The sequence below is a fragment of the Elephas maximus genome, chromosome 1, assembly GCF_024166365.1.
Source record: "Elephas maximus indicus isolate mEleMax1 chromosome 1, mEleMax1 primary haplotype, whole genome shotgun sequence".
Taxonomy (NCBI): domain Eukaryota; kingdom Metazoa; phylum Chordata; class Mammalia; order Proboscidea; family Elephantidae; genus Elephas; species Elephas maximus.
The window spans coordinates 112,740,616-112,812,704 of NC_064819.1; the positions used below are offsets into that span (position 1 = coordinate 112,740,616).

The following is a 72,089-nucleotide window of genomic DNA, read 5'->3' on the forward strand; positions in this document are numbered from 1 at the left end:
AACATCCTTCTGATATTCTCTGCTGCCAGCCAGGATCCGTTTGACGTCAGCAATGATATCCCTGGTTCCACATCCTCTTCTGAAGTCAGCCTGAATTTCTGGCAGTTCCCTGTCAATATACTGCGGCAGCCGTTTTTGAATGATCTTCAGGAAAAATTTGCTTGCATGTGATGTTAATGATATTGTTCTATAATTTCCACATTCGGTTGGATCACCTTTCTTGGGAATAGGCATAAATATGAATCTCTTCCAGTCAGTTGGCCAGGAAGCTCTCTTCCGTATTTCTTGGCATAGACGAGTGAGCACCTCCAGTGATGCATCTGTTTGTTGAAACATCTCAATTGATATTCCTTCAATTCCTGGAGCCTTATTTTTTGCCAATGTCTTCAGAGCAGCTTGGGCTTCTTCCTTCAGTATTATTGGTTCCTGATCATATACCACCTCTTGAAATGGCTGAATATCGACTAATTCTTTTTGGTATAATGACTCTGTGTGTTTCTTCCATCTTCTTTTGATGCTTCCTGCATCGTTTAACATTTCCCCCATGGAATCCTTCACTATTGCAACTAGAGGCTTGAATTTTTTCTTCGGTTCTTTCAGCTTGAGAAACCCCGAGCGTGTTCTTCCCTTTTGGTTTTCCATCTCCAGCTCTTTGCACATGTCATTATAATACTTTACTTTGTCTTCTCGAGGCGCCCTTTGAAATCTTCTGTTCAGTTCTTTTACTTCATCAATTCTTCCTTTTGCTTTAGCTGCTCGACGTTTGAGAGCAAGTTTCAGAGTCTTCTCTGACATCCATCTTGGCCTTTTCTTTCTTCCCTGTCTTCTCAGTGACCTCTTGCTTTCTTCATGTATGATGTCCTTGCACAACTGGTCTGGTCTTTGATCACTAGTGTTCAGTGCATCAAATCTATTCTTCAGATGGTCTCTAAATTCAAGTGGGATATACTCAAGGTCATATTTTGGCTCTCATGGACTTGCTCTGATTTTCTTCAGTCTCAGCTTGAACTTGCATATGAGCAATTGATGGTCTGTTCCACAGTCAGCCCTTGGCCTTGTTCTGACTGATGCTATTGAGCTTTTCTATTGTCTCTTTCCACAGATATAGTCAATTTGATTTCTGTGTGTTCCATCTGGTGAAGTCCATGTGTATATTCACCGTTTATGTTGGCGAAAGAAGGTATTTGCAATGAAGAAGTCGTTGGTCTTGCAAAATTCTATCATTCGATCTCTGGCATTGTTTCTATCACCAAAGTCATATTTTCCAACTACTGATCCTTCTTCTTTGTTTCCAACTTTTGCATTCCAATCGCCAGTAATTATCAACGCATCTCGATTGCATGTTCGATCAATTTCAGACTGTAGCAGCTGATACAAATCTTGTATTTCTCCATCTTTGGCCCTAGAGGTTGGTGCATAAATTTGAATAATAGTCGTACTAACTGGTCTTCCTTGTAGGCGTATGGATATTATCCTGTCACTGACAGCGCTGTACTTCAGGATAGATCTTGAAACGTTCTTTTTGACGATGAATGCAACACCATTCCTCTTCGAGTTGTCATTCCCAGCATAGTAGACTATATGAGTGTCCAATTCAAAATGGCCAATACCAGTCCATTTCAGCTCACTAATGCCTAGGATATTGATGTTTATGCGTTCCATTTCATTTTTGAAGATTTCTAATTTTCCTGGATTCATACTTCGTGCATTCTAGGTTCTGATTATTAATGGATTTTTGCAGCTGTTTCTTTTCATTTTGAGTCGTGCCACTTCATCAAATGAAGGTCCTGAAAACTTTACTCCATCCACGCCATTAAGGTCTACTCTACTTTGCGGAGGCAGCTTTTCCCCAGTCATCTTTTGAGTGCCTTCCAGCCTGGGTGGCTCATCTTCCAGCACTATATCAGACATCGGACTCACTTGTTGTGATGTTTAAGATTGTGTGTCAACTTGGCTGGGCCATGATTTTCAGTGTTTTGGCAGTTATATAATGTTGTGATCACTTCCCTGTTGAAATTTGATATGTGATCACCCCCAAGATGGAATCTGGTGAGTGGTACCCGCTGGGGTGGGGCTTGTGGTGACTCACTGCCCCCTCAGCCTTCATCTCTCAACCTTTCACTGCCCCCTTCCTTCCTGCTTGCCTTGCAAAGGTTGTTGGCTTGTTCTGGATCTAGCAGCTGTCACTTGGCTGACCTCTGGTTCTTGGGACTTGGGCTAGCAGCTTACCTGTCCATCTTGGGATTTGCCAATCCTCACAGCCTGTGAGCAAGAATCCTGCTCCCTGACCCACCTATCTTGGGTTTGCCAGCCCCTACAGCTACATGACTCAGGAGAAACCTTGAAGTCTTGCCTGCCGACCTTGGGGATTCCTCAGCAGTCACAGCCAGTAAGCAGAAGACCTGCTCTCCAACCTACTCATCTTGTGTTCACCCGCTTTGGGGCTCTGTGAATTGGGAACGGCTTCTATCCTGATCCAAAGACTTGGGACGTTCCAACCCTCACAATTGTGTGAGCTATTTCCTTGATATAAATATCTCTTCTTATATTTATTTGTGTTACTGGTTTTGCTTCTCTAGAGAGAATCCAGCCTAAGACACTTGTCTATGCAGAGAAATTTGGAAGACAGCTACTTGGCCAGCCGACTGGAAGAGATCCATGTTCGTGCTCATTCCAAAGAGAGGTGATCCAACGGAATGTGGAAATTATCGAATAATATCATTACTGCCACACGTGTGTAAAATTTTGCCGAAGATCATTTGAAAATGATCACTGCAGTACATTGACAGGGAACTACCAGAAATTCAAGCCGGATTCGGAAGAGGATGTGGAACGGAGGCTATCATGGCTGATGTCAGATGGATCTTGGTTGAAAGCAGAGAATATCAGAAAGATGTTTATCTGTATTTTATTTACTATGCAAAGGCATTGTACTGTAGGGATCATAACAAATTATGAATGACATTGTGAAGAATGTGAATTCCAGAACAATTATTTGTGCTCATGGATTAAGAGGCAGTCCTTCCATCAGAACAAGGTGATGCGTGGTTTAAAATTAGGAAATGTGTGCATCTGGGTTCTATCATGCTTTCACCATACTTATTCAATCTGTATGCTGAGCAAATAATTTGAGAAGCTAAGCTATATGGAGAAGGACATAGCATCAGGACTGGAAGAAGAATCATTAACAACCTGTGATATGTAGATGACAACATTGCTGAAAGTGAAGGGGACTTGAAACACTCACTGTTGGAGATTGAAGACTACAGCCTTCAGTATGGATTACACCTCAACTTAAAGAAAACAAAAATCCTTACGACTGGACTGATAAGCAACATTATGATAAATGGAGAAAAGATTAAAGCTGTCAAGGATTTTGTTTTACTTGGATCCACAATCAACGCCCACGGAAACAGCAGTCAAGTAGTCAAAGGGCGCATTGCAATGAACAAATGTGCTGCAAAAGACCTTTTTAAAGTGTTAAAAAGCGAAGATGTCACCTTGAGGAATAAGGTGTGGCTGACTTAAGGCATGGTATTTTCAATTGCCCAATATGTGGTACAGTGGTTAGCAATGGTTAAGCAATGGCTACTAACCAAAAGGTTGGCAGTTTGAATCCACCAGCCGCTCCTTGGAAACCCTATGTGGTAGTTCTACCCTGTCCTGCAGGGTCACTATGAGTTGGAATTGACTCCATGGTAAAGGGTTTGTTTGTTTGTTTTTTAACATGCATGCAAAAAGTGGACAATGAATAACAAAGACTGAAAATGAATTGATGCCTTTTAATTGTAGCGTTGGTGAAAAATATTGAATGGACTGCCAGAAAAACAAAAGAAACTGTCTTGAAAGAAGTATAGCCAGAATGCTCATTAGAAGTGAGGATGGCAAGACTTCATCTCACATACTTTGGATATGTTATCAGGAGGGATCAGCCCCTGAAGAATAATATCATGCTTGGTAAAGTAGAGGGTCAGCAAAAAGGAAGAAGACTCTCAGTGAGGTGGATTGACATAATGACTACAACAATAGTCTCAAACATAGCAATGATTGTAGAGATTGTGTGGGACTGAGCAGTGTTTAGTTCTGTTGTACATGGGGGTCCCTATGAGTCAGAATCAACTTGACAGCACCTAACAACAACAATAATCAAATTACTTGATAAGTATTAAGTTTTAACACAGCTAATTATCATTAATCCTCCTTGTTTCCTCTTTGCGGCTGTGCTGGTACAGCAGTTAAGAGCTCAGCTGCTAACCAAAGGTTTGGCAGTTCGAATGCACCAGCTTCTCCTTGAAAACCCTATGGGACAGTTCTACTCTGTCTTAAAGGGCCACTACTTTAGGCCCTTACTCTTTTTTCTGCCTGGAAAATTCATTTCCCAGATGTCTTCAACGCTCATCCTATAACTTTTTTCAAGCTCTGCTCCAGTGTCATCTTTACATAAGCCCTTCCCTGGCCACCCGATTTAAAGTAACAACTCTACACCACTGCCCCCCAACCCCTGGCATTTTCTGTTCCTTTTTCCTTCTTTATTTTTCTCTATTTCACTTATCACCATCTGCTCATCCAGATATTTACTAGTCTATTTGTTCATTGTTAGTTCATTCTGTATTCCCAGAACTGAGAACAGTGTTGGTGACATAGTACCAAAACCCACTGCCATCAAGTTGATTCCGACTCATGGCAACCCTACAGGACAGAGTAGAACTGCCTCCTAGGGTTTCCAAGGCTGTCATCTTTATGGAAACAGACTGCCACATCTTTCTCCCATGGATTGGCTGGTGGGTTCTAACCACCAATTTTTCTATCAGCAACCAAGAGCTACATACATAGTAGGTGCTCAATAAATATTATTGATAGAATGAGTGCATTAATGATTGGTTAATCTCATACATGTTAATCTGATAACATGCTATAAGATATTCAGGCTTAAATGATCAGTAGTTCCAGTAAAGGACAATAATTACTTCTAAGCACATTGCCATGAGTTGGAATTGACTCGATGGCTACTAAGAACAGCAACAACCACAAACAGATGAACCGAACATCATGGGAGGGCAGCTGGTGGAGGCAGATGGAAAGGGGGACTGAATTTGTGAAGCAGTGATTGGCTTTGAGGCCTTTATAAAGACACTTAGATGCTTAAAAAGAGGTTTCCTCATTCCCTGTATTTAGGCAGTCAGAGTAAGTGCCAAGGACTAGGGGCCTGGGCTGGTGTGACTAAAAGCATATAGTTCTATCTGACTGGGTGTGATTCCTCACCTATGCTTTATTAAAAGTAGAAGAAGGGGGCACCAGGAACTGCAGGCTCTGTGAAGAAAATAAAACAGGAGCAATGGTCAAACCCTCCTTCTTAGAAGAGAGATGACTTAGGGTCTTGGCTTACTGCCCACTTCAAAAATAGAGATTTGTTGCCATGACATTTTAGAGACATTTTTTTGTTTCCTGTTGGTGATTATTGGGTAGGTAATTATCCCAGCAGCAATTAAATGAATTTTGTGTAATGACTTTCTGCCTCCATTAAAGCATAAACTTTATGAAAGCAGGAACAAACTGTGTGTCTATTTACTGTTGTATTCCTACCATCCAGCAGATTGCCTGGCACATACTGGACACATTGATTTTTATGAGTCAGAATCGACTCAATGGCAACAGGGTTTTTTTTTTTTTTTGTAGATAATATTACCTTATAATAGTCATATAAAAAAAAAAGTCATACAGACACTATTAAATGATATAGAAGTACCAGCATCTTCCAAACCATTAGTGTCTTTCTCCTTGAAATTCCTGCACTTGGGCTTTTCCTTGAACACTTAACCCTGACTTCTGTTGCCGCTATCTTTTCATATAGCTTGTAAGAGCCCTGAAATTAGGAATTCACTGCACATAAGATAGTGTCCTTTTTAAACTAAGAGCTCAAAATATTTGTTGAGAGAGGGCCAGATTATTTTGAATTGACAAATGGTATATTCATAAACTCTCTTTTCCCTCCTCTCATGACGGCTGCCTCACAACTCTTAGATTTTGGAACTAGAAATTTTAAAGAAACATGTTTGGGACAGCCAGACAATGTCGTTGTCCAAGCATATGGCAGAGACCCTGATTTGTAGAGGCTTTAGTCCATAGAGTATGCCATTTTCTGCCATAGCTCCAGAATTTTGAAGGAGAGGAATTGAATGGTTGAATTCACTCAGGCTGGAGTTTTGTAGGGCAAAGCCAGCAGAAACTGAAGGATGCTAGAAATCTTTGGAACTTGTTGAGTAACCAACTAAAACAGTAGAGATGTTGGAATCTAAGAAAAATAAGAGGGAAGCCACAAGGAAATGACAGGTTAGGGTAAAACAAAGAGATTCAGGCACGGCAACACTGAAGTGTTAGAGAAAGTGTTAGAGTTTGTGGCCAGTGGGTGTGATCATTGGAACGTAGGATTTTGTAGGTGAAATAGTTCAAGGTGGTGTACAAGACTAGGGAGTGGCAATGGGAGTGAGTCGCTGAAGTGAAGTTCATTGGAATTGAAAAGGCCAATGGACTTGAAGTAAAATCATTCACTTAGTAAGTAGTGGAACTAATCCCGGAACTTGGTGAATCCACAGGGATTTCTTTTTGAAGCAAGCATGAATCTATACACATGGCATTGTTTGACATTGGCAGAGAATCTGCATGCAAATTAAGGAAGTAGATGTTCTTTGTACTGTTTTCCTCCCCTCTCTCCTTATTTAAACACCTTTTCATTACTCTTCTCATTCCAGCATCTCTGTTGGAGAGTCATAATGTTTTTTTTCAGATTAAAAAAACAATTATACAACCTCATAACAAAACAAAACAAAACAAACAAATCTGTCCTGAGAATCCAGGCCTTTGAAGACAAAGTATCTCAGCTCCACATGGAAGGTGAGCAGGTAAATGGGAGATTAGCTGGGATATATTTTATGATGAGTGTCTTGGATTGAATTATGTCCCCCCCAAAATGTGTGTATCAACTTGGTTAGGCCGTGATTTCTAGCATTGTGTGGTTGTCCTCCATTTTGTGACTGTAATTTTATGTTAAAAGGATTAGGGTGGGATTGTAACACCATCCTAACCCAGGTCACATCCCTGATTCAATGTAAAGGGAGTTTCCCTGGGGTGTGGCCTGCACTACCTTTTATCTCTCAAGAGATGAAAAGGAAAGGGAAGCAAGCAGAGAATTGGGGACCTCATACCACCAAGAAAGCAGCACCAGGAGCAGAGTGTGTCCATTGAACCTGAGGTCCCTGCACCTGAGAAACTCCTCCACCAGGGGAAGATTGAGGACAAGGACCTTCCTCCAGAGCCAACAAAGAGAGAAAGCCCTCCCCCCTGGAGCTGACACCCTGAATTTGGACTTGTAACCTACTAGACTGTGAGAAAATAAATTTCTCTTTGTTAAAGTCATCTACTTGTGGTATTCCTGTTATAGCAGCACTAGATGACTAAGACAGTGAAAATCTATCCTAAAAGAGTCATATGATCTGAAAAGCACAATTATAGTGTTGGTGGGACAGGATATTTAAAACTGAGATATATATTGAAAAATATGGAAATTTCTTTTGGCAGAGCTGGTCTGAAATAACCTTCTCTTTTAGGAAGCTTGCCTAAAATTATTTTGTTTACTGACACATCACAAGTTTTTTTTACCAAAATAAATATATTTTTTAAGTGAAAACATTATTTGAAAGAATGTAATGTGATGTCGAGGGCTTGTTCATTGATTTAGTCAACAAACATTTAATGAGAATCTAAACCAGTAAAACCATTTGACGACAAGTTGATTCTGACTCATGGTGACACCACCCGTGTCAGAGTTGAACAGCTCCATAGCAGAAATTGCTTCAATGGCTGAGTTTTCGGAAGGGTATCACCAGCCTTTTTTCCAAGCAGCTCTGGGTGGACTCGAACCTCCAACCTTTCAGTTAACCTCCAAGGTGTTAACTGTTTGCACCAACCAGGGGCTCCTCTAGTAGAAGCTAGGGAATGTGACCTTGAGCGAACAATTTAAAGTCTCTAAATCTCAGTATTCTTGTGGATAAAATAGTGAAAATAACAATAATCGACTTCATGGCATTGTTGTTGTGGAGCTGAAATGGAAGGAGACATGGCAAACAGCAAGCACAGTACCAGTTGCTGGGAGGATACCTGTTACATGCTAGATATTAAATCTTGCGGCTGCTTAATGTCAAAGAATACCTCATTTCAATCCTGATAGATCTTTAGAATTGTCACCCCAGCAAGGACAAGCGTTAATTCTTATGTTGTAAAAATTATGTGTGAGCTTTCATTTATTTTAAGTGATCTTTCTAAAACAGCTATATTAGGTAACTGAAAAGTGTGTTTTGTTAAAAAAAAAAATAACAAGACAAATAATTAGTAAAGCCTCTAAGATTTAATTCGTGATTATTCAAAGATTCATCTAAGGCTTTAAAATCTGAAATAAAACCAAATATATAGTCAGCAATCAGCATTACAGTCAGCAAACAACACTATTCTTCTCGTTTCTGATCAATATAAGGCCAGGTAGTTGCTGCTGGTTTTTTAATCACCAATGAATTAATCTTCCAAAAATTGCATCTTTCCTTTTTTTTTTTTCCCCAAAGATATGATTGGTCCTTCCATGAAAGGGGTGGAGAGAGGAGGAATGTCTAGAAAATGAACGCCTTTCATGCGATAATGTCTAAAATCAGCCGAGGTGCCGAGTACTAGAGTGCTGCTTTGGAAAGAACCAATAGGAAGACGTGGCAAGACCTGGCAAACCCATCCAGAAGCCCAGGGAGAGAAAATTCTTTTTTGACAGCTCTTTAAATTGGTGAGTTTTAACCAGGGGAAAAACAACTAAGAGAAAACAAATTCTAAGATTTACTGTCTGGAAAATAGGGTTTTGAATTGAATGGTCAATTAAAGAGAGTTACGAGCTTAGCCGAGCCGTTTCTTGGGGCAAAGAGACAACGGTTCTTAATTCACCTTTAAGGGATTTTTTTCTCTCTCACTATCTTTGTGGCTGTAAGAACACAGAACAAGTTTAGAACTATTCTGAGTCGTTATTCTGAATGCCACTGTGTAACTAATTAAATTAATTGGATATATATTTTTTCCCCGTTGAGTTTAGGCCAAAATTTATCAACTAATGCTTATAAAAAGGCATCTCAGAAAGAAGGTTTCATATCAGAAATAGAGTAAGGGAAGCACCCCACTGTAGAATAAGGAGAGACTGGAAAATTGCAGTTTCTGATCTTTCTGAAGTATTCTGGATTTCTTGCCAAACTACTTGCGTGTCTTTAGGCTATTTGTTTCTCCCAGGATTTTTTTTTTTTTTTTTTTTTTTAACATCGTGGGGTACAGTGCATTTCTTTTTGAGAAGTAATAAGCAGATTCAATTGCTGAAAATTCTGTTCATGCTTCATATTGACAGTTATTATCAAGGGCAACTTCTTAACTCGGAATCGCAGCTAACGTGATTTGTATAGATGGGTGAGATCAGAGCTGGAGCATTTAAATTTAGGAAGGAAGTTAGGAGATTTCTGATCCACTCAAAAAGTTATTTTTATTTATTTTTGCCCAGGTTTTTTTTTTACACTAGAATTTGAGGGCCAGAGGAGGATACAAATTTGTCCATTGTGAGGGCGTAGTTAAACGGTGCTTCCAACTTGAGCAAGAATTGTGGGTCTGGGGCTGCAGGAATCCTGGGATTGTGGCTTTGTCTCTGGGGTTTACAGTTTCTTGTGTGCTCTTGAGCCAATCTCTAGGCCAGGCGCTTGCTTGATGATCTGCAGAAGTTTAAGTCATTTGATTGCTTCCCTAGGAAAGGCTGTTACACGTATGGAAGGTTCTCTAACGCAGGAATAGTTGATTCAATTCCGTGCCAGAGCTGGCCATCTTTGTCTGGTCCTGGAGTCGGAAATGGCTCCTATTCTGTGAATGACAGGTATTATTAAAAAAAAAAAAGCAGGGGCCGGTAATTCAAATAGCAATTTTTGTATGAAATTTGTAGTTATCCTTTTTTGCCGGGGTAGGAGAGAGTGTGGGCATAAATTAATTAGAAAGTTACTGCTCAGAAGTTCAGAGGAGGAGATGGATGAACTAGGAAGGAGTTAGATGACAGCTGACGCTTTTACAAAATAATAATAATACTAACAATTTGAAAAAATATAAAAACAGGCCTCTCTATTGCTTACAATCCTCCAATTACCTTATACTTGTCAATTTGCTTCAAGCTGAAGTTGTTAGGAATAAATTGATACAGAGGTTACTTTTCTTAACAGGCAACTCTGCCTTGTTTTTATATGGCTTAGAAAATATTGAATTGAATTGATTGTTGTCTTGCTGCCTTGGTTCTGTAGAGGTAACTATTCTTCTGGAAAGTTTCTGTCCTTCCCCTCCACTCCCTCCTTCCATCACTCTGTCCCTCCTCATGTTTCCTGCCATATTTCTAGTGAAGTGGGTTGAAGGAAACACTATTTTATTTTCTTCTCTAGCATCATATTCAACCACGGCAGAAAACCCCTGAAGAGAGTATGTGCATTTCTGTTTGAGAGCCGGAGCCCGCTGCTCACTAGTGTTCTTTGTGGCTGTGAACTTTTCCCCTGTGGAGAAGGCAAGGATCTCATTAACACTAGCTAAGAGATAAAGCTTACTGCTCTGGAGACCTGGACTGGGAATTTTTGAGCCCCCAAACTATTTATTTTATTTCTTGGTTGCTACTTTGCCTGTTAAGGTACTCGCAGGTTTCTTTTTTAAAGTAAAAATGATAAAATAGTATATACTTAGACATGCCAAAATAATACAGTTTTTTCACTAGGACATAGATTTGATCTATGACATATCAGTATTTGTGTTATTACTACTTTCTGAGCATTAAGCATTGGTAGCTGGTGATACAGGGAAAAAAAATCAGTATGAAGAACATGGCTTATGCTTCATGAGTAAGGAAAAACACAACTATTGAGGGGAAAATCTCTAGGGTGTCATCTGTGGCATAGGTATGGCTGACTCACATCCAGAGCAGTGCTAGGCGGATGGTCAGGAACATAAATGGATTTTAGGGCTGTGAGTGGGTCCCTTGCAGAAAACAAAACAAAACAAAATAAAACAAATCCTTTCTACCACAGCTCCTATGAGGTAGCTATTAATGGTAAAGCCCCAAGGGAAGTAACTCATGGACTCGGTAGGGGCCTGCCACATAATCTGTGGTCCATAAATATTTATTACGTGAATGAATGAATGGGTGTAAAATTTTCACTAATAAGTAACCTGTAACAAATTCTTTTTAAAAATATAAAAATATAGACAATAAATATTGTAAAACTAACATATCGTTGTTATTTAAATAATTAGAAAATGTGTATATCACCAAACCAAGCCCCTCCTTCCAGTAAAAAGGAAAGAATAATTACCCTTAATATCACTATACATAACTTTTTAACCCCTTGGTGTGTGTCTTTCTAGACATTTTTCTTTGTATGTTCCCCTTTCATAAAAAAAAAAAAAAATCATAGCTCTTCGTTAGTTTTTTCTACTAAATATATTGTGACTATCCTACTCCATCAACAAAATGGACCAACTTCATTTTGTTTAGAGAAGAATAGGAAGGGAAAGAGGAGATGGCGTAAGACCACCGTGGTGCTGGAGTGGGGGCAGGGAAAACTTGAGGTTGAAGGACCAGAGGAGAGAGATTAGAACCAAGAAGCCACAGAAAAACTCCGCCTCGTGGTCTTTAATAAGTCTTTCCTGCACATGTGATTGGCACGTTGGCTGACTCGCCAGTTAGGGTAGAAGGAGTTTGGTTCTGAGTTGCTGGCCCACCATCATAAGACTCTAGTCAAGGGGGTAGCACAGATTTCTGGGGTTGATGTAAAAATGCACCTGACCACACATCCTTTCTCCTGTAGGCTTAGCGTGGTGAATCCTTTAGGACCGTAGGAAAAATGAGCAAAACCCATTTGACAAAGACTTCTGTAAACCAGGTAAACCAGCCAAAAAAAGGACTTCTAATTTTTTAACAAATGGTTTTTTTAATTCTATTTTATCAGGCTTACCACTAAATGTATTTTGCCCCAAGAGCTTTAAAATTTTAATTCTTACTGCTTATCTTCTTTCTTCTGAGATCCCTCCCCTTGCTCTTGGTACTTCATTATTAATGTCTGGGCTTGCATTTCATGGTCGTCCATTAATTACATTGTTTCCAACTCTCTGCTCTGTCATAACTGATGAATCCTGTGTCACACCCATTTTTTGGTTCTCTGGCTTCCGCTAGGTATCAGTTAATTAATTCATTTCATGTTAAAGTTTTCATGGGTGCTGATAGATTCAAGTCTTATGTTCTCAGGTAATCTATCCCCAGAAAGGAATTTTTTGGTGATAAGGCCTTAAGGCAAAAAAAAAAAGAAGGGCAGATATGTCAGAGGCCAGAACAGGTGAGTGGGGAAGACACTTGTGGGCAGGAAGGAGGACAGCTTTGGTCACTCCGTGTTAGTTGCTATCCACGGTGCCTGTAGTGTCAGCCAATGCCTGCCTTAAACCAAGGGAAATTCGTCATGTCAAAGGGAAAATTTTGAAGATAATATTTAAGACTGGATAAAGTTGAAGAGGGGGTCCCTGGATGGTACGAATGGTTAAGTGCTGATAACTAGCCAAAAGGTTAGCTTTTGGGCCCACCCAGAGGTACCTTGGAAGACAGGCCTGGCGACCTACTTCTGAAAGGCCACAGCCTTGAAAACCCTATGGAGCAGTTCTACTGTGCACACATGGGGCCACCATGAGTAGGAACTGATTAGACAGCAACTAACAACAACAAAGCCGAACAGAGTCAGACTCTTTTCTTTCATACTTGGTATGTTTATTTCCTCTTGGGAGGTGACCTTTTGCCATTCTTTTTTTTCATGTCTGCTAAATAGCCATTTTGGGAGTGCATTCTGTTTGGACATGAATGAAGACATATCTGGCTATGCCTTGTTACTCCTTAAGTTTCATTGATGAATCATATAGGATTCCCCCCCCTTAGGTTAATTCTAGTAACTCCAAAGAGACTTAAATTTTTATGATTGATGAAAAGTTGGGGTGATATCAGACTTTTCTGTAATAAATTGTTATGAGACCCATCTCAGGAAGCTTTATCCATGGTCAAAAGGACCATCAGTTAGAGGAGCAGATGTAAAGGGAGAGGGGTATATATATATATATATATATATATATATATATATATATATATATATATATATATATTTTAATTTTTATTGAGCGTCAAGTGAACGTTTACAAATCAAGTCAGACTGTCACATATAAGTTTATATACACCTTACTCCATACTCCCACTTTCTCTCCCCCTAATGAGTCAGCCCTTCCAGTCTCTCCTTTAGTGACAATTTTGCCAGCTTCCAACCCTCTATACCCTCCCATCCCCCCTCCAGACCTGAGATGCCAACGCAGTCTCAAGTGTCCACCTGATACAAATAGCTCACTCTTCATCAGCATCTCTCTCCTACCCATTGTCCAGTCCCTTCCATGTCTGATGAGTTGTCTTCGGGAATGGTTCCTGTCCTGGGCCAACAGAAGGTTTGGGGACCGTGGCCGCTGGGATTCCTCTAGTCTCAGTCAGACCATTAAGTATGGTCTTTTTATGAGAATTTGGGGTCTGCATCCCACTGATCGCCTGCTCCCTCAGGGGTTCTCTGTTGTGCTCCCTATCAGGGCAGTCATCGGTTGTGGCCAGGCACCAACTAATTCTTCTGGTCTCAGGATGATGTAAGTCTCTGGTTCATGTGGCCCTTTCTGTCTCTTGGGTTCATAGTTATCGTGTGACCTTGGTGTTCTTCATTCTCCTTTGATTCAGGTGGGTTGAGACTGAGAGGGGTATATTTTATTACTCAAAGGACTGTGCTAACATGAATAATCACATGTAATTTACTCCAAGAGGTTTACTTTATATCTGTGCATAGAATCATAAATTAGAGGGGCTTTTTAGAAGGCAATTATTTTATCCTCCACTTTTAAGCAGGATGTTTTCTTTTCATCCCCTCGCACCTCCCCTGAAATATTAGGCTCTTAAAAGAAGCACTTCCAGTAATTGGCAATATGTCAGCAGCATCCGAAATCTCCTTTATTTTAATTTAAAGTTCAGTTTCTCTACATGCAATATGCTTTTAGGATCCCCAGTCAGAAGTATGTGTCACTTTAATTCTGGATTTTTTAATGCACTTTTACTAAAGCAGCATTTTTCAAAATATATTGCTACTCCTAGCACTAGTACCATGAGATACTGTGCCAGAAAAGAAAGTTCCCATGGTTACAAACTTTGGCATATTCTTTTTTTTTTACATGCTATAGAGCCCTCTTGAAAATGATTTTTTTTGTAAATATCCAGACCATGTTATTGAGAGAATAACTAAAACACAACAACAATAACAACAAAACAAAAGATGATTCAGATGTGCAGCTGAGAACCTGGTTCTGTACATAGGATACCATCTTAGGGAACTGGGGGAGGCCGTGGTGAGGGTCCTGACCACCTGGGAAGATTGAATGGCATACCACATGAAGGAGGCAGTTTTCAAACACAGGAGGTAGAAGAGGGAAGAAAGCAATTTTATTTACACAATGAGCTAACTGTACACAGGCCCATTCAATACTGAAGAAAAGAACGCCCTAAAACAGACCTCAGAACTGGTTTTATATATATATACATGTGTGCATGCGTAGGTGTGTGTAAACTATTCATGACTATATGTCACATGGAGACCCTGGTGGCTAAGAGTTATGGCTGCTAACCCAAAGGTCAGCAGTTCGAATCCACCAGGTGCTCCTTGGAAACTCTATGGGGCAGTTCTACTCTGCCCTATACGGTCACTATGAGTCAGAATCGACTCGACGGAAGTGGGTTTTATATGATGAATTGATTATTTCAAGTAGTACAGTTAGTGCTGTTCTGCAGAAACACTTCTGATGGTCACATTGCTACAACTGCTTTTGTTAGTGCCAGGCCTGCTTCTGTGATAGCCACCATCCCAAAACACTATCAGTGGTAGTGATAACGCTAATGGCAACAGTAACGATCCCATAGCTAATGCTCTCTCCTCTATGCATCGGTATCTCTTTCTTCTTTCTTTATGGATTGAAAGTTATTCCGTGCATGTGTAAATAAGCAAGAGGAAGAACTAAGTAAATTAGGAACTAAGTAAATTAACCGCAACTTGGTCAGTTTGGGCTGGTCAGTAGGAACCAATGGCAATTTTTTTCTTTTTTTTAAGGACTGCTTTAAGGAATTGAGAGAAGAAGGACTCATCTCTCAAGTAGATACTGGAGGAGCCAGGTTTATCTTCTGAGGGATGTAGACTTTGGACAAGGACATGAAGGTCAAGGTCAATTTGGATTGACTGGGGAGAAAGGGAACAGACATTACATGTAGGGGGAACAACGTGTGCAAAGTGCAGAGTTGTAAATGAACTTGTTGTCTATGAGCAAGAGTAAAGGGTCTGTATTTAGGGTTTTCTACCTCTTCCTTTCACTGTGTCTCAGGAAACTACCTAAATGGAATTTTTGAAAAGAAGTGGAAACATTCTCAAATATTTTATTGCAAAACTTGAACAATAAGGCAAACTTTCATCAGTAAGACCCCATATGATATGTCAAAATCAACACTTCTGCCAGACATTCTCAGCTCTACAGAACAAGATTCCCTTTTACCAAGCGAAGGTGGCTATCACTTCTCACCATCATAGACTCTCTTTTCCCATGGAGTCAGTCTTCTCCCATCTCTTCCATGATTCATGTTCAAATAAATTTGCCTCCAAATCTTTGCTAATGTCATCTCCCCACACTGAAAATACCCTTGTCGATTATTCCTGACTATTAAAGTCATTTTGGGCCTGGCAGTTTTAAATCATCATTATCAATATCAGCATAGGGAGTCTTAGGGTGTGCAAGGCCTTCGGGACCTCTAGATATAGAAATGGCAGTTCTTGATATCAGCACACACACACACCTGCACACGTACTTATGTATATAAAACCAGTTGCCATTGCATGGAGACCCTACGGGTGTCATACTAGAATTGTGTCACATCGGGTTTTCAATGGCTATTGTTTCAGAAGTAGATTGTCAGGCTTTTCTTTTGAGGCATCTCTGGGTGGACTCAAACTTCCAGCCTCCAATCTGCTAACCAACCTGGGTTAGCGGCCCAATGAGTTAATCATTTGTACCACCCAAGGACTAGATATATGTATATATATATATATATATATATATATATATACATACACACACACACACACACACCCTGGTGCTGTAGTGTTTAAGAGCTATGGCTGCTAATCAAAAGTTTGGCAGTTCGAATCCACCAGGCACTCCTTGGAAACTCATGGGGCAGTTCTACTCTGTCCTATAGGGCTGCTACGAGTCGGAATTGACTTAATGGCAACAGTTTACATATATACATGCATTCATGTGTGTGTATGTTATATATATATATGCACACATACAATACAGTAAATCTCTAAGATTATATGATTATTTCTTTGCTTTAGAAAATTGTCTAAAACCAGATAAATTAGTATTTTACTGCTTTATATTCTTGTATTTTTTCTCCTGACCATTAGTTATATCTTTTCTCTGTCTAAAACAATACCAGTAGTTGTACTCCTTAAACCTAGGCAACATGTTACTCTTGCCTTGTCCTATCTCGTAGTGCCGGCTTCCTATTCAATAAATACATGAATTAAGATACAAACATACATATATTTACCATAGGGCCCTGAGGAAATCTGGCACGTAATAGCTATGTCTTGGTGGATGGGCAAATTCAGTAAAAGTAACTGCCTCATCACGTAATAACTAGACACAGGAAAACAAAAACAAACCCATTGCCATAGAGTCGATTCCAACTAATAGCAACTTTGTAGGACAGAGTAGAACTGCCCCATAGGGTTTCCAAGGGGCGGCTGGCAGATTTGACTTGCCGACCTTTTGTTTAACAGCCGAGCTCTTAACCACTTCGCCACCAGGGCTCCAATAACTAGGCAACACTCACCTTTTACAAAACTTCAAATTCGGTATTTTATGGTTTCTATAACAATGATGAGTGGTAGATAAGAATGATATTCCTCATTTTACAGATGAAGCCATTATGATTCAGAGAGTTTAAATAATCTGCTAGAGGTCAGAGGGTGAGTGTCAGAGTTGGACTCAGACCTTAGTTTTATAGTTCGGAATCTAAAGTGGAGAATAGGGCTGAGCTGCCAGTGGGAATAGGGAATCTGCAGTGAGGAGAGAATTTATCAGAGGGAGGGGCAACCAAACGGAAGTTAGGTATTTGAAAGATAAATTTCAACTTGGGGCTGTCTTGAGATGGAATGAAGTTGGCAGAGAGAGGCTTCTCTTTCTCAGAGCTCCACTTCCCAGTACTCCCAAGGTTTTTGAATGCACAATAACCACGTGAGTGTGTCCTCAGACTGTGTGTGAAGTGGACCGTAGCTTCTTCAGCGGCCACTGAGAGGGTGGGTTGAGAAGTCCTCTTTAAGCTGTATTTTGACAGTTAGGACAGGGTTACATCTGTCTCTTCGGAGAAATTGAATTATACCTTCAGACATCTACAGCTCACTCTGTGACCAAGTGTGAGGCACGCTCAGTTTTCCACATGCAGGCTCATATTGCTATTGGGTGCTTTTGAGTTGATATTCAACTCATAGTGACTCCATGTGACAGGGTAGAACTAGCCCATAGGATTTTCTTGGCTGAAGCCTTTACAGAAGCAGATCGCCAGGTCTTTTTCCAGTAGAGCGGCTGGTGGGCTGGAACCACAAATTTTTTGGTTAGCTGCCAAGCGCTGATCCATTGTGCCACCAGACTCCTTGCAGGCTGATATAACCAAAACCCGCTGCCATGGATCCCGACTCATAGCGACCGTATAGGGCAGAGTAGAACTGCCCCATAGAGTTTCCAAAGAGCGCCTGGCGGATTTGAACTGCCGACCTCTTGGGTAGCAGCGGTAGCACTTAACCACTACGCTGCAAAAGTAGCATGCCTAAATCACTAACCGGAGGGCTCAACAGTGACACCTACTGGTTCAATTTGAAATAAACAAGTACAGAAGTGGTTGAAATGCCCAGGTTAGCGTTTCAATCAGTAATTCTCCCTCTTTCAAAACAAATCATAACGATCCTTCCAAAAGAAGTTGTGACATCGGAAGCACGCTGTGTCTTAGGAACAGCACACCGGTCCGTGTTTTGTATGAGGGATATTGTGTGACTTTTATTTTTGCAGAGGTTCCATCAAAGACTTTTAGTAAAAAGCTTCTAAAAATCAAAACTCCATAAAAACAGTACAAAGGCCTGTGTGTTCTGGGGGACCCTCATTGCTCCAGATTTCACCCTGGAGCAGGAATGAGCAAATGGAGAGAATGGATTAGGAGGGGCAGTGGTGGGGAATGAGGACGTTCTTTCTGCTTTAGGAACCCTGAGATCTGCATCTTCTAGTGGACAAGCCTTGTGAGTTACCACCAAGATGAAGTTCTTTCCTAAATAACCCAAAATTTCAAGGTATCCTTGAAAAATCTCCTAGTTTTTGACTTCAGTTAAGTCAGTTTCTATGCTCCTTTGCAATGAATGCTCTAATAATCAATAACTCTGTTTCTTAGTAAAACTTTGAAGCTCACTAAACACGTAACGATGATTTTCTGGGCAATTTGGACAATTAAAAAATACTATACTCTGACAAATTAAAAATAAATGGTCTATGGTCATTATTCACAGGTTCTGCATGTGTGAAATTGCTCACTAGCTAAAATGTAGTCGTGTTCCCAAAATCAATACCAGCAGCACTTGTGCGGTCGTTTGTGGACATGCAGAGTGGCAAAAAATTTTAGTTGTCCGAAGTGCACATTCTCAGCTGAGTTAGAACAAGGCGACATTCTACCTTCTTGTTTCAACTCTCATAATATAAACATGTGCCCTTTTCAAGGTTTATTTAATGCCACATTTTTTTCTCATTTTTGTTCTTTCTGCGGGTGGTGTTGCTGTTTAAAACGGCTTCCAAGCATAGTGCTGGGGTGCTGTCTAGTGTTCCCGAGCCCAGGAAGGCTGTGATGTGCATTATGGGAAAAATGTGTGTGATACAGACACTTCATTCAGGCCTGAGTTATATACACATTAAATAACCAAAGCCAAACTCACGGCCTTGGAGTCAATTCCAACTCATAGAGATCCCACAGGACGGAGGAGAATGCCCCATCAGGTTTCCAAGGCTTTAAAATCTTTACTGAAGCAGACTGCCACATCTTTCTCCTGCAGAGTGGCTGGTGGATTCAAACTGCTGACCTTTAGGTTAGCAGCTGAATGCTTTAAGCACTGCACCACCAGGGCTCCATATTTGGCCTTCACTCTCTTATTTATCCAAGTGAGGGGTGAAGTGGCCTAAGCAGGGAAGCACGATGAAGATGAGGAGAAAACGTAGACTTGGCTAATCTGCCAACTGAATACTTAAGGACTGACATATTTGGAGCAGTAAAGAAAAATGTTTAAATTTTCAACAGTTATTAATTAGAGCATCAAGCATTGCCCTGGGAATTTGTTTTTTGTTATAAAACAAGAGACTTGATTATAAGATGGTTCAAGCTGGCTCGTTCGGGTCTTTTGAGATCTGCACTGATTTGCTTTTCAGATACCCTGGTGGCTGGTGAACGACATGACTTTAAACCACACTGCCCCGCCCCAGGATGACCGCCTTCCACAATACCTTCAAGATGGGGATCCCTTTACATCCAAACTTTCCTGGGAAGCGGATTTAGTGGCTGGCTTTTATCTAACCATAATTGGTAAGCTTCCTTAATTCTTCTGTTCAAAGGCTGCATCTAGAAAATTCGTGTGCTAACACAATGGTTTTGCACAAAAATTCCAACACTGATGTGACTATTTTTAGTGGAGGTGGAGAACGGGCGGAAGACAGTGGATAGGGGTAGCACTACGCAGTTCAATAAATGGTTCATGGAAACATCTGTTTATTATCTTTATCATTACATATATGCCTTTGATCATCTGAGGAACATTTAAAGCAAAATAATTCATCTTGGAATAAATTCTATTTTGGTTACTTTGGTAAGAGGTTTAGCTTCTAAATAACAAAGTTAATAGTAACAATATCTCATTTAAATAGAAGGCTTTCACTTTCTTACACTTTTTTTTTTTTTAAATGCTTTTTGATAGAATCATAGATTTGAGACTGAGAAGGGACCTTAGGAATCATCTAGTTCAGCCTCCTCTTTTCAGTTGAGGGAACTCTTGGCTAGTGCTTCAGTGACTGTGGCTCCATGAGGTTACCTAAAAATAAGGTTCTGTTACAGCAGTATACCTCAGTGACTTTGGTGAGAGTTGAGAAAATGTATTGATGATAAACGGAAGTCAGTCCAGGGTCAAAAGTTTTTTTTTTTTTTGGCCTCATCCACAATGCCGTGAATTTGTTTCCAAACCTGTGCCATTCAATGTGGTGGCTACGAGTCACATGTGTCTGCTAAGCGCATGAAGAGTGACTTGTCCAAATTGAGGTGTGCTATGACGACTCGATGGCACTAGTTTTTTTTTTTTTTATGGTATGGTATGGTGTACAACATATACTGGATATTGAAGGCTTAGTACCAGAAAAAAGCAATGTGAAATAGCTTCTTAATGATTTTTGAGCCCATAATGGTTTGGTTCTATTAGCTTAAATAAAGTATCTTATTAAAATTAATGCACTTATTTACTTTTTTTATTTTGCCTGCAAGGAAAGTAAAAAGTAAACAGATATGTGGCTTGCATTGCTGGTTTACATTAAATTTCTGTTTGACAGCACTAATCTAGACAATTAGGGTTTAGCCACAGTATTTTTCCTGCATTTAAAATGATTGGTTGAAATTCAGAAAATCAATGTGCAGGTGGGTTGTATCTTTAGGTGTGTCTGCCTTTAATTTTAATTTTCAGACATGTCAGATGTTGAGTCAAGCGCTCTCTCTTTTTCTCTCTGTATCTATTTATTTATTGCTGGTAAAATTTCATTTAACTTCCCAATATTAGTAAAACTCATTAGAACAGTTTTGAGATTCTTTTTGGCCAGTATGAGGCAAAAGGAAATCTGCCAGATTGAATCAGAAATTCTTCTGCAAAGTGATTCCCTGGGTGTCTTTATTATCACTTAACGTCTTACTCGTTTAAATTGTACTTCTTATAAACAGACTCCATGTCCTTTTAAGCACAAATATACGTTCAGTGTCCACTCTTTTCCACCGTTTAAGTTGATGTGAACAAAACAGGCAAACTCTGTTGGTATAGGGATTTTGTTGCAGGAAAATCCACACTGCATTTTTATTAAGCTTAAGTACTTTCAATTACTAGAAAAGACACAAAAACAGCCATCTTAATTTGCCTCACTCAATTGCAAAGAATAAATTAAGAAGTAGAATCTTGAACTGACAAATTTCTCCAGGGGGCACAAAAGTGGGAGAAATATCCATCCCCTCCCCACCCAGGCATGATGGAATGGAGGAAGAGAGGCAACCAGATTGTGTGGGTGGAAATTAGGAGACTCTCTCACTGATGTGTGTGGGGTTAGAAGGAAGATGCACAATCAAACGAGGGTGCTGAGGTGGAGCCAGAACATCGGGTCCAAAAAGAGTCACGTAACAAGGGGTGTATCTGGTAAACTGGAGCCGCTGGGTGGTGCAAAAAGTTAACACATTCAGCTGCTAACAGAAAGGTTGGAAATTCAAGTCCACCCAGAGGTGTGTTGGAAGAAAGACCTGGTGATCTCCTTCTGAAAAACCATCCTTTGAAAACCCTGCGGAGCACAGTTCTACTCTAATATACATGGGCTCACCATGAGTCGGAATTAACTTGACGGCAACTGGTTTGGTTTTGGTTTTATCAACTGAGTCAGGGAGCTAATGCTGGGTCAAATGGACATTATAGAACCGAGATCCAGAGTGGGGTGGTCCAGAGTGGGGTGGTCCAGAGGGATTTGGACTCATCCTGGGTCTGGGGCTTGGGCTTGGGCTGTGTTTCAGGACATGTTTTCACCTTCTTCTAGGGTAGGTTTGTGTGGGCGGGCCCACTCCCTCGTAAGGAATCAGGGTAGAACGAACAATATACCTAGTGTTGTTAAATACTAGAGATCTTAGGGAGCACTGGGAAATGAAAAGATAACCCTGTTATAGGGGAAAATAAAGGAAAAATAAATTAGAGACCTATTCTCTACCTACCACTCTTTAGTTTATCAACAGTCTATACATGAAGTCTTAATAGTTGCATATCGATAGAAAGATTCAAGACTTTAATAACCTAAAAATACCCAACCCCTTCCAGTTATTGCCTTCTTAATGATGTTTCCCTTCAACTAGTATCAAAAATAAATTTGCCTTCTTTTGACACTTACCTGTTGTTTTTTGCTGTGTGCTGTCGATTTATTTCTGACTCATAGTGACCCTATAGGACAGAGTGAAACTGGCCCATAGGGTTTCCTAGGCTGAAATCCTCATGGGAGTAGATGGCCAGGTCTTTTCTCCTGTAGAACCAATGGTAGGTTTGAACTGCTGAACTTCCGTTTAGCAGCCCAGAGCTTAGCCATTGCACCACCAGGGCTCCAGTTGACCCTCACTTACAAATAAAATGTCCTGTGGGTTTAGAAAGTGAGAAATCTACAGACACTTAATATAGACAGTTGACTATTTTAATCATGCTTTGGGTACTCGGTGAAGTCTTATGAAGCAGATCTAGTAAAGAAAATTCAAGAAATGAAAATTAAGAAAATGAATATCCTCAAAAGAAATGTGGACAGAAAAAGCAAGATGTGGACAGTGAGCCAAAATAAAGAGTGTTTAAATGAACCTCGTGTATCTGGTGCCTGTGCAGACTTATTGCTTTTAATTTCTTTTTGGATACGAAGTAGGTGGCATTGGTTTGTAAATTTTTAAGCTATGTTTTCACATTTTACTTTCCCAGTGTGCCTTGCTAGCTGATTTCCTTTAATGAGACACAAGTTTCATTTCAGTAGTTTTGTTCTTAGAGCTCCACAATCTTTTCTATTTTTCTCCCTTTCTGCCTTAAGAGAGCTAAGAGGTTTTAACGAGTCATTAGGTAGCACTGACTCCAGGGAGTCAGCATTTCCTAAGAGCACAATGCAGTTTGTTCCTGGTGGTCTCATGCCATCAGCTGAAACACACATCCCTTTCCTTGCCCCTAAAATGAATTGTGGTGGAGAAGTAGAAATTGAAATAGAAAAACTCTGGGTTTCTCTGTTAATACTCTCCTTATTCCTTACTACTAAAGGCAGCTGTACCAGATTCTCATTTATACACAGCTACACTATGAAGCAAGAATTCCTGAAGAAATCTACTCTACATGTTAAGCTATGGAAGTAGGTGTATTCTTTTCTTAAATACAGTCAGTAGGGATTGGGTCTTTTTGGATTTAAACTGGGTTTGTAGGAACTTTTGAACAGTTACATTATAATGCCAAAGGCAATTAGTTGTTAATAAAAGGATATAAAAAAGTGGGAAGACATTTATGTCATTGTTGGTTAGGTTTGATGGGTTGAGGGTCACTTTCTCTCCCTTTGGTGGGAGGGGGAGAGCCCGTATTATCAATTTTTAGCCACTTCTCCTTGATGCCTAGTCCAGTAGCAGCCTAAAGGTGTCCTGTCTGCCAGCCACGCAGGGTCCATGTGTCCACAGGAGGCAGGAATCCTGGATCTGTCTCCAGGGGAGGCCCCTTTCTTTGCAGGGGTCATGCTGGCCTATACCTGCTCTCCTGCCTCTCCTGAATGCTGGCGCTCCCTCAGGAGTCTGCAGGGATAGTGCAGGCACCTGGTTTGGTTTGGACTGCTTCGTCTTCAGAATTTATCAAGATCCAAGGGGCTAACCCTACTTAAGAGAGGGAGGGAGTTCTATAAAGCCAGTATTCTACAAAAAATGGCTGCAAAAAATACTCTACCCTTGGGGGCCAGTATATGAACTGACCACCAGGATCCCCACACCCTCCTGAGCTTCACTGGGAGGTAGGTGGTTCCTTTTCCTGGGTAAGTTCAGTCTCATAACTTCTGACTCCTAGCCCTTTGGAGGCAACCCACTTCCTGCTACTCACAACTCATGTCTTCTCTTTCATCTTCTTAATTGAGATTTTTATTTAGTGTCCATTTTTTTGAAATTGAGAAGCGCTTCATATCTAAGTGAAGTCTAAATCCTAGTTTTAACGATGGGAATTTATATTTTTCTTTGTAGGGATTCTGTCCACATTTGGAAATGGGTATGTCCTTTATATGTCTTGTAGACGAAAGAAGAAGCTGAGACCTGCTGAAATAATGACTATCAATTTAGCAGTCTGTGATCTGGGGATTTCAGGTAACACAATCGTTTCTTCTTTGTGAGTTTAAAGTATTCCCTTTTCTCAATTATGCACTGGCTCAGAGATCAATACCGGCCCCCTCTCCCCAGCTCTCTTCCTCTTTTCTCTTAACAAATCTTACTGAGTTTGTGGTAAGTGCATGCAGTGTTATTTGGCCAAATTTATTTATTCATTCAACATTTACTGAGTTCTTTCTATGTGCCAGGCATGTTAGATGTTAAAGATGAATTTTGGGATAACACATGATACTTTAGACAGCTCCAAGTGCAGCGGGCTAGATGTGATTTAGAAGACAGGAACTTACGTGCAGTCCCAGATCACTGTTTTGAGCTCTGTTACACTCCTCCTACCCTTATTGTTAAATTTGGTTAAAATGAACATGAGTAAGTCTTGAAGGGTAAACAATGGCCCGAGTGGGCTCAGAGAGTCTGAAAAGTGAATACAGGATGAGGGAAGAGCTATCCTGGTCATGCTGCATTTAGCTGTGACTTATGGACTGATAGAAACTATAGGAAACTTCTAGTTCAGTGGTTCTTAAACTTGGCTTCACCAAAAACCACTTAGGGATCGTCTGTAAATACTTGTGCCTGGGCTCCATACTCAGATTTTGATTTGGATGGCTGAGAGTGTGACCTGGGCATTAGAATTTCTAGGTGCATTTATTGGGCAGCTAAAATTGAGAACCACTGGATTCTTCCCTGCTTCTTTTGCCTCTCTGATAACCCAGCAAGGAGGAATGAAGTAAAATTTCTCTTCAACTGTAATGCATTAAAAACAGAAAAAAGGATGGTTTTGGGGAAGTTACCTTGCTTTGCTTTTATCTATAAAATTTCAGGGTTGCCTAGATACACTCTAATATGTCTTTGGCCCCAACATTCTGCTCTTTTGCATACTGTCTAAGGTTATTAAAAAAAACAAACAAACCCATTGGCACTGAGTTGATTCCTACTCATGGCGACCCCATACGTTGCAGAGTAGAACTGTGCCCCCTTGGGTTTTCATTGCTGTAATCTTTACGGAAGCAGATCACCAGGTCTTCCCTCTGTGGTGCCACTGGGTGGGTTCACACCACCAACCTTTCAGGTTAGCAGTTGAGCACAAACCATTTGCGCTCCCCAGCAACCTCTTAGGTTATTCGGGTTGGGGAGATTGCATTTGAGCGACAGATAACAGCTGCTCTTGTCACTGGAAGCATCTAATGCCTCTCTTTAAAAATGGGCTCTGATATTTGCTACTGTCTTTTTAAGTGGAGTTTCATGTGGTTTTGTCCATCTCTAAAAATTAGGCCCAATAAGCCTCTGCCGATTGAGTCACCCTTTGTCCCCACAGCAGCAGATGTGATGACCTCTTGTAGAGAATGTGGAAGGCTTTGGTTCTTCGGGCAGGCTTTACTCAGCGTGGGTAGGCTTAAATGTCACAAGCTCTTATGGGAAATACATATGCACTGTAAGAGGAGCCTGCCAGATCAGGCCCTTTTCTGTGAGAATACTCAGAACTCCAGGGAATTTACCAGGTTGCATAAACGGCTGCCATTTCTCAAAACTGCCACACGATGGCGATGTCACAACATGAAGGATAGCTTTTGGTGCCTACTTTGATAGTCCCTGAATGTTCTTTTCCTAGCACTGAACATAAAATGGTTGAATGCAACTTGCCGTTTCAGCCGCATCCTTCACCAGTGAATAATATGAAGCTGATGTTTAAGACTGAATTAGACTAGGCTTGATTAAAAATGTCTCTGATTAGTCTGATACATGGAAAATGCTTTCAACCAAGCAAGTCTGCTCTGGAATTGCACAATTGCACATTATACATGTCTTTAGAGTGATTCACCAGGAAGCATTTTCTTCCATGTGACTGCTTTCTGTGATTAACCAAGATCATTTTTACAACTTTTAAGCATCTCTAGTCCATTTTTCGTGTTCAGTAAACCTTAAAAATTTTATGTGTTTTATTTTTTTCTTGGTCAACTATGTTCCATTAAAAAACTTGAGGACACAGATGCTAGAGACCATGTGTGTTGCACCTATACAGCTAATAATTGTCTAAATATCAATGGCTCACAACTTTGGGTACATATTAGAATCCCCTGGGGAGTTTAATATATATATATGTATATATATATATATGTGTGTGTGTGTGTGTGTATGTGTATATATATTGATGTCTGGAATCACCCCAGTTCAGTTATATCAGAATTACCTGGGACTGGGAGCCCTGTGCACTGATATTTAAAACATCACAAAACAACTCCTCCAGGGCTTCTGGTGTGTGTAGCCTGGATTCAAACCAACCTACTAAGTGGAAGAGAGAGAGGCATTCTAAATAATATTCCGAAAGTTCATCAAAAGCTCTGCTTTAGAAGAGGGCTTAAAATAGCATTTGCCGAATGGTTAACGTGCTTGGCTGCTACCCCAAAGGCTGGAAGTCTGAGGCTACCCAGAGGTGCTTGGGAAGAAAGCCTTGATGATCTACTTCTGAAAAATCAGTTATGGAAGAAAAAACATGGAGTACGGTTCTACTATGACACACGTGGGGTTGCCGTGAGCCAGGGTCGACTCTATGTTAACTGGTTTTTTATTCAAGATCCCAGGCACAACAGCTCTTTGCCACTGCTCACTGAAATCACATTTCCCATACTACGTAGCTGTGCCTCTTCAATAATAACAACTTCAAACGCACTTCTTTCTTTCTCTGTATTTTCTCTATCTTTCGCTGTCTGAAAACTTCTCTGGGTAGCTTCAAACTCAGTATATTCAGAGAATACTTTGTAATTTTATTAACCCAGAAATTTTGTATAATGAAGGCTGTGTGGAAGTGTATGTATGTGTTCACAGGTGCCCTGTGTCTGAGGGCGAGGAGGGAGGGCCCTGCGAGTTGAGGTGGGTGGGGAAATTTGAACTGAAGGCACACTTCCCCTGACAAATTGCTTGGCGCTCTAGTTGTAGGCAAGCCTTTCGTAATCATCTCTTGCTTCTGTCACCGCTGGGTGTTTGGCTGGATTGGCTGCCGCTGGTATGGCTGGGCTGGATTTTTCTTTGGCTGCGGAAGCCTTATCACCATGACAGCTGTCAGCCTGGATCGATATCTGAAAATCTGCTATTTATCTTATGGTAAGTAGAAGGTTTCTCGGTCCCTGATAGGAAAAGCTAGGTGGATTGAGTGTCAGAGCTGCACATGCTTTACCCTTGTAATAAACAAAAATGACTGCTAACCTCAGAGACCAAGAATATTTCTATTTATAGCCTTTTTGTTCTAACATGTACTTAAGGTTTTGAACCCCTGTCTATGTAGCTTCCTTTTGATCTTATTTTTTATGATAATATCTATTGTTTAGTTAAAAAACCCAAAACGATGCTTTAAAAAAGTATCGTTTTCTTGTTTAAAGTGTGTAAGCTTCTACCACGTTTTGCCAAGCAAACAAAAGAGATAGAATGCTTTAAAAGACCTTAGGTTCAAGATGCTTAGCTGGTTCCCCAAACACTAAGCGTAATTATAAGAAAAGATGTTTATGAATGTCCTCGAAGACTCAGGCTCCCAGAGGTTTTAGAGATGAACCATTTCAAAAAAGGACCACTTTTAGGTTAGACAGCCATGCAGATGTGCCCACGTGGAAAGACACAGGAATATTGCTTAACATTTTTTTGGTGGTAATTGTAGGTGGAAAATTAATCGTAGATCGATGACTAAGAACATTGGTAAGGCAGCGATAAAATTTTTTTTCAGAACTTTTTTTTTTTTAATAATTAGAACATTTTACATGTTAAAAATAATTTTTATTCTTCTGCTTCTCGGGGTTCTGGGAATCCATGGAACCTGAAAGAGTGGTATTTGGGCCTTTAAGTTTAATATTGAAAACCATGGAATAGCATTAATTTGCCCTGAATAAAACTGCCTTGATGGGGTTTTGGAAACCCTGGAGGCGTAATAGTTAAGAGCTACGGCTGCTAACCAAAAGGTTGGCAGCTCGAATCCACCAGGTGCTCCTTGGAAACTCAGGGCAGTTGTATGTCAATCAGAGTGGTTTTGACCATGGGCTAGGACATGGACAGCAGGGTGAAGGGAAAAGTTCAAGTAGACTTGACACTCTCAATGTGGCAGAAGTTTCCCTTACAATTGAATAGGTTACAGTCTCTGAACCACAAGGAAACCATGGATGGGAGGAGGGACTACGGACCACCATCTTCATAATCCAGAACTCATTTTTCTTTTTTAACTTGCATTTCCTTTTCCAAACATTTAAAGCTTCCAATAGAAATAGCAGATCCCTTAAATCAAAATTCCCGTTAAGATAAAAAATATGCAATTATACATATTCTGGATGATATCAGAGTCAAATTCTTTCTACACACTTATTTTTGATCATATCACCTACTTTTATAATTAAATACGTTTTGAATTTAACCATAGATTTTATAGAAGAGAAAGCAAGAAGTTCAACTCCCTGGGAATATTTGAGGGATCCTAAACCTGGATATCTGTGCTTTTTAAATATTTTCTTGAGTTTAGGCTTTGCATCCATTAAGGAGCTGATGCTGCCCACCCCAGAATCATTGACCGGCATAATGCCAGATGGGAATTATATGTATGTTCCAGTTTCTTCTAATATTGGATCTTGATAGTATGGTTTCATCAGTTTAGTTGAAGCACTATAAAACCCTACACACGGTGTCCTAGAATGTTGGAGTTAGAAAATCGCTTAGGGCGTGTAGACCTCTCGCCCATGTAATTGTGGTAAATTGTTTTAAGGCATCCCTGACAGGTGGCCAGTTGGCCTCTTCTGGAGTAATTCCAGGGACCAGTGACGGGGAGCTTACTACTGCACAAGGCAGCCCGTTCTCTGATTGGTCTGCTCTCATTGTCACAATGTTATTCTTTATATTGAGACAAAACTGCCTCCCAGTAACCTCCACCCATTGGTCCTAGTTCTGACTTCTGGAGCAACACAGAACCAATCTACTAATCTACTCCCTCCTGTACTTGACAGCCTTTCACCATACTCAAATGTAAGTATAAAACACCTCACCAAGTAACCCTAACCGTAAATGCTTGTACGTATGCCTACGCACATTCTTATACCTCTATGTGATTACCTGTGCCAATGTTTCACCTGTGGTTATAGACAATCAAGAGCTGACACATACTGTGACCACGTAATTGCTACCCCTCTCTGGCTGGGCTTGAGAAATTTACCTTTGACGACACAAAACGCCGTGTGTTTGAAAGAATGAAGACAATAGAGTGTAGAAACAATCTGTTATATTCCTTGTTGGAACTAAATAAGACAAACTCATGCAGGAGTAAAAATTCACGTTAATGTAGTGCTTTGCACTTTGCAAAGCAGACCCCTTACAGGATCTCATTTAACCCACATCAAAACCTATAAGCAATATAGTCTTGTTTCCTCCATTTTACTGCTGAGAACACAAATGTTTAGGAAGGTTTCATGAACAAGGTCAAATACTAGAAATCAGAAGAATTAGTCCTTACTGACTTCTCGAACCTCACACTGCAGTAAAAAGAGGCAGGCCCTGAGTCTGTGTTGAAGAAATCATTCAGCTTTTATCTATTTTGATATATATAGCATATATACGTAATATTTCTACAAAGCCAAGAAGGCGGCTGGGCGTTGCAGATGGTTAAGCACTTGACTACTAGCTGAAAGGCTGCCAATTTGCTCCCGAAAGGGCACAGCCATTGAAAACTGTCTGGAGCAGTTCTACTCTGTAACACATGGGATCGCTGTGAGTCGGAATCACAACACTACAAAGCTGCCAAGGCAGTAAGGAAGGAGTTTCTTCCTGGCCCTCTTTGTTGGAGGTGACAAGTGAGGTGTGGAGGTAATTTCCTGTGTGGCCTGCAGCAGTACATCAGGCCAGCCTGTCTTTGGGGGTGGTTTTGGCAAATGGTCACTAGTGCTTTTCTGCTTTCTTAGATGACCACAGTGTTTCTTCCTCTTGGAACTTCTTTTTGGTTAACAAACTAGCGTTGCAAAACAGAGCTGGTTTTTTTTTTTCCCCCCTTTCTGAAGAACCAGAGAGAAATTTTCACGGAATTACTTCTGCAGAGCGTGACACTTAGATTTTCCGCCTCTCCCACTGTGGCTATATGAGCTTGACTGTTGTTTTAATAATGTCTGAAGAAGCAAAATCTGCTCCACGAATCACCATGCAGAGCCAATGACTTTCACATCACAACGTACCATCATCGTCGTGGCCTACCAACTCTCAACTGGCAAATTCTTAGGAAGACAAATGAGATTAGAGACATACAAACTTTTTGGAAGAAGGATATTTTAAAGCCACAAGGAATATCTTATCATTTCTTTCCTCCCACAAAGAATTCTACCTGGGATAACCTACGAACAGGAGCTTTTTTTTTTGACTTGGTTCTTACATTCTACCAATTGACCGCAAATATTGGATAGAATCTCCAAGGTCATTCCAGATGCTTCCCCAAGGTTGTCTTCAGCATCCTCTTACCTTTACACTGTCTCCTTCCCCAGCTTTTGTCACTGCCCCCTCACAAAGTCCAGATGCCTAGAGAAAATCTTCCTTGTGAAATCTCTTCACATTTTATTCTCCTGGACAAAGGCCCAAACTCTGAAACTTCTCCTTCACTCCACTCTCCCCCAGGCTTCAATTATCCACCCACTCCTCCCAGAATGCAAAGGAATAAATCTTTGGAGGTGGAATTTTACATAGCGAGGGGGAGGCATTTTGGTGTCGGGCAGATTGTATCCTGGTAATGGTTTTCTTCCACCTCCAGGGGTTTGGCTGAAAAGAAAGCACGCCTACATCTGCCTGGCTGTCATCTGGGCCTATGCTTCCTTCTGGACCACCATGCCCTTGGTAGGTCTGGGGGACTACGCTCCTGAGCCCTTCGGAACATCATGCACCCTGGACTGGTGGCTGGCCCAGGCCTCCGTAGGGGGCCAGATTTTCATCCTGAACATCCTCTTCTTCTGCCTCTTGCTCCCAACGGCTGTGATTGTGTTTTCCTATGTGAAGATCATTGCCAAGGTTAAGTCCTCCTCCAAAGAAATAGCTCATTTTGACAGTCGGATTCATAGCAGCCACATGCTGGAAATGAAACTGACCAAGGTAACTTCAGTCATAATTTACAGAGGTGTTTTCTGACCAGTTAAAACTTTGTAGGGCAAAGAGAATAGGGAAAGTTGGAGTCTGGGAGAATTTAGAATCTCTGAACTTTGTAATTATTTATTTAAGCCTTTGTACCTCTCTCTCTCTCTCTCTCTCACACACACACACACACAAACGCACTTGTAATATCCACCAAGTTTGTACAATGGATCCATTGTGGGCTTATTCTGTGGACTCAATCTCTCTACTCAGTAGGGTTTTATTGGGTCTTAATAATTATTTTAGTAAAAGGAATAGTAATTTTTATGAATCACAAAATGCTTCACAGTCTTCACTGTTTTGTGTGGACTTTGGTGGGGCTGATTAAGGGTATTCTGCCACCTCATATTATTTACCTGGTATGTTTTCCCATGGGAGGCCTGTCTTAACACAAGAGCAATTTCTGCAGGATTAGGTCCCTTGGTAAAAGCTAGTTTCAGAGTTGGCAACTCTTTAGATATTGTAGTGTAAGGAAAAGAGCGCACAATTTGAAAACAGATTAGGGTTTAAAGCCCATCACTGACACTTGCCAGATTTGTGACCTAGAGCGAGGTACTTAACTTCTTTGAATGTCTATTTCCTTGCTAGTGTAACAAGAATAGTAACACCTGTCTTATGGAGTTGTGATGGGCATTCGATGAAATAAAATGTGTTAATAAAATGTCTCCTGGTACATAGTAGGTGTTGAGAAACTATAGTTCCTCCTTCTCCTCTAAAGCCTTTAGGAATCCCTGGTATAGTCTAAGCCGTGGTCCCCACATAGTCTTGATGTCTTACTCTTATGATGAAAAAATATTTTCAGTATATACATTCAATATCAATATAAATGACATACAGATAATACCATCAAACTGGATACAGGCAGTTCCCAGATTACAAATGAGTTTCATTCCTAAATCTGTCTTTAATTCAAATTTGTATCCAAATTGGAACAGTTAAGTAAGGTTTGTATCTAATACCAGTTAGTCAAATGTTTGTCTTAGTATATAGTATATGGTTTACCTTTCTATGCATAAAAAACGAAACACTTCCAGATACACTAAAATATCTTTAACATAATAATACACTCATAAGAATAGTAGTAATTTTTATAATAATATAATGCAAAGTAGCACCCGTTTGTTACTACAAACAATTGTATGTACTTCGAATTTTTAATACAATAGGCTTTATGAGGGTTGGTTTGTAACTACTGGTTGTATGTAAGTTGGATGTTCATAATTTGAGGACTGCTTGTATTAAACATTAATACCAGTTCCTGTGGAATCCATCCAACCCGTAGCAGTCCCGTGTGTGTCGGAGTAGAACTGTGCTCTATAGAGTTTTCAATAGCTGGTTTTTCTCAAATAGATCACCAGGCCTTTCTTCCAAGGAGACTTTGCGGGGACTTGAACTTCCAACCTTTTGGTTAGCAGCTGAGTGCATTAACCATTTACACCACCCAGGGACTCATTAAATACGACTAAACCCTAATTTCTATCTTATTTTGCAAAGATACATATGATATGTAGATTGAAGCTCCTACCTGTATCCTGATCAATCATGCTGACTGATACCCACCCTAAAGGGTGCTCACAACCTATTTTGAAGATCACTGGTCTCAGGGACTGACAGAAACTTAGTTCCCTCCACACCAGGGAAGTAGGACTCCTTAATAAGTTAGGGCCGTGGTCCCAGGAATATTCCTCTTTCCAAACCTGCAGATTTTTTGAGGCTGGGCAAGAATCTCTTGGTTCCATATTTGAGCTACAGAGTCTCGATGGTACCAGTTCACCTTTACTCCTTCAACCCCTACATGCTGAGTTAAGAGAAAGCTTTGAGGGAAGTTTGTTGCTGTTGTTGTCGGGTGCGGTCCAGTTGATTTCAACTCATAGTGACCCCAGGTGGCAGAGTAGAACTTTCTCAGAGGGTTTTCTAGGCTGTAATCTTTATGGGAGGAGATGGCCAGGTCTTTCTTCCATGCAACCACTGGGCGGGGTCTAACCACCAACCTTTTGGCTAGCAGCTGAGCGTTTAACTGTTGTGCCACAAGGGCTCCTTAAGGAAAGTTTGCATGACTCTAAATCTGTACTGATAACCCAGTAATAGAACAGTTCTACTTGGGCAAAAATGCAGAATCAGGAATCATGATTTACGTCTATCTTACAATTGACTTGAAATCAGGAAAATATTTCCATAAAATACAGTATCATAAATTAAATTTTTCCTCATTTCCAGCACTCCCTTTAGTCCTTGTCTGCAATTTTTAAAAATAAATTTAATCCAAATTCAATTTGGATAGCATTTAATCCAAACCCTACCAGGTACTGTGCTAGGCATTGGGAGAATGCAAAAATGATTAAAAAAATTAGTAAAAAATTGCCATTCAAAAGTTTATGGAGGTAAACCCAGTTTATGGAGGTAACATGTGTCCATCACACTGGTATGTGGATTTCAGTTTACTTTGCAGCTCTGTCATTTGACACATCATGACCTTAAGCTGTGGAGATTTCACCTGAATTCCTCCCTCAGCTTGCCATTCTCCTGGTGATACGAGCTATGAGATATTTTGCTTGTCTTGCTAAGCGAGTCTGGATCCTCCTTCCCATGAGGTCCTTTTCCAGTTTCTCTGAGTTATCATCATCCTCTTTCCTGTTGGTTGAGTTGCTCAACTTGACCTGCTCATATCTACCATTTTAGAATATCCTAGCATCTTGTGCATTTTGAGTTCTTGAGGGTGGGCAACTTTTTAAGACAGCGCTTCTAAAGCTGGCAGTTCATTTGGTTTGTTATCATTCAGCTGACTACGTAGACCAAATAGTCAGTCCACCTCAGACCAGATTAACCAAAAACCAAAAAAACTGAACCCGGTGCCGCTGGGTCGATTCTGACACATAGCGACCCTATAGGACAGAGTAGAACTGCCCCAAAGAGTTTCCAAGGAGTGCCTGGTGGATTCGAACTGCCTACCCTTTGGTTAGCAGCCGTAGCACTTAACTACTGCACCACCAGGGTTTCCAGATTAACCAAAGAAATGTTAAATGAAAATATAGGATTATGTATGTATGCTTTTCTTTAATATATATATAAAAAACAGAAAATATTTATTTTTTACATTTTTTCTTCTAGCATATTTTAAATAACATTACATATTACTTAATATGTCTATATTTTATTTGTACATACAAAACTGATACTAAACATGAATGTAAAATGTTTGCACAAAGATTTAAGTCAAAATTCAATCCACATTAAAAAATAAGCACTACTTGCTTTGTGGTATCTTCTTTACTAACCTTAAACTAGTTTATTTCACCTCAATTTTCCCTGATGTGAAAACTAAGTAGAAACATCCTCACACTGGGTCTTCTCATTGCCTTCTGGAAGCCATTTCCTTCCCTTCAACTACTTTTCAGGCTTGGCAATTTACTGGTTCACTTTGGTGCCTCTGCTCTTCAGAGCAGCCTGGTCTAGAAGCTTATTACTTAACGGCCATCTCCCTGGATTCCAAGGTCAAGATCATTTAATTTTTTGTGTACTCTACTTATTCCTAGCTGGGTTATTATCCGGACCTGCATTTTGCCAGTCAGGTCTACTCAAGCTAAAAATTGGCCTTCCGTCTGCAAATCATTCTCCATTTTGTAGCTTTCCTCTGGTTAATTAAAAAAAAAAAAAAGATGGTTTTGCAGGACTTCTGTAGCAGTTATAAATTTTGCAGGTTGCAAACAGCAGTGTGCAAGAAAAACATAGGACTCTCCTTATATTTCTATGACTCAGCATAATTTTGTTTTTATGCCTGTGTTTGGCCTTGTAAAACAAGCAATAATAGAAAAATCAGGATAAATTCAGTGAGAGGGAGGATTTTCCTCTTTTTGCCAGGGCTGGATACACATTCCAGCAAAGTTTCTAAAGTCCTCTGGTACCACTGGGTAGGGGCTTCTGGTCTGGTTGCTGTTGTTTATTGACTCTGTCATTTACTGAGATATTTATGGTCCCCTCTGCTCTTTGTGTAGTGTCCCTGGGTGGTCCAAACAGTTAAGTGCTTGGCTTCTAACAGAAAGGTGGGCTGTTTGAATCCACCCAAGGTGCCTTGGGAGAAAGACCTGATGATTTGCTTCTGAAAGATCACAGAGTTGAAAACGTCATGGAACATAGCTCTACTCTGACACACGTGGGGCCTCCAAGAGTCAGAGTCAAATCCACAGCAAGTGGTTTGCTTTCCTGTTTGTTTTTGGTTTCTTAGTCACCAGATCTTATAGGTCACTTTGTGTCGGTAGCATTCCATGCTATATCTCCGCACTGTTCCTGCAACACACCATGTGGACATTGGGGGCTCTGCTAGGGCCCTGGGAAGTCAGGCATGCATTTTCTGCTCTCATATCCCCAAACTATGAGGGTCCTAATGCTTCCCCACTTCAGCCCTGGCCTGGGTGCTTGGCTCACTGGGTAGGCTCAGGACCCCTTTCCAAGGTCAGTGACCAGCTCCTCTGACATGCTTCCTCATCTCTGGGTGCAGACCCTTCACCCATTCACTCCGGGGTGGGGAAACTGACTCTGACATCCGTGAGTATCACTCTAAATTGGTTACATGTTGGGTTGAATGTCCCACATCCTTGAGGCCTTTTGCTGTGGATACTCGAAGTCATTGCTTTTAAACTTAAATCCCCTTTCCATCAACTGCTGTCTCTCCCACAAGTTTCAAATGTCAGTTTTGAAATCCAGGAGCTCAGAAATGCATGTTTTACATCTGTTTTTGTATTTCTGCTCTAAAAATCCTCACACAATCTTCACATAGAACAGTCTTACTGCTCCTTGAAGGAGGGGAAGTGTGGGGATGGTAGGGAATATGAAAAGCATAGATTCATTTCTAAATATTATTATGCTGTACTTGTTGGTATTTCTTATTCATTCATTCACCACACATTGATTATGTATAAGGTTTCAGGTCTATAGTTAGTATCCAGATCCTGTGGGCACCTGAATTTCTCTTAATTTCCATTGTTGTTGTTCATTGTCACTGAGTTGGACTCCAATTCATGGCAACCTTATGTACAACAGAACAAAACATTGTCCAGTCCTGCATCATCTTCACAATTGCTGGCGTATTAGAGTTCATTGTTGTAGTTATTGTGCCAGTCCATCTTATGGAGGGTCTCCCTCACCCTTGTTGGCCTCTACTTTGCCAGATATGGTGGTCTTCTCCAGCAATTCGTCTTTCCTGATCATGAGTCAAAAACAAATGAGTCAGACGATGTTCTGTGGTGATCCATAAGGTTTTCATTGGCTAATTTTCAGAAGTAGATCACTAGGCCTTTCTTCCTAGTCTGCCTTAGTCTAGGAGTTCCCCTGAAACCTGCCCACTATGGGTGACTCTGCTCATATTTGAAATACCAGGGGCACTTCAGAAGAAAGGACTGTCAATCTATTTCTGAAAAAATCAGCCATTAAAAATCTAATGGAGACACACATGGGGTTGCCGTGAATCGGAGTCTACTGGTTTTTAAGCTGGGTGAGGGCAGGCACTGTGCGACCTCTTTGCTACTGCATGTTACAGCCTACCACCTGCTAGGTGCTTAATCAAGATTGCCTAAATGAATGCATAACTGAATAAACTAAGTTAATCTAATTACCTTAAAGAGTGCATTGATCCCTGGCCATCATGGTTCTATTTTTCACAGAGCATGAATACCTCTCTTCTTTTTATACCTGATGGGAAATTTCTGTCTCACTCAGCAAGAGTCAATTTCTATTGCTTGCAATTCAGAAATCCCAACTGATTCACCTTAGGCAGGCCGTTTAATCTCTCTGAGCCTTAGTTTTCTCTTCTGGATTAAATGATCTCTAAGTTATCTCCTGAAACTCTGAGGTTCCATGAAAATGGATAGATTGATTTGATTATTTGAAGGTCTATGGCAATATCTGTAATTACTAAAACCATCTGGTCCCTCTGCCTGAGTACTCCTTTCCCTCCTAGTGAAGCATCCCTACCTCAGTGGCCTTGGGTAATCTGTGGTGAACAGTGAAGTCTCCCCTGTTTTACTGAACCTGACATTTATAACTCATCTTTGGTTCTTGAAGCCAGCCACTGCTTAGTTGGGAAGCACTGTGCTCAATTTTAGAGCAAAACTCAAAAACACAGATGCATAGCGTGACATGACCTAATTTGCATCTTCTCTTTTCAATCACAGCTTTTGATTGTTTATAGAGTATTTTAAGATTCCAGAATAGTGCAACTAGGAAGTACAGAATTTTTTAAAAAATCTTTTTTAGTATAAATTAGTATTTTCCTCTTGGATCACAACCAGGGCTAACACATGGCAGGCATGCCAAAGATCTCAGAAATTTTGTCTTTGCAAGTATATGGAGGTGGGTCTGGGGCAGTTTGCTTAGTTGTCATTCTGTGGGTAAAATAGAAGGAAGGGAGAAACTCAAACTAATTTACTTAGCTTCTTAAAAGTGGTATGAGAGCTAAGTAGCACCCCCCTCGTTTTTATATCTGAGGGAACTGAGGGCCAAAGAAGGTAGATCATGGTTGTCAAGTCCCCACATTCCTACCTGCCATTAGTAATATCACTCAGTGACAGGCTGCCCCACATGTGGAGGATAATTGTCTTATAACTGGCATTTATTGTTGTTCTTGTTAGGTGCCATCATGTCAATTTTCAACTCCTAGAGGAGCCCTGGTGGCCCAACGGTTAAGCACTCAGCTACTACCTGAAAGTTGGCTGTTTGAACCCACCCGGTGGCTCCCTAAAGAAAGACCTGGCTATCTGCTCCCATAAAGATTACAGCCTAGAAAGCCCTATGGGGCGGTGCTACTCTGTCACTTGACATCACAGTGAGCCTGCTTGCTCTATTACCGTCTTTAAATACTAGTTTCCCACTGGTTAGGAGAAAAGCCATATACTTGCTAGCTGGACCCAAGATAGAAAAAACAAACCTTATCACCCCTGTGCTTCTGTCAATTGCACCCGTTCCTGAAGCAGGCAGGGACCCTCCCTCTTTCAGTCCTCTCAATGCACAGATGCGGTGATTTCTCCTTTTGTGACCTTATTTCACCCCAGCCACTGAAACATCTTTGTTGTCAGTGGTTTACCTGGTTCTGCAATGTGATTTGATCTTGTTATTGGTGGAGAATTTATTCCAACTCTTTGCACTCTTTCTAAGCCTTCAATTCCGTATCAATTTCATGTTCTCTTCTCATTTATTTCAGTATTCAAGGTAGCATGAAGCCTCAAATGCTGGCTGAAGTCTTATTCATATCTATCTAGGCAAAGGAACGTGGTAGGAGGAACTGGGTGACCCTTCTGAAATGGTGTTTCTTAGAGAATCAGGGTTTCTGTCCCACTCGCACTGGTCAGTGGAGGTGAACCATGAATGTAGTCTAAAACCCAGAATGTCTCCACATCAATGACTTTTTCTGTATTGCTCAGCACACTGAGAGAGGTTAGGTCCTCCCTCCTTGGAACCTTATCTGCTGGAATGGTTCAGATGTATTGGAACTAAAGGCAGAGCTGTATATAATTTGGAGGATTTATTTTCAACCTAATTATTCCATTATTGCTTTAAGTGCTTGATTCACTTGCATTGATCCATTATGGGCAACATTGCTTATATGACACTTACATTACGCCCACTTGAACTATTACCGATGTCTCTTGGTCCCCTGCAGCAAGATATAATTAAAACAAACTGGGCTGCAGTTAAGGAGCCCTGGTGGTGCTGTGCTTGAGAGCTCGGCTGCTAACTGAAAGGTCAGCGGTTTGAACGAACCAACCATTCCGTGGGAGAAAGATGTGGCAGTCTGCTTGCATAAAAGTTACAGCCTTGGAAACCTTGTGGGGGTAGTTCTACCCTGTCTTATAGGGTCACTAGGAGCTGGAATCAACTCCATGGCAGATGTGTGATTCTTTCGTAGAAGCTAAACCTGTATTCTGTGAATCACCTCCCACAAAAACTGTCTAATTTAGGAATTTGAAGTTGTATTGCTTTTCTAGTGAACCAAAAGGCAGTGATAAAAAGGCAAAGCAATTAAGAAATAAACAACTTAGAAAAAAGTTGTTGAACACAAGTACCTGAGTTAGAACTTCATTAAGGGTATCTAGGAAAGAAATTTGGGAAAATAGAAATGAGGACACACTTAGAAGTGAGGAAAGCAAGGAAGAGACGGCTGAAAAGATGAAACAGGTTCCACGTTGAGGAGAAAGTGCTAGAAAAACTGGGTGTAAATGAAAGTCTTGGAAATTTTTGTGGAGTATATTTTAAAATAGTTTTCATATGTAATATGTTGTGGAGTGTATTTTAAAATGAGAAGGTTGTAGAAAAAGGATGTGCCTCCCATGAACCTTGCATTCACTTTAAAAACCTAAATAACATTCTGCAAGTACGTTTTAGATCTAGTTTTTTACCTGGCTCCTGCTTTAAACTCGATTAAGTCATTCAATTTGAAGTGTTTACCTTTATTCTAGTTCCAGGAAAACAGCAATAATTCATTTGCTTTGTGTTTAAAAAATCCATGGTATACTTAATTCTCCCATGTTCTTTTAAAAGTATAGCATAATGAAAAAGTTTGAAGTCCTTCCTGTTTCCCATTGCACACTCTCATAAAGTAGAAAATATTATGGGCTACGTGCTAACTTATTTTTTGTCAATGATTTTGGCAGCAGCAAGGAGAACAGCTTTTGAGATATTGCAAAATCATGATATGCTTCACCAAAGTGAAAGGATGGAGCTATATTAAGCCCCCAGACATCTGCTAAAGCAAGTTTTATTTATGTAGTTATTGTTTATTTGGGAACTTAGGAAAAAATGTTCTCACTGTGGAGGCTTGAGGCATCTATTCCATTTACAAACAAAAGTCACACAGACCAAACCAAAAAAACCCAAAAAACCCAAAAAACATTTCTCCTGAGTAAATTTCTACAGAAAGACAGAAAAACAAGCCCAGCAGGAGAGTTGCATGAGTTGCATGTGTGCATTTAAAAAAACCGACACCAAACGAGTTGTCTGACTCATGGCAACCCCATTTGTGTCAGAGTAGAACTGTGCTCCACGGGGTTTTTGAAAGCTGGTTTTTTGGAAGTAGATTGCCAGGCCTTTCTTGCAAGGTGCCTCTGGGTAGACTTGAATTGCTAGCCTTTCAGTTGGGCATTTGTACCACCCAATGCCTCCATTAGGACTCGTGGATAACTGTTAAGCACAGGTGAGAATTTTGGCTCAGGACCATCGAGCAGGAGTACAGGACATGCTGGACTTCTGGGCTCGGTTGATGCATTTCTCTCTGGGATTTAGATTTAGATTTAGATTTAGATTCTCTATTTGCAAAATGGGCACTGGGTTTTTTTTTTTATTTGCAAAATGGAGCAAACTGAATTTTGTTGAGTTTTTTTTTTTTCCTTTTCCCGACACAGTAATTTTTAGAGATGAGCCCTGCACTCATTGAATGGAATTTTAGAATCTGGTAAGACTTCAGGGGAGATTTTTCTAAGCTTCTTTCTTGACTTGCCCTTGCAAATGTGGTGTTCACAGTGTAGACACACCATACAGACAAGATATTCTACAGGTTAGGTAGACTGAGCATTGAAGACCATTCTCTGCATTCAGTGGCTTTGCTCCCACTAAAGCATTTTGAAATTCACACGCACACAGATGACTTTGTTCTGAAAAAAACTTACATCCAATTGAATTTCTAAAACAAAGGATTCACAAATATTGTTACTTTATTGTTAGTAAAACATTTTGTGTCTTGTGCTTCCTCACTGACCCTCCACACTAGCTTGTCAAGACCTCGATGCTGAGAACAGTTATTTTATTTCTTAAATAAGGGGACTGGGGAAAGAGGGGAAATCCGGGTGGTGTAGTGGTTAAGAGCTATGGCTGCTAACCAAATGGTAGGCAGTTCAAATCCATCAGGCACTCCCTGGAAACTCTATGGGGCAGTTCTACTCTGTCCTATAGGGTTGCTATGAGTTGCAGTCGCCTCAAGGGCAAGGGGATGGGTTTGGGGGAAAGAGGAAGCGGTGCCTGGCCTCTGATAGCTCCGCCCTTACATCTTGGAGGATTTTTGGGAATTCAGAGATAAAAAGGAGCTCCATTTTGCCTAGAACTCTTTTATAAAATCCCAAAGGAAGGGCCTAATTATGCTCTTTCAGTCATGTGCCAATCCCTGCTCCTATTATTGTAGCCAGGGGCGTGTAGTCCTCTGATTGGTAGACTCTGGTCATGTGATACCTATGACAGACACTCCGTAAAAACAACCTAGGTGGTAGAAAAGTTGCTAGGAATGTTAAGGTAGAAGGAATACTGGGAAGATGAGAACAAAAACAAATGTCCACTACACAGGGGGCTGATTGGCATACAGAATATTCTGGTAGACAGCAGTATAAGGATACTTGGAAGTTAATAGACTGTCTCTTGACTAGGACCTGAAGTAGTTCAAGTTTAAAACAAAAGCCAAAGCTTGGATTCCATTTGCCTGCCCTACTACCCTAGTTAAGACTCCTCATTATTTCTTGCTACCTAAACAAACCTGCTAAGAATGGAAGTTTTATGTGGGCAGAGATTGTGTTTTCTTTGTTCATTGCTTTATTCTCTATGCAAAATGTATGGAAGGTGCTCAGTAATACTTGTTGATTGAATCAATGAACAGTGTTCTTTGTACTTTCTATTTCTTCTTGCTCCATTTCATTCTACAGGTTAACTTCCTAAACATTCCTCCTCAAAAATCTATTGATGCCTCAAAGAGCATGAAATGAAGTGCAAGCTCAGTAATCTGTTATAGAAAACTGCATACATGCGTGCTACACTTCTTTCCAGCCTCAACTCCCTTTATTGCTTTCTCATCCATCAGTGAATTGCTCACTGGTCCCCATACAACCTCACACACTTCTGTCTCTATGCCTTTGCTCATGCCTGTCTCATTTCCTGGGATACTATTTCATTTTCACTTGCCAGGGTGTAGGTTATATGCCATATCCTTCACCAAAAAGCTCTTAATTTGACCAATAGATATAATTTTTTCTTCTCGAAGCTGGTCCTTAAATCATACTCAGCCTCATAGTGTACTTATTTGCATTCTAGCAGCTTAGGCACTCAGGTGTGTTGGTATTCTCCACAGCTCTTGGCATAGTGACTTGCACAAAGCAGTTGCTAAAAAGTTTTGTTGGATTTAAGTGAGATGATCTATAGGGGTCAAGCAGAGAGTACCTGTTGCAGGACATTAATTGTTGTTATCTGCTGTCAAGTTGGCCTCCAACTCGTGGTGAACCCATGTACAACAGGATTGGATTGTTGTGATCCACAGGTTTTTAATTAGCTGATTTTCAGAAGTAAATTCTCAGACCTTTCTTCCTAGTCTATTGTAGGCTGGAAGCTCCTCTGAAATCTGTTCAGCATCATATTAACAAGCAATCATCCACTGACAGACAAGTGGTAGTTGCCCTTGAGGAGCAATGGCCAGGAGTCTAACCTGGGTGTCCCATATGAAAGGCAAGAATTCTACCACTGAGCCACCATTGCCCTCACCAGGCGACTAACTGGGACACTATTAAAGAGACGAAATTGAATATGGTGATGAACCAGTGTGGGTGACTTAATCCCTATCTCTAATTATTCTTTTGTCTGAAAGTTAAAAATCTCCTAAAGTAATTATCATTTTGTGAGGGAGAAAGATGCTTTCTAGAAAAGCCTTGTTTATACAACTGTGTCACTTTTGGTTGAAGCTCGATGATTCTGTTTTGCTTTATACCTAGTGAATTTCCACTATGTGAAGATCAAGCTTGAGAAAAACTTAAGCCAAAAGAAATAACACCTAATTGAAATCTCTGAAGAAGATTTATATTAAAATTTCAAAACAGGGCAGAATTTCTAAGTTTCCTGAGGCAAATATGGATGATTTAAATTTTCCTCAAGGTGAACATAGTCTCAGTCTAATTTTTAAGTGAATATGGGTTGAGAAGCCTGAAAAGCTCGGGAACACCTCTGTCTTTTAAGCACAGTCTGACAGCTTTTATAGGACTATACTTAGGGTCTTTGAGTATATTCAAAATCTAGAGTGGAGAAAGGGTAGGATGAGGGAAATAAGATAAAGAATTGTAACAACGTCATCTGACTTAACTTTTTAGAAGTATATGTGAAATTATTTTTATGAGCAAGATAAATGGAAACAGGTAAACTTTCTTGAGTGTAAATAAGCTGCCTGCCCCCTGCCGTCCCATTACTTTGAGCTCTTTTCCTCCATGGAGTTTCTTGACTCTGTTCTCTGTTGCCCTCTCTCACCAGGTGGCGATGTTGATTTGTGCTGGCTTCCTAATTGCCTGGATTCCTTATGCAGTGGTCTCTGTGTGGTCAGCTTTTGGAAGGCCCGACTCCATCCCCATACAGCTCTCTGTGGTGCCAACCCTACTTGCAAAATCAGCAGCCATGTACAACCCGATCATTTACCAGGTCATCGATTACAAATTTGCCTGTTGCCAAACTGGCGGTTTGAGAGCAACCAAGAAGAAGTCTTTGGAAGGCTTCAGGTAAAACTTCGGAAGCTGGGAAATGTATGATATTCTCTGTATTTCAACAACCCATGGAATTCAAGCCGCTTGGATTAGGGTTAGAACTTGCCATTGAGATGGACTATAAGGCGGACTTTATTTTCTGTTCATTGAAATTCCTGAAATCCAGTAATCAGATAAGTAGGGGTTGGACAACATGAGTAGGTAATAAGAAAATTTCTTCCGATTTTGATCCTAGAGCAACTAAGATACGGGGCTACTTCCACTTGGACAACAACTATAGATCAGTGGCTCTATTCTCACTTATCTGGGACCAAAATCCATCTAACTCCAAAAGTACTGCTCTACATGGCATTGATCAAAATTAGGATCTCTTATCTGGGGCATTTCTATCATTGGGTAAGAGTAAATGAGTTGGGCAGGCAAAGGAAGGTGAAGATAGAGATGACATTTTTAATTTGTGCCAGGCTTTTTGTGCTATTTTCTCAAGAGCCCATATTATTCCTTCTCTTTGTCACATGCAGAAACTAAGGTTCAGGAAGGTTAAGTAAGCTGTCCATATTTGCATAGCCGTGATGGAGCAGAGCAAGGATTTAAATTCAGGTCTATGGGGCTTCAAAACCCATGATTTTTTCACTATGCTGTTTGAGCTACACGATGAGCAAGTGAGTTTTGGAATCAAGCACCATTTTTCCAAAAGGTTCTAAAGGTTTGGGGTGAATAAAGACTTGAGAATGATAGGTGATCTGGGTTCTTTTAGGGTCAGTCTTAGTGGTAGAAAGATAGAGCAGACACCTGAATTCATGGTCTGAAGTGAGGGTGTTGGGAAAGCCCCAGGTTCTCTGAGCCCTTTAATTCTTACACAGTTGATGTCTAGATTCAATTTTTAAATACGTCTTTCCTTGATGAAGTAGAAGCCAGTGGAAAAAAGTTGAATTAACAATGTACCTCAAGCACAGCCACCAGTCATCTGGCATTGAGCCCTGTGTGTTGCCATGATGCTGAACAGGTTTTATTAGAGCTTCCAAACTAAGACAGACTGGGAAGAAAGGCTTGTTGATCTATGTCTTTCCTTTTATTTTATTTTTATGGTACTTTAGATGAAGGTTTACAGAACAAACTAGCTTCTCATTAAATAGTTAGTACACATGTTGTTTTATGACATCGGTTAACAACCTCATGACATGTCCACACTCTCCCTTCTGGACCTTGGGTTCCCCATTATCAGCTTTCCTGTCCTTTCCTGCCTTTTGGTCCTTGCCTCTGGGCTATTGTGCCCCTTTAGTCTCCTTTTGTTTTATGGGCCTGTCTAATCTTTGGCTGATGGGTGAACCTCAGGAGTGACTTCCTTATTGAGCTAAAAGGATGTCCGGGGGTCACACTCTTGGGGTTTCTCCAGTCTCTATCGGGCTAGTAAGTCTAGTCTTTTTATGAGTTAGAATTTTGTCTTACATTTTTTTTCCAGCTCTGTCCAGGGCCCTCTATTGTGCTCCCTGTCAGAGCAGTCAGTGGTGCTGGTCAGGCACCATCTAGTTGTACTGGACTCAGTCTGGTGGAGGCTGTGGTAGTTGTGGTCCATTAGTCCTTTGGACTAATCTTTCCCTTGTGTCTTTAGTTTTCTTCACTCTACCTTTTGTTGGTCTATTTCTGGAAAAAAAATTAATTAATGGAAACCCTATGGATTTTAGTGGGCTGACCATGTTGTGCACGATTTCCACATGGGTCAGAGGCTGACTCCATGGCATCCAACAACAACAACGGTTATGAGAAGATGTGGGTTTTTATCTTATTCTTTCTTCGTGCTTGAACAAGTGATGAATCTTTTGAACTTTAGTTTCTTCACCATGTAGGTACAGGAACAAAGAAAAAGACTACAAAAATGTACACTGTTGCTGTGGTACAGTGGTAAGTGGTACAGTGGAAAGAACACAAGATTCGGAGGCAGAAGATCAGTGTTCAAGACCAGCTCTTTGGGCAAACTGCTTAATTACTAAGAGCCTAGGATTGGGATGAGGTGATGATAATATCCTCTGCTGAAGTTGTAAGAATTAGACAAAACCGATATGTGAAAGGGCTTGGAGACAAATGTTAGTGTTTTTCATTTTTTTTCCACATTGTTGGTGGTTAATCCATTCTCTGTTAAATTGAGTACTTACATTCAAATGTTAAAACGCTTCTATTTTGGAAGGAATAACACTTTGCCCTTATCAGCTGTTAATGTTTTATTATGAATGCAGGTGGTGAGAATATATTTAATAGAGCAGTTGTGGGAAAAATAATGGGGCACTTCCTGATCTGAGGGGGATGGGAATTTGAAAGGAATGGCTGAAAGCAAATTTTACCTACCTCATAATTTTGCCGCAGACTAGCTCTGTGTTCTGTACATTTCCTCACAAGCATGAGCAGCACATATATATTCAAAACTCTGCAGTAGGGAGAGGGAAATTTATGTGGATGAAAGTGACTTTGGGCCACAAAGCTTTGGAAAAATCAGCCAGGCAAGAGACAGCTCAGCTCACGTGTTCCCATTAGACATTCAGAAGAAATATAGCAACGGCTTTGCTGAAGGGGGGCAAAGGCTATTTCTAGAGTTTTAGCTTTTGGTGGAAATAGGCAGTAGGGCTGAAGCAGGCTGTTAAACTAAACGTTGGCAGTTAGAACCCACCCAGCGGCTCTATAAGAGAAAGACCTGCTGATCTGTTCCCATAAAGTTTACAGCCTAGAAAACTGTATGGGACAGTTCTACTCTGCCACATGGGATCACTATGAGAGGGATGGCATCTAACAACAACAACACATAGAGACTGATGAGGCCACCATCTGGTCAGTGACAAGTGAAACCAGGCTTCAAATGCTAGACCAATCTTAGATGGAAAATACATATCCAAAAGACATTGGGGGTGTACAGTGAAGGACTGAGACATTTTATTTCCCTAGTATTTTAGTAAAGAGAAAGGACTAAGGAGTACAAAGCTCCCGACTCTGGTGTTGCTATCATAATCAAACCTCCCCTTGGTTTGCCATAGTTATCTTTCCAAAGAATGTCTCTCAGTAGGTGAGTCACAGAGGCCACCTTAGTGGTGGGTAAGTGTGCAATGAATTTTATATAAGAGAGCAGGATGGTCACTCGATGTGCCAAACATCGGAAAGCTTGGACCAAGGAATTCCTTGACTTTGAATATTCTAAATTGTGTTATTCGTTTGAGTGTCTTTCTAATTCAAGTCTTGTGCATATAACCTTCATAGTAGTCATGGTTGACATTGTATATATATATCACTGCACTTTTCTTCTCCCCTACTCTAGGCTGCACACAGTAACCACAGTCAGGAAGTCTTCTGCTGTGCTGGAAATCCATCAAGAGGTATGAAGATGGACACACAGCATCACTCATGGACACATTTATCCACTTCTTTGCCTCTCCCCTGCTGTTATGTTTGATTGTGCCCACAGTTTTCTCTTTATATTATATTTTTATATTTTGTACACATTTCCTCTTTTTCCTGAAGCCGGGGTTTGCTGGGAAATTCCAATGGCATAATGAAAACTAAAGTATATGATACTACTTTAAGGAATATCATTAGTATGGGCCTCCCTTGAATTCCCTTTGTCTCACACTTTAAATCTTATTGTCATGCCAAACAGTATTCGATCTGGGATATTAAGAAAAAATGTTGCAAAGTTGTATTATTAAGGCGTAATTATATTTTATCACATCATCACTATTATTGTTTTTAATGTAGGGTCAGGGAGACAGTATCTGGGATCCTGTTAGGTGGGTGATCATTGAGACAGAGTGTTGGACCATGGCTCTTTAGTAGGTGATTCTTGTAGCCATCTCTTCTCATAGGCACAGAGTCACATTCTCATGGCAATGATTTTCTACTCTTCTAGCAAATTCAGTTTCACCTTAATTCCCTAAAGAGCAAACTTCCTCCAAATGTGAGGACAAAAATAACCTTTCTGATGATAATTTTACCTACATGGGTTTTTGTCATTAAGTTCTCCTTACTAATATACTGGATGTAATAAGCTATTACTAATTGTAATCAGTCAACCAACAAATTTAGCGAAAATAGCTTTTTACATGTGTTATTTCTTTCACTGGCTGTTCCTTGTTATCTGTGTTTGTCCTTCCCTTTGTTCTTCTTTCTTTAACAAACACCTTGTAAGAATCAGGGAGAGAGATGCAGATGTGAATGAGAGATGATACGATTTCAAAGGCAGATCCCTGCCCTTTAAGAGCTAATGAAAGGGGCCGGCAGGTAAATACTAGGTCTAAACAGGCCTTTCATTCAATACCTGTCTTGTTTTTGTCCGGAGGCCTTCTGCATTGCAATTCTTAGGAGTGGATCCCCATGATACCTTACTTAAAGGCCGAGGTATTGGTCCTCCTTGCTTGCCTGCCCCCTGTGAACCTAAGCCCTATCCACCTCTTCTGATCTTCCTTTCTGCTAACAGCGGATGAGGCAAGTGAAAATGGAAAGCAAGTGGCCCTCCAGTGCCATGGATCATCCTCCACTCCTTCCACTGAGGGCATATGGGGAATTGGACTCTCTTTTAAGGCTCAGCCCTCAGTACATGCCCTTTCGGTGTCTTTGTGTTTTAGTTTTCCTGAGAGTTGAGGTGGGGAATGAAGAATGGAACGACGTGTGTCAACAGTATGATAAGTGCTAAATAGGCTTGTGTGCACACGTACTCTGGGTGTAAGGAAAAACGGGGATCAACTCAGCCTGTAGCTTAGGATTGCTTCCCAGAGTCTGTAGAAAAGAGGCAGACTGTCATTTGGACAGAGAGGCAAACATGTGAAGTATAGAATTGTGAGAGCGTGCACTCTAGGTGAAGGGGGAGCAGGGTTAGACTGCACAGTCAGACTGCCTGGGTTCGTACCCTTTGGTGAGTGTATAAAATGGAGGTATTAACAACAGCTCACAGGCTATAGTGAGGATTAGAGAGGTAATGCCCATAGAAGTCACATAGCAGTGTGCGTATAACGGAGTGCCTATAACCCTCTACATATGGAGCCTTGATGGCACAGTAGTTAAGAGCTCATCTGCTAACCAAAAGGTTAGCACTAGCCACTCCTTGGTAACCCTGTGGGGTAATTCTACTCTGTCCTACAGGGTCACTATGAGTCAGAATTGACAAGATGGAAATGGGTTTATTATTATTGGAGTCCCTGGGTGGTACAAATATTTGAACACTCAACTACTACCCAAAAGTTTGATAATTCAAACCCATCCAGAGGCACCTCAGAAGAAAGGGCTGGCAATCTGCTTCTGAAAGGTTGCAGCCTTGAAAACCTTATGGAGCACAGTTATACTCTGCAACATATGGGGTCACCAAGAGTCAAAATCAACTCCACAGCCACTGGTTTGGTTTGGCTTTGGATGGCGAGAACAGTTAATGTGCTCAGCTGCAAACTGAAAGGTTTGAGTCCACCCAGAGGTGCACCTCAGAAGAAAGCCCAGGCAATCTATCTCCAAAAAATCAGCCACTGAAAACCCTATGGGGCACAGTTCTACTCTGGCAACATGAAGTTGCTGTGAGTTAGAATCTACTGGACAGCAGCTGGTTACTGGTTATTATTATTTAGGCAGGTGGCGGGGCCAGAAGTAGGGCAGGAAATAGTAGCCAAGGGCCAGATCAGACCCCAAGGGCCTTGTGGTTTATGCTGTTATATGAATTTTACCTTAAAGGTGAGGGAGAAAACTTTCAGGAATTCAGGGAAGAGAAGGAAATGATGATGTTTATAATTTTTATAAAGATGAGTCTGGCACTACGGAGGATGGATTATATGGGAAGGGGGAGTGGGTCAAGCCTAGAGGCTGAGATATAAGGTAGGGAGCCTTATAAAAAAATTATAATTTATGAGGGCCTGAAATGAGGAAGGGTAGTAGAGATGGAGACCAGAATATAGGTTTAAAATATGTTAAGAAGTAGGTCTTGACAATTGATGGCATGAGAGACAGAGGAGTCAAGGATGACTTGGAGCTTAGTGTGGTTGATGGTGTCCACAGAAGGGCAAGATGCAGGAGGGATGATGAGTCTAGTTGAGCGGACACAATGAATTATATTTGGGACGTGTAGAAGACAGGGTGCCTAGCACAGGTGAAGATATCCAACATAGGTAAAGATACTCTGTTGTTATACCTGATAATAGGGGATTATAGACTTAGGGAGTAGAGCAGGTAGGGAAAGGATGTTAAGTACCTTTTCAAAGCTGGTTTCAAAATACTTGAAGAAAATGAACTGACAGAGAAATTTTTACTGGATGGGAGGGTGTGCAAATGAATGATGAGTGGAAGACAGGGAAAAGAAGTCAGGTTAGTGTAGATTTGTCTTGATGGTGGAATTCAACACTAACATTGTACAAAAATCCCTCAAGGCAGGCTGTACCCTGCCATTTATTAACTGTTTAACTAAAAGGTAGTCCTTAATAGCTTAAAAAAGCAGGTATAAGAGAGGATTAGCATAATTATAGGCCAAAAAGGAGTTTAAATAATAGGAGCTTTGGGGGAAGATCCTAGAATTAACTTCTGTTTCCAATTTGAAAAATATGATTTAAAAAGTGATCCTCCATGCTCTGATTCCAGAATTTTTTTTTTTTTATAATACTTTAGGAGCACCAGAATTATTACTGGTATTGATATAGAAGGAGAGAGCTGGCCTTGGGGTACAAAGAAGGAAGAAAAAATGAGTGATCCTTGAGAGTCTGCTTGCATACACCAGACTCTGTGTGGATGGATAATTTCCTGCACGGGTTTTGCTTCCCCAGGAGCTTCCAGTGATTTGAGAAAGCTCTGCAAAGTCCCCAAACACTTCCACAAATTTGATTTACGCTTACTTTAGTGTGTATATATATATATGTAAAATATATATTTTATATGTATAATATATAAGGTCCTAGGTGGTGTGAATGGTTTGCCCTCAACTGCTAACCTAACCCACCCAGCAGTACCATGGAAGAAAAGGCCTGGAGACCTGCTTCCATTAAGATTACAAAAAACTTTATGGAGCAGTTCTAATGTGTAATACGTGGGGTCGCCATGAGTCAGAATTGACACAATGGCAACTAACAATAACAAAAATAGATAATATATATGTACCTATAATATATATTTTATGTATAATGTATAAGTGGGAGAATTTGGAAACATGGAATAAATTATTAAATCAAGAATGCAAAATCTCCCATCTCTGGTTTATTTTTATTTTAAGCTCCCTTGCTTCTATGAACCTCAGTTTAAACATGGCCTCTCCATTAATAAACAAATGAATAAATACATTTGTTAAAAGAGGATTGAGAGTAGCAATGTCCTATTAACCAGAAAGGCTGGATTTCAACCATCATAATAAAATCCAAATATACTTTCATTTTTCCAAGAAGAATGAGGCAGTAGAAATATATTACACAGTAAAACTTCAATTATTTGACTCAGTAATGCCATTGCCTCAAGAATCAAGAACTGAAATGGTAACTAGAAATTTTAAGTCTCATTTATTTTTCCTTTGAAAAACATACTGCTACCTTTAACGGTCTTTAGCAATACTAGCCCCACATCCACCAATGGAAATGCTTCTCTATTAAGTCAGTGCAAACGAGGGGGAAAAGACAAGGACGGGAGGGAGACAGGAAAAGATGGAGAGCAAGCCGACTAGCAGGATGTTGAAGGGACTACTGATGCTGGCGTATGAAAATGTCTTAAAGGTTGCCAAAAAGTCAGAGGATATTATATAGTGAAGATATTAAGCCATTATAGCAAAACGGTTAGCAAAGGTTGCATCTGCTATTGATTCAGTAACTAATTTTATAGGAAGGAAGCCCAAGTCTCATTGCTCCGAAGACCAAAGTGGTGACTGCTCTGTACTCCTCTTCTATAAATGGCAAGAAATATAAGAACTATAGGCAGTTTAGTAAGAAACCATATTCCAGGGCATGCCCCCAGGTTAGACTTAAACTCTCAAGCTATTAGCATCCACCACATAGCAAAACCAGTGGTCCCCGAGGTGACTTTGAATGATTTTTTACAAATGAGATTGTGTAACTTTCAACGTATTGTGTTCATCAAGTTATGGGACTATGTAAAATACATTCTGAAGATATTTCTATCCAAGTCATTTAAATCAAAACAAGCATTGGCATTTAAACTGCTTTTCTCAATTACCTTGAACCTGCTTTCTTTCACCATGCCAACAGATGAAATCCTGTAATAATTATAAGTAGCAACCTTCCCAGTTTGATCACAGATATATATGCTCTTCTATATGCCATGGGAAACCCTGGTGGCATAGTAACTAAGAGCTACGGCTGCTAACCAAATGGTCAGCAGTTCAAATCCACCAGGTGCTCCTTGGAAACTCTGTGGGGAAGTCCTACTCTGTCTTATAGGGTCACTATGAGTCGGAATCCTTTCGATGGCAATGGGTTTGGTTTTGTTTTTTTATGTGCCATGGGCTCTAGAGTAGGCAGATATACATTACTAAAAACATGTCTGTGAGAAAAAATAATTCCAAATTGTGTATGTGCTTTATTGGTTTTGTTTTGGTTTGGTTTTAGCATTGGCCAAATCTACATAGACAAATAGTACATTCACTCCTTCAGCAAGGATTTTTTAAGTGCCTGTAGCATATGCTGTTCTGAATGTTTTGGGAGATACAAAAATAAGGAAGGTATGTGCTTTCAGTTCTCAAGGAATTTGGGAGTTTTGGCAGATTCTTGACTTCTATCTGAATTGTAAATTGTTTAATATTAATCATTTTTAGATGCATAACCTATGGACACCGCTAAGGTTTACTTTGAGGGGCTACTTTGAGTACAGTCATGTGTTGCTTATGTCTATGATACACTCTGTGAAATAGGAGGGTGTGTGATTGGGGTGTTGTATGAACACCATATTATATACTGCCGCTGCCTGTGAGTTGAAGCATACACTGATATACAGTAACCTTTTTATTTTTAAGTAGGAAAAGTTCTCATTAAAATAATGATAGAACGTACAGTAGAGTACATACCAAAAACAAACAAACAAAAAAAACTTTGCTGTCGAGTCAATTCCAACTCATAGCAACCCTATACGACAGAGTAGAACTGCCCCATAGGGTTTCCAAGGAGTGGCTGGTGGATTCAAACTGCTGACCTTTTGGTTAGCAGCCGAGGTCTTAACCACTGTACCACCAGGGCTCCACAGTACATACATAAACCAGTAACATAGGTGTTTACGATGACTATCAAGACATATGTATTATAGGTTGTGTATGTAGTGTTCCATTCTGTGCCTGGCAATACAATTGCTTTGTATACAAGAGACACGAGATAAACATGTGTTGAGTGCGGAAAGCTGTTGCATTTTGTACATCTGCTTATGTCCGCTAAGTCCCGTTCTCTGATTGGGATTTCTGAACTCTCTTATAACCTTACGAGACCATGGACTACGTGAAGTCGAACGTTGCCCAAACAGACATTATGTGGCGCCTGACTGTACTGTGAAGTATCAGGACAGCCTCTGGGAATTGATTTGCATATGGGCCTCTGTGCTCCAGGTCAGGAGAGAAATGTAGGGCTTCTACCCAACCCTTCAGAGCTGAATTCATTCATTTCCAGGAGTGAGTGATCTCCTGTAGGTCAACTTTGGGTGTTTCAGTTCTCCATTAGAGCAAAGGAAAAGTTCATGAATCAGTTTTCTTCCAAGTGCAACAAAATGGAGATGGTCAGGTGATGTGAGGCACTGTTTATCACACATTTTAAACATCAGAGACACAGCATAGTACAGGAGTTTAGCCACAGATCTCGCCTCAAACTCAGGTACAGTCATTTACCAGCTGCATGGGTGTGGGCAAATGACATGATCTCTCATGGCCTCAGTTATCCTAGCTGTGAAACAGGGACTGTCTTACCTCATTAGAGTTTGTTGTAAATAATTTGTGTCAACTGTGTAAAGATCCTAGGACAGTTCTGGCCCATTGAAATATAAAATAAATGGAAGCTATTATTATCATTATCATCAGAACGACATACTTATTCTAAATGGGTTATATATGGACAGCTGTGAGCTTTTATCTTTTTTTTTGTATAGTTTTTACATTTTTTTATTGTACTTTAGGAGAAGATTTACAGAACATACTAGTTTCTCATCAGTTAGCACACATATTGTTCTATGACATTGGCTAACAACCCCACAACATGTCAACACTCTCCCTTCTCAACCCTGGGTTCCCTATTACCAGCTGTGAGCTTTTTTCTAAAGGTGGTATGAGAGACAGCATTGTTTGAAATGTCTGGTCGTCATGTATCTGCAAATGTTCAAAGCTGTTTCGCAAAGTGAGAAAAACACAACACCAGCTTTCTGTGGGATTAGTCATCGGTATCTCTGTTACAGGAAACTGCTAATGTTAGGAATTGCCAGTTGAGCCATGGATGGGGACAGCAGATGGTACATAAAGCTGGGGAGAGTAAGGGCTTTCTCCATTTCAGCAAGTCATCCTGGGAGGAGAAGGGGGCCAGAGCACCTTGTCTATTTGGCTCTGGTGGGAGGATCTAGGTGATCAGCCTTTCATTAGACATTTCACTGAGGTGAGAACAGTTTCCCACTATGAATCTTTGTGTGAGTAGAGGCAGGTGCAGAAATTATATGAGGGTTTCAACCCAGTTATAGAAATTCTCAAATAGTTACCTGATTCACTGGTTCTTGGCTGGAGAGTATCTTTAGAGCAGAGAAGACTCCACTTTGAAGGCTTATCTAGGATTTTTAACCTGACAATGTCTATGTGGAAAATCGAATGGCATAGTGGTTAAGAGCTATGGCTGTTAACCAAAAGGTCAGCAGTTTGAATCCACCAGGTACTCCTTGGAAACCCCATAGGGCAGTTCTACTCTGTCCTGTAGGGACCGCAGCAGGGTTTTTTTTTTTTTTTTTTTAATGTCTATGTGGTGGAAGATGTGGCAGTCTGCTTCCATAAAGATTTACAGCTTTGGAAATCCTATGGCGACAGTTGTACTCCATCCTACAGAGTCACCATGAGTTGGAATTGACTCAACGGCAATGGGTTTGGTTTGGTTTTTTGGCAATGTCTATGTGGAGTCCCTGGGTGATGCAAATGGTTAGCATGCTTGAAGCCCTGATGGCACAGTGGTTAAGAGCTCAGCTGCTAACCAAAAGGTCAGCAGTTCGAATCTACCAGGTGCTCCTTGGAAACCCTGTGGGGCAATTCTACTCTGTCCTTTAGGGTCGTTATGAGTCGGAATCGACTTGAAGGCAACTGGTTTGGTATGATTTATATGGAGTCCCTGGGTGATGCAAATGGTTAACACAATTGACTGCTAACCAAAAGGTTGGAGGTTCAAGTCTAGCCAGAAGAACCTCAGAAGCAAGGCTTGGTGATCGATCTACGTCCAAAAAATCAGCTGTTGAAAATCCTATGTTGCACAGTTCTACTTACACACATGTGGGGTCACCATGAGTCAGAGTTGACTCCATGGCAACTAGTTAATGTCTACGTATGATGTTATAGAGAGTGTGGCCTGAATCATTGTTACTCAGAGTGCAGTCTGCGTGGCTATGTCCTGGGAGTTTGTTAGGAGTGCAGAGATTGGGCCCTACTCCTGACCTACTGAACCAGAATCTGCATTGTAGCAATGTGATTTGCATGCCATTAAAATTGGTTAAGTCAGTGGTTATGTTAAGACTAATGTGGTTATGAGTCTTTTCCCACTGGACATGGTAACAATTGGAACTTACCTGAGCAATAGTGCCCCAGCCAATGGACATCTGGTGTAAGAGCAGGGAACTGGAGTCTTAAAAGTGCTCTGTTGACTGGGGATGTGAGTTTTCTGTGAGAAGGATGCTCTTTAAGCTATGTTCTACCCTTAGAACAAAGGAGCAATATGGTGGCAGGTGTCTCAGAGTGAAGGACCCTGAAGTGACCACCTTGTGTGAATGCTGGAGATGAGGACCCATGTACTGCCCCAAAAAACCAGGGAAGGGGAACATGAGGCTGTTGAGTCAGCATTATCTCACGTACAGCTAGATTAGCAAGGATTGACTGCTCAGAGCAAACTTGTCGAGACAGAAGGATAAAAAAAAAAAAAAATTTTTTTTTTTTTTTTTAGAAGGATAGTTTTCCTAAAATCTGAGAGTTACACTTTCTTATTTTCTATTTTAAACTTTTAGGCAACCACTTCCAACACCCACCCTCCCCGCATATACACACACCCAAATGAACAAAATCTAATTCTGTTAGAGCAAAAGAATAGCATCTGATCCATTCGAAAATTGAGCCAAATTTGGCAGCAAGAATGCGAGATTTATAACAACTGTCTAGAATTAGATCTGCATTGACAAATTTTGACGTTCCATCCATGTAGAAGCAACGCCATGTGTGAGCCCAGGCTGATCAACAGTTTTCCAACAATTGGAAGTGAGGAATAATAGCATTATAGCAGTAAGTCACTCTCAACACTCCCAGGGATTGGAGAAACTGGCAACCCTCACTAAATATAGCACCAGGCCTGAAAATTGTCTACACACTTCCAAGCTAGTGTTTTGCAGAAACTCACTGCCAGTGGGGAATTGGCAAGGTATCTATCCAAAAGATAATGTAATTCTGCAACGGATACTGAATTTGGGGCACAGATGAGGCTGTTAGCTCAGGATGAAGATGAAAACAGGCACTCCACACAGAGTATACCTCTCCAAAGAGGAAGATGTTCCAAAGTGAGAGAAGGTCCTAGCCTCCTCTTTTGAGCAAGGGATCCTAGGAAACTTTTCCTGTTATTGTTAGGTGAGGTTCCTGGGCAGGCACCAACAATGAGTAGCAATGGAAGCTTAGATTGGTAGCATGGTGGGCCCAAAAATTAGCAGTCAGGCCAGCCTGGGAGCCAGGACACCAGACAGGAGACAGGAGACATGCCAAGACTGGCTCACAGGTGTTTATGGCAGGAGTCAAAGCAGGTGGAGTGTTTTGGGGTTGTGCAGACAAGGCAAAAAAGGGAAGGAGAATTAAAAATACGTGGGTGTCTGAAAGAGTTGATGAACAAGGGAATTTCCTATCTCATTCCGGACCATAGCAACTGCTGCTGGCCCAGGCCTTGCAGATGGAGACAGCCACTTGGAGAATCTAATGAGTTGGGGACTGCATGGGCAGAGGATAACAACAACTTCTTCTAGGCAAACCCTGCAAAACTCTTGTTAAAAAAATATACTGCCTGCAAAAGTTGATATGAAAAGGGGGCAGGTGTGGCTTCTTTAAAGTCATTTTAAAAATGTTGATTTATTTAGTTTTATTTTAGTTTTAGCTCCTGGAGAAAAATATCAGAAGTGGTTAAATTCATTGAGCCCACAATTCAGCAGTGTTATGCTAGGCCATCCAGTCATTGGGCTCATCCCTTCTAGTTGTTGTTGTGTGCTGTTGATTTCGACTCATAACAACCCAATGTGGCAGAGTAGAACTGCCCCACAGGGTTTCCTAGGCTGTAATCTTCACAGGAGCAGATGGCCAAGTCTTTTCTCCTGTGGAACCGCTGGTAGGCTCCACTGCTGGCCTTTCAATTTACAGCCAAAAGCTTAACCATCATGACACCAGGGCTCCTAAATTTCTTAGTGACATTAATGCCATGCCTTTCTGGTCTGAAATACCTGAACAACTCTGAGAGTTATGAATGCTTTTCTTTCTTTTGGCACTAGAAAGTGAGAAATGTAATACTGGAGGGAGGAAATTTATCTCAAGAGTTACCCGTTATTCAGCAGTTTAGTTGATTTCATTTAGAATCATCTTAGTTTTATTTAATACAATTATTAATTAACACTGTCATTCAACATAAATAATTTTCCACATGAATAAAACCAAAATCATTCAAATCAGTCAGGCTGCTGTTATTGGGTATTTATTTCCCAGTATAGTATCTTACAGGTTTTTCAAATTAAGTATAAGTTCTGTCCTTCGGAATGACTAAAATTACAGAGGAAGCATACCATCCCAGAAAATACCCTTCTGGTTTTATTTTTGATGAAAAATGTAAATGAGCAGTAGTGGGAAATCTGAAGCTCTGAGCCTCAGGTGGTAGCCTGTTGTGTGTTGATTTCAATCAATATGGCTAGGAGAGACGTGTTCTTATTATAGTGTGAGTTCCGTGACTAGACTAAAACCCAAACCAAATCCACTGCCATTGAGTCAATTCCAACTCATAGCAACACCATAGGACAGAGTAGAACTGCCCCATAGGGTTTCAAAGGCTGTGAACCTTTATGGAAGAGAGGACCATGACTTTCTCCTGCAAAGCCACTGGTGGTTTCAACTGCTGACCTTTTGGTTAGCAGCCAAGTGTTTTAGCCACTGCACCACCAGGGCTCCATTCCATGACTAAGGGTGGTATAAAAGGTCAAAACCTCAGTTATTTGCAAAGGCCTGACTAGAGGACAGAGGGAAGTTTGCGTTAGATGGACCAAAGGACATGTGGGAGAAAATCAGGCAGTAAAGGTGAGTAGGGAGCAGATCACGGAGGGCTTTATGGGCTAGTCTTGTTGTTAGGTGCCATTGAGCTGATTTTTGACTCATAGCAACCCCATGATACAGAGTAGAACTACCCCGTAGGATTTTCTAGGCTGTAATCTTTATGGGAACAGATTGCCAGGTCTTTCTCCTGTGGAGCCACTGGGTGGGTTCGAACTGCCAGCCTTTTGGTTAGCAGTTGAGCACTTAACCATTGTGCCACCGGGGCTCCTTTAGAAGGTTGCATTTCATCCTAGGCAATGAGTAGGAGCAGAAGCCAAAAAATGAGTTGAGAGACTGAGAGGTGGCACAGATGAGAAAGGAAGCCTGACTCTACCAGACTGAGTCCAGTACAATTAGATGGTGCCCAGCTACCACCACTGACTGCTCTAACAGCAATCACAATATAGGGTCCTGGGCAGAGCTGGAGAAAAATGTAGAACAAAATTCTAACTCAAAAAGAAAGACCAGACTTTCTTGGCTGACAGAGACAGAGAAACCCCGAGAGTATGGCCCCTGGGCACCCTTTCAGCTCAGTAATGAAGTCACTCCTGAGGTTCACCCTTCAGCCAAAGATTAGACAGGCCCATAAAACAAAACGAGACTAAAGGGGCACACCAGCCCAGGGAAAAGGACTAGAAGATAGGAGGGGACAGGAAAGGTAGTAATAGGGAACCCAAGGCTGAGAAGGGAGAGTGTTAAAATGTTGTGGGGTTGCAACCAATGTCATAAAATTATATGTGTACTAACTGTTTAATGAGAAACTAGTTTGTTCTGTAAACCTGCATCTAAAGTACGATAAAAAAAAAAGGAGGCCTGAACGACAATAGTGGCCATTAGAACATCCAGGAGGGGAACAGGCTGAGACGCATCTGGACAGCTGGAACCTGCAGGACTAACTTCATGTGGGGAAAAGGAGAAAGGAATTTAAGGAAAAGTTGTTCTTGATGATGGTGCCCGTCCCAATTCCTGTCCTTGTGGTGCACACGTGCATGTGTATATGGTGTGTTTAGGCTTGTAGAGTCTTTCCACTTACGGTTTTGGAATCTCTTTCCTTACTGGCTGTGTGCCTCTCCCTGAAACTCAATTTCTTCTTTAAAATGGACCTAAGAAATTCGCCTTATGCACTGTTTGAGAAGAGTGCATCTAAAGTGCATACATGGTGTCTGGCACATACAGAGAAGTTAGTTTACAAATGTAAATTGTTCGACCACCCATCCCCACCTTATTTACCCTTTTGGGAGAAAAGTGATTAACAAGGGATATTAAAATAACAATGTGCCCTAGGAACATGGAAGTTAAATATCTTAGCTGAATCATCTCCTGTAGTATAGTAGTGGAGTCCTTGGATGGTGGAAATGGTTAACATGCTTGCCTGCTAACCAAGAGGTTGGGAGTTCGAGCCTACTCAGAAGACCTTGGAAAAAAGGCCCTGGTAATCTTTGTTCAAAAAACCAGCCATTGAAAATCCTATGGAGCAGTGCTCTTCTCTGACACACGTGGGATCTCCATGGGTTGGAATTGACTCGACGACAACTAGTTTTTAGGATAATGGCGGAGCTATCGGCTAGAGGGTGCTGGTAGCCGAGCTTTCAACATCCTCTGGTGCACATCATAGGTCGAGTGAGTGTGAGACTCCCCGTCTGCTGAGCTGGGGCTTGTGAAAGCTGATCTGGACACAGCTTTGATTAAAGGAGATCAGGCTGTGTCTCCTTTTGAGGTAGCTTCGCTCCGCATCTATAATTCCACTGTTACCTTGCAGATAGGTGTGGGGCAGAAGTGAGTGTGGATTGGTGAAGATATATATTTACAGCTAGCAAAGCCATGCAAAGGGGTCTTCTGATAGTGTCATCCTAGCTTAACGTGGCAGGGTTAGCCCTGATGCCTTCACTACAGGAACTGAGCACCTCTCTGAGGTTGATGGTTAACCCCATGAGGATTGCATGGACCTTCAATGCCCAGAACGTTCTTACTCATTACAGTTAATGCCATTAACTGTAGGTTATTGCCATGTCCCAGCTGCAAGTTCCCAAATGTGGGCCACATATAGCAGAAACTATCCTATTTTTGCAGTTGAATTACTTTCTCCTCTTTTCCTTCTTGCTTTTGCCTCCTGGGAATGCAAGTATCAGAAGTCTTGGGAGAATAAGGAGTCCTATCAGGGCAACCTGAATTAATTTTTTGTGAAGAGGAGACTGGAGACCCATTATCTCTGTAACTCAGTAAAATAGCTCTTTCTTTCTCCTCCCTCCCTGCCTCCCTCCCTGCCTCCCTTCCTCCCTCCCTCCCTCCCTGCCTCCCTCCCTGCCTCCCTCCCTGCCTCCCTTCCTCCCTCCCTGCCTCCCTTCCTCCCTCCCTCCCTCCCTCCCTCCCTCCCTCCCTTCCTTCCTTCCTTCCTTCCTTCCTTCCTTCCTTCCTTCCTTCCTTCCTTCCTTCCTTCCTTCCTTCCTTCCTTCCTTCCTTCCTTCCTTCCTTCCTTCCTTCCTTCCTTCCTTCCTTCCTTCCTTCCTTCCTTCCTCCCTCCCTCCCTTCCTCCCTTCCTCCCTTCCTTTCACTCTCTCTCTTTCTTTCTCTCCCTCCTTGCCTTCCTGCATTCCTTCCTTTCTTTTTTTTGGAACTGTACAATAGAAACAAAATAAGAAGAGTCTACCTTAATTTCAAAGGTAACTCTTAGGTGAAGAAGAAAGTCATTAATGCCTGGCCAGATAGAGAGTAGAAAGAGAAACTTTAGAGGATAGAAACAGCCTAAGTACCTTGTAAATGCTGAGTGGATTTTAACACATAATAGATGAATAGAAACAGCCCACTAGGAGACTGTGAGATGGTCCGGTTGGGAAATGACTAATGCATGAACACAAATCTTGGTGACAGTGGGGCTAGCTATCTGTAAACTTTCTAAAGGTTAAATGAATGATAATAGAATTCTTATGCCCCAAAGTGAGTTTCAACCATTAAATACATGACACAGAGATGTATGCACCTTTAATTGGGCATAATTAAAAAAAAATGAAGTATGTTTAAAATAATAACATTCAGAACAAGACAGCAATTAGTCTAAAAAGCCAAAAGTGATAGTTGCTTGGTGATCTCATTGTTATCAGTAGAGATAAGTCTCTGTGCAGTGATTAAGAGCTTGGCTGCTAACCAAAAGGTTGGCAGCTTGAATCTATCTACCAGCTGCTCCTTGGAAACTGTATGGAGCAGTTCTATTCTGTCCTGTAGGGTCACTATGAGTTAAAATTGACTCAACAGCAGTGAGTTTGGCAAGTGAAGTGGGTTTTAGACCAATTGTAAGTTCCTTGAGGTTCCCTGGCAGCTAGAAACCATGCCCAAAAGCAACTTTAAATAAAATGAAAGCTGTGCATGAGTCTTCAAGTCAAGCCTACTATCGCACAGGGCCAACTCAATGTTTGATGTATTAAATTCTCTGCTATCCAGAGGTGGATTCTGTTTTTCCTCCTTCCAAACCTTTGATTGGTTTTGACTGTAGCAGCACTTCTAGTAGGCATATGAGAGAAAAGAAGGAAGAACCAAAAAATATAATTTATATTCCATTGATTCTTCTGCAGAAGGCTTTATGGGGAAGATGGTTGAGAGTCTGTCTAGAGAGAATGCTTGCTTCTGAATGACCTAGCTGGGTTTTTCTTGATTGCTGTCACCATAGACAACTGAGTGCTGAACTCTCCAGGTTCTTTCAGGTAGGTGAGTAGCTTCATCTCCAAGTTAGTGACAGAAGCACATAATTTACCTTTGCTTGAGTGAGTCTGTGCACCTCAGGAATTTAGCCACTTCTCTTAGACTTTGGTAAATCTAAGGGGTGCAAACGGTTAAGCTCTCCGCTGCTAAGTGAAACTCTAGCAGTTCAAGCCCACCCAGTGACTCTGTGGGAGAAAGGCCTAGAGGTCTGCTCCCATAAAGATTACAACTTAGAAAACCCTATGGGGCAGTTCTACTTTGTCACGTAGGGTCGCTATGAGGGGGAATCAACTCTATGGTACTGAACAACATCTATATGAATTATATATGTGCATATAATTTACATATATATGTATTATTTATTTATTTTTAAATGAACATAGAAAATACAATTTTTTTCTGATTTTTAAAATATTTTCTTAAAATTTTTATGAAATTTTTCAAACATATAAAAATGAAGAAAAAATATTTGAATGAACTCTTATATACCCATTACCCAGCTTCAAAAATGATGAAAACATAGCCAGATCTTGTTTCATGCATACCACTTCCTCTCACACTTGTTCCCCCCCCCGCCCAGCATTATTTTAAAGCAAATAAAACCCTGGAATTTTACCAAAATGTAATTAATGTCTGATTTATGGGAGAAAGATTTCCCAAAGTATGGTCCGGGGAAATCCTATCCTGAAAACCTACTAGATAAATAAAGGCTTCTAATGTTCACAGTTGTTAAGTGCTCTGCTGCTAACTGAAAGGTCAGTGGTTGGATTCCACCAGCCACTCTTCAAGAGAGATGTTGCAGCCTGCTTCCATACAGATTACAGCCTTGGAAACACTGTGGAGCAGTTCTACTCTGTCCTGTAGGGTTGCTATTGTCAGAACCAAATGGACTCAATTGCTATGGGTTTATTTTTTTATTATGCTTTAGATGAAAGTTACAGCTCAAGTTAATTTCTCGTTGAAAAATTTATACACATATTTTTTCATGACATTAGTTGCAATTCCCACAAAGTGACAGCACACTCCCCCTTACCACCGTGGGTTCTTTGCATCCATTGTCTAGTTCCTGTCCTTTCTTGACTTCTCATCCTGCTTTTGGACAGGAGCTGCTCATTTGGTCTCATAGATCCAGTCAAACTAAGAAGCACATTCTTCACATGTATTATTTTTTATTTTATAAAAAGTCTAATATTTGTTTGAAGAGTAGGCTTTGGGAATGGTTTCAGTTCTGCGTTAACAGTGCATTCAGGGGCTGTGGCTTCAGGGGTTCCTTCAGTCTTTGTCAGACCATTAAGTCGGGTCTAGTTGTGCTCTACATTTTTCTCCTGGTCTGTCCAGGACTCTCTGTTGTGTTCTCTGTTAGGGTGGTCATTGGTGGTAGCTAGGCACCATCTAGTTCTGGTCTTCGGACTGGTAGAGTCTCTGGTTCATTTGATCTTTTAGTCCTTTGGGCTTGTATTTTCCTTGTGTCTTTGGTTTTCGTCATTCTCCTTTGCTCCGAGTGGGATGGGACCAATTGATGTATTTTAGATGGCCACTTGTAAGCTTTTAGATTTATATTTGATAAAAACAAACAAACAAAAAAACAAACAAACAAAAACCAAACCCATTGCAGTCAAGTCAATTTTGAGTGTTGCTACCCTACAGGACAGAAGGAAACACTGGTGGCATAGTGATCAGGAGCTACAGCTACTAACCAAAAGGTCGGCAGTTCGAATCCACCAGGCGCTCCTTGGAAATTCTATGGGGCAGTTCTACTCTGTCCTATAGGGTTGCTATGAGCCACGGTCGACTTGATGGCAACGGGTAACAGGTACAGGACAGAACTGCCCCAAAGGGTCTCCAAGGAACGGCTGGTGGATTCAGACTGCCAACATTTTGGTTAGCAGCCAAGCTCTTAACCATTGTGCCACCAGGGCTCCTTATTTATGATAGGAAAGGAGAAATCTGGTGATTTCATTTTCTCAGGACAATTTAGGAACTAAACATAATACAGTTATCTCTTTGTTCCTTTAGTTGTTGTGTGCCACTGAGTCGATTCCAACTCATAGCAACACTGTATGACCGAGTAGAACTGCCCCGAAGTTTACTATTCTATAATCTTTATGGAAGCAGATCACCAGGCCTTTTCTCCTGTAGAATGGCTAGTGGCTTTGAACTACCTCTGATCTTTTGGTTAGCAGCTGAGCATTTAACCATTGTGTCATCAGGGCTCCTTCAGACCCGGGAAAATTCCACCAATGCTCACTGTGATAACCCCCAAGCCCCAAAGAGGCTCTCTTGAATCACATAGTGAAAGGGTCCGTAATGTAACTGGAGAGAGCAATGACTGGAGGGTTTTAAGAGCATCTTTTACTGTTTCACTTTCTTTGTCAAGGTCAGAGTGTTTCCTTCTAGATTACGTGTTTGATATATTCTCCCCTGAATACGAAATTATGCAAAACTTAAAAAAATTATACAATCATTTTCCAGTGTATCACGGGAAGTGAGGCAGTTGTGTGATAACAACAGAGAATTAAGCACCGACATTATTAGAGCTTTAGCAGAGCAAACTAAAACACTTCTGGTTGACTGGGTATTTATTCTGGCTGAGATACACTTTGCATGGAGATAGGGAATGTCTGGATTTGCAGCCACTAATACTGAACATTATCACTTCATTAAAATAGGTCAAGGTAAGTAAATGTGATAGTTTTTCCCCACATGCTATAATTACCAAGGGCAAATCAATAGGTTTTAGTCTTGTGTATATCTGGACCATAAAATTATATAATAAACAATTACTCATTGCAGCTGATTAAAATCAGTTTCTCAGGACAGATTAAAAGAGTGAGAAATAGAGAATAAAGTACCATGATTCTACTACTTATTACATCCAATAATAAGTTTTAAAACTTGTTGTTAAACATGTGAAGGCACCAGTATTTAGTGAAAAGAGCACTGGACCTGGAGCCAGACAACCAGGGTTAAGGAATCACTTCTGGTACCTTATTTTTATGCAGATAACTCATGCTTTCTACTTTTGTTTGCCAATCATTCCCTCCCCCCACCCAGAGTTATTTTCCTAAGCACAGTATGCTCATTTTTTTTAAATATATATATATTTTTTAATAACAACATGTAAAAAAAATTGGCACAGCAGCAGTCATGAAAGTATCTTACAGGTGGAGGGAGCAGTTGGCAAACAAATGTCATTATTTGAGTAAAAATTTGGTAGTTTGGACAATGTGATCTCAGAAAAATCATTTAGTCTCTTTGAGCCTTGGTTTGCTTATTTGAAAACAGAGATAACGATAAACCCTTAAAATGTTTTTTTTCTGGGGATTAAATAATATGATACATGAACCTACAAAATCCCAAAGAAGTTGTTATTAATAATCTCCACTAAAAATCAAACCCACTGCAGTCGAGTTGATTCCGACTCATAGTGGCCCTACAGGGTAGAATAGAACTGCCCCATAGGGTTTCCAAGGCTGCCACTTCTTTCTCTGTTGGAGCAGCTGGTGGATTTGAACTGCTGACCTCCTGGTTAGCAGCCAAGCATTTAACCACTATACCACCACGGCTCCTTCCTTATTAATTATTATTAATAATAATGATAAAGAAAGAAAGCAATAAAGCCAGAACAGAAAGGTGGCTACAAACGGAACAACAGAGTCCCCAGTAAGAGCTGACATATCTGGTTTAGGCCCACTCCTCCGAAACAGGAAGTTGCCCCCAGGTTCACTGATGAATGGAAGTTCAGCCACCCAAGAGCAATGATCTGTGACAAAACAGAAGAACCAATCACGCACTAAATATCAACCTAAGATATGTGCTTAATATTGACTTTTGTGTCTGTGATACTAAGAACAAAGATAGGTGTTTTTTTCTGGCCTCGTCACCAGGCTTTCTGTTCCAAGTATGTGTAATGGTAGTCCATGGTCATTATGATATAAGAATGTAATTTTCTCTCTCTCTCTTTTTTTTTTTTTTTGATTGGTTTAATTTAGGGGCCACAATGAGAAATGACCATTCCATGCTCCTAGAGAATTTCTGTCAACACCACACTTACAGATCAGTGAGTGTTCAAAGCCCTCACTTGCCATAGGAAGTCCATCAGCTTATCCACTGAGGTTCTGGGACTCAGAGTGGTCCAAAGTCTTCTTGGAATCACAGAAAGTTAGTGATAGAACTACAGAGTACTTGTGACTCGGGGCTTTTCTACCTGCTTTATCTACTGGAAGTTAATTGGGCGTTTTGTAAAATATCATAGGCATGGCTGTTACTCCACAAAAATAGTATCATTAAGGAAAAAAAAAAAGACTTTAAAGCATAGCAAGGGTATTAGAAGTGTCTGGAATATGCTGAGGGTAATTTTCGAAGGGATTTTCAGAGGTCTGGTAAGAGAAGCTAGGAAGAGCAGCATGGTCTCTTAAATGAAGAAGGTAAGGTATTAATCTTTCCAAATTAAAAGGGGATGATGTCTGACTGAAAGTCCCAGGGAAAACAGGAGGTTAGCAGTGGAAGAATGCATCTTATAATTTAGTGGAGAGATGAAAAGGGTGACTCAGTTAAAGGTGAGTTAGCTGGCGCAGTGAGGAATGACATCTTAAGTTGGTGTGAGGGTGGAAAGGAATGGGTGGGAGGCTTCTGTGCTCTTAGAATAAAACCAAACTAACCAAACCCAGTGCTGTCGAGTCGATTCCGACTCATAGCGACCCTATAGGACAGAGTAGAACTGCCGCATAGAGTTTCCGAGGAGCTCCTGGCGGATTCGAACAAACAACCCTTTGGTTAGCAGCCGTAGCACTTAACCACTACACCACCAGGGTTTCCCAATGGTCTTAGAATAGGCTCTGGCAATTTTATGGCTGTAACTTTCCTTTTGTTGTCGTCATACCATTCAGGGTGAAATTTCCATTTGAGGATCTCCATTGGTAACTCTCAAAAAGGAACATTTCCAGTTACTTTTCAGATCAAGCCTTACATAGATTATAAGTATTTTGAGTGGCAAGTTGAATTGCTGGGGGAAGACTATTGCCTCTGCAAGTTTGCCCCTTATGTTACAAATGCCAAAATGAAGAATAATGTAGACAGATTTTTGATCATTCTAATGAGACTAAAGGCATTACAGAAAATGTTAAAGATTTTCTTTTACTTCTTTTTTGGATGTTTTCAAGTTAAAATAGTAATGTAATATTATTGAACCAATTGGAACAAAGATGTGTAAAAGATAATCACCTTCCCTCCAAAGTTATCACAGTGTTATCAGTGTGACATGGACCCTTCCGTGTAATTCTACAGTATAACAATTGTGGGCATGGAGCAGGACTGGGCTATGTTTCGTTCTCTTGTACATAAGGTTGCTATGAGTCGGAGCCACCTCAATGGCACCTGACAGCAACAACATGTAATTCTTTATCCACACATTTAAAAAAATTTTTTAAAAGAGGCCAAACCTTAGATAAAACTGAGAGAATCTCAAAGTGCTTGAGACTTTTCTGCCTGATGAGAGATAAACTGAACTACCTTCTTTGGGTTCAGTTCTAAGGTAGAAGAATCTAGATTGAACTCTTTGAGGTTAGAGTCATGTGGAGATCAAAAATGGGCACCTAGAGGAGCAGACCTAGAAAAATTTAGCTCTAGAAAATTAGCCCTGAGTGGAATCCTAAATGCTAGGCAATCAGACTTCTTCCCTTAATCCTTATCTCCCATTTCTTTAATGTAGCTTCACAGAAAGGAGTATATAGTGAGTGATCTGTCAGTTGCCATCATATATTCTTAGGACAGTTCTTTTCATCAAAGTGTGTTTAGTATGCTTCTATGTGGGCATGGTTATATGGTGCAAAGCTTAGAAAATTGTGCTAAAGAGTCACAGCCCTGACATCTAGAGCATACAAAGAGAAAGCAAGGACCTAGGGGCAGATGAGCCCAGTAAAATAAGAAGCAGAATAAACCAAGGACTTAGTATATTTGCGGTGTGTGTTTTGTGTTCTGTGGGATGCTGGGGAGGATGCTCTGGAGGAGATAGGCCTGGAAAGAAATAGCTGCCTCACTTCCAGCCAGTCTGCATCCTCTGCCCAGGAGGTAGATGGGGAAGGGCAGGAATAAAAGGTGATTTTCTTACGCAAAGATGGAACTTCAATCTACATCCAATGGGGCACAACCCCACTGTACCAAAGATTTCTTTTTTTAATTGTTTGGGTGTTTTCGACATGCAGTGTACTATCCAAGTTATAAGATAACAAACACCATTATAGATAGTTAACACCATGTGTCTGTCCACACCATGTGAGAATTTGAGGAAACAGCCCTTCTGTCTATCTGCCTTTCTTTCTTCCTACTTGCTTACCTCCCTGCCTCCTACCTTCTTACCTACCTACCTATATATCATCTATTTATATAATATGTAGGTATGTATATATATCTTTATATACATGTACGTATGCCTGAGTACAGTAGACCTATCTCTCACCCCAGAATTCTTTCAAGACATGTGGTGAGTAATAACTGAATGATTTTCAGAGTTCTTTGAAGTGGGAAAATTAGATATTTTTTACACTTCTGACAATTGGTGTTATTTACAGAAAACTTGACAGTCAACTGCTTTTACACATCTCCTAGTGGGACACAATGCAGTAGACCATTCTGGTTATAGGTTCAACTGGGTTTGAACATTACTCTAGAAGCTTTCTTTTTCCCATTGGGATTTTATCTTTAGGAAAGAGCCGACATTACCTAAGGCAAGCATTAGACTTACTGCTCTATAAAAAAATCACATAACCCCCACCTCCACCCTAGTGCTCATTGCTGAGATGTGTGTAAATAAATAAATGACATCTGGCCTCCAAGAGCATGGCTCAGGAATTGTAGTGTCCACATTGTTTGCCCTCAGTGAATAACATAGAAACTGTTGGATAGATGCTGAAATCAGTGGATATGTTACACCGTAAAAACGTTGTTCCCTGCACAGAGTGAGTACAAATTTACTTGTACCCATGATCTAGATGGAAGGAGTTTTTGTAATAGTGGTGATTGTGGCAAGAAATACGAGCCTATATTCTGAGGCCAAGAAACCACACACATGTTCTTCAGGCATCAGTCATAGTCAAAAAGTTTTTTTGAACGATGAGTAAAATTTTAGTGTATTATTTGTATTTATTTTTTAAGCTTGGTAAAATACATGACCAATGCTGTCTGAAGTGTTATTGAAGTTTTGTCATCATTATGTAACATATGTTGCTAACCACTCACTCTTCATTCGTCATACTTGATTGAAAAATAGCGACCCAGGATAAAAAGAACATTTGAAGCAACGGGAAGGCAAGGGGTTGCTTAAGTTTTTTCTTCATTGTGATTGCGATTGAGCTCTTAATGCATTTATTATTGTAAAAAAATTGTTCTTGCAACCACCAATTATGTGTTAATGTAGATGGATAGAATTATGAACATTACCTGGGAAACTTCTAGAAATATAATCTGTCACATTAACTTGTACAAAGCATTTGTAAGTACGCTCTATGAGAATATTCAGACAATGTTTTAGCTTCTAATTCATTATCACTAGACCAGTTGTGTTTTGAACTGAAGGGCACATTTGGCTACTGCACTGGGGAAAAAATGGATTAGTTATTTTCATCTCTGTCAGTTTCTCTTTATCCACACATTTAAAATATTTCCTTTCTTTTTAAGCCACAGCTGTGTTATTCAAGTGTATTTTTTTCCCCAATAAAGACAATATACTGCACTGACATTCTGAATCATTTTGGTTTTGTTAGTATTGTTTATTTTAAATCTAAAATTCAGCAGCACGGTGGGTTATAAATGACAGGCTTTCACAGAACTAAAATAAGACTACTTTACATTAAAGGAACCAGCCACATTGCACAATTCAGTAATTCTCCCTTTTCCCATTATGGTGATTTGTGTGGACCTTTCTAAAACCAGTGGTTTAGGTAAAGATGCTCACTGGTTGGGAATATTTCTAAACATTTGATAGCACTGGGAATTATCCTAACAACGTAGAATATCCCTGTGAGTTAAGTCACTGGGTTCCACGTCTAAACAAAAACAAATCTTCCAAGGTCACCCTCTAAAAATTGAAACAACCAATAAATAGTTTATTGTAACCTTTAGGTCTTTATCTTAGGAGGGGATTGGCTAGTAACAAAAGCCAGTTCTCTGACTATGAGTGTTTAGAGCCATCATTGTACATTGCAATAAGCACATTTTTTTTTTAATCACGCTTTTTTTTTTTTTAGGTGAAAGCTTACAGCTCAAGTTAATTTCTTGCTCGAAAGTTTATACACATGTTGTTTTGTGACATTCGTTGCGATTCCCACAGCGTGACAGCGCGCTCTCCCTCTCCATCCCAGGTTACTTGTTTCTATTTGTCTAGTTCCTATCTCTTCCTGCCTTCTCGTCTTGCTTTTGGACAGGAGCTGCCCATTTGGTCTCATATATTTGATTGAACTAAGAAGCGTGTTCCTCACATGGGTTATTTTTCATTTTATAGGCCTTTCTAATCTTGCTCTGAAAAGTAGGCTTCGGGAATGGTTTCAATTCTGGGTTAGCAGTACATTCGAGGGCCATAGTTCAGGGGTTCCTTCAGCCTCTGTCAGACCAATTAGTCTGGTCTTTTTATGTGAATTTGAATTCTATTCTACATTTTTCTCCTGCACTGTTCAAGACTATCTGTTGTGATCCTTATTGGGGCAGTTGTTGGTGGTAGCCAGGCACCATCTAGTTCTTCTGGTCTCAGGCTGGTGGAGTCTCTGGTTCATGTGGTCCTTTAGTCCTTTGGGCTTGTATTTTCCTTGTGTTTTTGGTTTTCTTCATTCTCCTTTGCTCCGGGTGGATTGGGACCAATATATGTATCTTAGATAGCCACTTGAAGGCTTTTAACATCCCAGACGCTACTCACCAAAGTGGGATGCAGAGCATTTTCTTTATGAACTATGTTATGCCAATTTACCTAGATGTCCCCTGAGACTACGGTCCCTCAAAGCATTTAGATGTGTCTAGGAAACTTCTATGCTTTTGCTTTAGGGCCCCAGAATTTTTTTTCTTGTACTTTAGGTGAAGATTTACAGAACAAACTAGTTTCTTATCAGACTGTTAGTACACATAAAGTTTTATGACATTGGTTAACAACCCCCACAACATGTCAGTACTCTTCCTTCTCAGCCTTGGGTTTCCTATTACCAGCTTTCCTGTCTCCTCCTGCCTTCTAGTCCTTGCCCCAGGGCTGGTGTGCCTCTTTAGCCCCCTTTTTTTTTATGGGCCTGTCTAATCTTTGGCTGAAAGCTGAACCTCAGGAGTGACTTTGTTACTAGGCTGAAATGGCCTGCGGGGCCATCCTCTCAGGATTTCTCCAGTCTCTGTCAGGCCAGGAAGTCTGGTCTTTCTGAGTTAGAATTTTGTTCTACATTTTTCTCTACCTCTGTCCAGCACCCTCTACTCTGATCCCTGTCAGAGCAGTCAGTGGTGGTAGCCGGGCACCATCTCATTGTACTGGACTCAGCCTGGTAGCGGACATGGTAGCAGTAGTCCATTAGCTCTTTGGACTAATCTTTCCCTTGTATTTTCAGTTTTCTTCATTATTCCTTGCTTCCGAAGGGGTGAGACCAGTGGAGTATCCTAGATGGCTGCTCATAGGCTTTTAAGACCCCAGACTCTACTCATCAAAGTAGAATATAGAAGATTTTCTTTATCAACTGTTAGCCAATTGAGCTAAATATTCCTTGAGACCATGGTCCCCACAGCCTTCAGCCCAGCAATTCGGCCCCTCAGGGAGCTTGGATGTGTCTATGGAAACCCTGATGGTGTAGTGGTTAAGAGCTATGGGTGCTAACCAGAAGATTAGTAATCCAAATCTACCAGGTGCTCCTTGGAAACCCTATGGGGCAGTTCTACTCTGTCCTTACTTAGGGTA

At 40.7% G+C, this 72,089-nt stretch overlaps 1 protein-coding gene across 1 annotated transcript; it reads left to right on the forward strand.

Moving 5' to 3' along the window:
* The first annotated feature begins 19,683 nt into the window (after nt 1-19,683).
* On the forward strand, nt 19,684-47,360 carry OPN5 (opsin 5). The gene is made up of 6 exons (XM_049893841.1): nt 19,684-19,813; nt 24,245-24,364; nt 27,311-27,481; nt 31,137-31,471; nt 43,769-44,010; nt 47,297-47,360. The coding sequence occupies exons 1-6, from the start codon at nt 19,684-19,686 to the stop codon at nt 47,358-47,360; spliced, it is 1,062 nt and encodes a 353-aa protein (XP_049749798.1).
* The last annotated feature ends 24,729 nt before the right edge of the window (nt 47,361-72,089 follow it).

What these genes read in the sequence shown, in the direction of transcription:
- OPN5 (XM_049893841.1), top strand. Translation starts at nt 19,684, where the DNA reads ATGACTTTAAACCACACTGCCCCGCCCCAGGATGACCGCCTTCCACAA. An exon ending in AATCTGCTATTTATCTTATG is followed by an intron (nt 27,482 to 31,136) that starts GTAAGTAGAAGG and finishes TTCCACCTCCAG; the next exon opens with GGGTTTGGCTGAAAAGAAAG. An exon ending in AAGTCTTTGGAAGGCTTCAG is followed by an intron (nt 44,011 to 47,296) that starts GTAAAACTTCGG and finishes CCCCTACTCTAG; the next exon opens with GCTGCACACAGTAACCACAG.